At 43.6% G+C, this 72,089-nt stretch overlaps 2 non-coding genes across 2 annotated transcripts; both read right to left on the bottom strand.

Moving 5' to 3' along the window:
- Positions 1 to 55,777: 55,777 nt before the first annotated feature.
- On the bottom strand, positions 55,778 to 55,860 carry trnaf-gaa (transfer RNA phenylalanine (anticodon GAA)). Its single transcript has one exon. It is a non-coding gene; the product is annotated as a tRNA-Phe (tRNA).
- Positions 55,861 to 68,045: 12,185 nt separating this feature from the next.
- trnaf-aaa (transfer RNA phenylalanine (anticodon AAA)) lies at positions 68,046 to 68,126 on the bottom strand. Its single transcript has one exon. It is a non-coding gene; the product is annotated as a tRNA-Phe (tRNA).
- Positions 68,127 to 72,089: the final 3,963 nt, after the last annotated feature.

Here is a 72,089-nt window from a genome sequence, read left to right as displayed (position 1 = left end):
GGCAGACTAAACGGTGGCACAATTGAGGAACAGTGGAGGACTTTTAAGGAGCTATTTCATAATGCTCAACAAAAATATATTCCAGTGAAAATTAAGGGCGGTAAGAGAAGGGATAACCAGCCGTGGATAACCAAGGAAATAAAGGAGAGTATCAAATTAAAAACCAATGCGTATAAGGTGGCCAATGTTAGTGGGAAACTAGAAGATTGCGAAAATTTTAATCGACAGCAAAGAATGATTAAGAGAGCAATAAAGAAAGGAAAGATAGATTACGAAAGTAAATTTGTGCAACACATAAAAACAGATAGTAAAAGCTTTTACCGATATATAAAACGGAAAAGAATGACTAAAGTAAATGTTGGTCCCTCAGACGATGAGAAGGTGGATTTAATAATGGGAAATGTGGAAATGGCTGAGACCCTAAACAATTATTTTGCTTCGGTCGTCTCAGTGGAAGACACAAAAACCATTGCAGAAATTACTGGTCACGGGAATGTGAGAAGGGAGGACCTTGAGATAATCACTATCACAACGGGGATAGTGCTGGATAGGCTAATTGGACTCAAGGTAGACAAGTCCCCATGTCCTGATAAAATGCATCCCAGGATATTAAAAGACATGGCGGAAGTTATAGCATATGCATTCGTTATAATCTACCAAAATTCTCTGGACTCTGGTGAGGTCCAGCGGATTGGAAAGCAGCTAATGTAACGCCTCTGTTTAACAAAGGGGGCAGACAAAAGGCAAATAACTATAGGCCGGTTAGTTTAACATCTGTAGTGGGGAAAATGCTTGAAGCTATCATTAAGGAAGAAATAGCGGGACATCTAGATAGGAATAGTGCAATAAAGCAGACGCAACATGGATTCATGAAGGGGAAATCATGTTTAACTAATTTACTGGAATTCTTTGAGGATATAATGAGCATGGTGGATAGAGATATACCGATGAATGTGGTGTATTTAGATTTCCAAAAGGCATTCGATAAGGTGCCACACAAAAGGATACTGCAGAAGATAAAGGTACGTGGAGTCAGAGGAAATGTATTAGCATGGATAGAGAATTGGCTGGATAACAGAAAGCAGAGAGTCGGGATAAATGGGTCCTTTTCGCGTTGGAAACCGGTGGTTAGTGGTGTGCCACAGGGATCGGTGCTGGGACCACAACTGTTTACAATATACATAGATGACCTGGAAGAGGGGACAGATTCAATCAAGTTAGTCAGACATGACCTTCCCTTAACAAATCCGCGCGGACTGTTCCTGATTAATCCATGTCTTTCCAAATGAAGATTTATCCTGTCATTCAGGATTTTTCCAAAACAAATTCCCACCACTGAGGTTAGGCTGACAGGCCTTTAATAAATCGATCCATCCTTGCTCCCTTTTTAAACAAAGGTTAAACATTAGAGGTCCTCCAGTCCTCTGGCACCACACCTGTAGCCAGTGCGGATTGGAAAATGATGGTCAGAGCCTCTGCTATTTCCTCTTTTGCTTCTCTTAACAGCCTGAAATACATTTCATCTGGGCCTGGGGATTTATCCACTTTCAAAGCTGCTAAGTCCCTTAATACTTCTTCTCTAACTATGTTTATCTCGTCCAATATTTCACACTCCTCCCTCATTGCAAAATCTGCATCGCCCCTCTCTTTTGTGAAAACAAATGCAGGGTATTGATTAAGAATGATAGTCACATCTTCTGCTTCCACACAGATTTCCTTTGTGGTCTCTAATAGGCCGCATTCTTTCTCTAGTTATCCTCTTAATGTATTTATAATGTCTACCTGTCCTGAAACCTTCATGGGTCTGTGGATATGCAATCCTAGGTCTCTTTATTCATCTACACTTCTCAGTATCCTACGATTCATTATGTATTCCCTTGCCTTGTCAGCCCTCCCCAAATGCAAGACCTCACACTACCGCGGATTGAAGTCCACTTGCTACTATTCTGCCCACCTGATCAGTCCATTGCTATCTTCCTGCAGTCTAGAGCTTTCTTCTTCATTATCAACCACAAGGCCAATTTGTGTGTCATCTGCATACTTCCTAATCATACCCTATAGATTCAAGTCCAAATTATTGATAAAAAAGGGACCTAGTAGTGAGCCCTATGGATTCCCCACTGGAGACAGCCTTCCAGTCTCAAAAACACCCATCAACCATTAACCTTTGCTTCCTGACTCTGAGCCAATTTTGGATCCAACTTGCCACTTTGCCTTGTATCCCAATTGCTTATAATTTTGTGACCAGTCTGCCTTGTGGGACTTTATCAAAATCGTTGCTAGAATTCATATACGCTACATCAAATGCACTGCCCTCATTAAATTTTTTGAGGGGATATACAGGAGAGTCAATCGGTAGACAGACCCGACTTTCCCTTAACAAATCCATGCTGACTGTCCTTGATTAATCCGTGTCTTCCCAAATGAAGATTTATCCTATCCCTCAGCATTTTGTCCAAAAATGTTTCCACCAACGAGCTGAGGCTCTCCCCAGCTTGTAGAGGAACTAGGTCCCAGCTTTGTTCAGGTGCAACCCGACTGGCTTGTCCAGGTTCCACCGCCCCCAGAAACAGTCGCAATACCACAGAAATTTAAAGTCTTCCCTCCTGCATCGTCTCAAGCCACATATTCACCTGCTCGATCCTCCTATTTCTGTACTCACTAGCATATGGTACTGGGAGTAATCTGGCGATTACTACTTTTGAGGTCCTGTTTTTTAGTCTCCTTCCCAGCTCCCTTAAAACTGCCTGAAGGACGTCATCCCTCTTTCGACCTTTGTCATTGCTGACAATATAGACCACGACTTCTGGCTATTCACACCCCTCCCCCCGGTTCCCTCACAATGTCCTGCAACCTTTTAACGACAAACCTTGACCCTGGCACCAAGGAGGCAATAACTATCTTGGAGTCACGTCTGCAGCCGCCAAACGTCCTTATTACTAGGGGGATCAAGGTGTATGGCGAGAACGCAGGAATGGGTTACTGAAGTTGCATGTTCAGCTATTAACTCATTGAATGGCGGTGCAGGCTAGAAGGGCCGAATGGCCTAGTCCTGCACCTATTTTCTATGTTTCTATGTCTGTCTATTCCCCATGTATCAAGTGACCTACCACTATTGCTCTTCCACTCTTCTTCCTTCCCTTCTGTGCAGCTGAGCCAAACATGGTTCCGTGGACTTGGCACTGGCTTCACTCCCCAGAGCAACCATCGTGCTCCTCATTAACCAGAACTGAAAAGCGGTTAATGATTCAGGGGATTCCTGTCCTACATGTCAGTTCCTCCTTGTCTGTCTGACGATCTTCCATTCCCTCTATGCCTGCACAATTTAAACTGCTGGGTGACTACCTCCTGAAATGTGGTGTCCTCGAAGCTCTCAGCTCCGCGGATAGACTGCATTGACGCTAGCAACCGGTCAAGCTGCGAAACCCGGAGCTCAAAATGCACCCTTATGATATGGAATCTATATGGGTAGAGCTGCAGAACACCAAATGGCAATACACGTTAGTGGGAGTTTTGTACAGACATCCAAACCGTAGTAGTGATGTTGGGGAGGGCATCTTACAGGTAATTAGGGAGCTGGCGACACTTCCCGCAACGTGGTCATCCAGATGTTCCCACATGGCCCAGTATGTGTATTCCATGGGACTGTGCTGCCTGACCAGGATGTACATTCCATGGGACTGAGCTGCCTGCCCAGGATGCGCATTCCATGGGACTGAGCTGCCTGCCCAGGATGTGCATTCCGTGGTACTGAGCTTCCCTGCCCAATATGTACATTCCATGGGACTGAGCTGCCTGCCCAGGATGTGCATTCCATGGGACTGAGCTGCCTGCCCAGGATGTGCATTCCATGGGACTGAGCTGCCTGCCCAAGATATACATTCTCTACAGACAGTTCTAGTTTCTCTGGAACATTTTTTCCTCTCTTGCTCATCCTAAGCTGTATAATTAGTCCACTCCACTGCTCTGCCTCATAACCCTGCAAATCTTTGCAACTCAAATATTTATCTCTTTTGCACGTAAAGAGTGAATCTGCCTCCACCACCCTTACAGGCAGTGCTTTCCAGGCCATAACATTTCGCTACTGAATGTTTTTCGCTCGTGTGGCATCTGGTTCATTTGCCAATCATCTTAAATAAGTGTCCTCTGGCTACCGAGCCGTCTGACACTGAAAATGTTTTCCCTCATTAAGAGGGTTGGTGGGCTGGAGGAGGTTACAGAGATCGGGAGTGGCGAGGAATGGCGGGATTTGAACAAGAGGAGGAGAATTTTAAAGGCTGAAGCTACCCGCCGTCTCCCCCAGTGCAGAATGTGGCTCTCTATTAACAGGAAGGATTTTTGTTTCACAACTAAAGATGCATAATGAGGGGAAATCAATCTGTGTATCTTTAACTAACAGCGAAATGGAAAGAGAGAAATGAATGGCCTTTAAACACCTGGTTATCGACCCCCGAAACTGTAAATTATTTCTCATTATATAACCATACAAATTTACAGCACGGAAGGAGGCCATTTAGGCCCATCGTGTTTGTGCAGACTGATAGAGAGCTATCCATTCTAATCCCACTTTCCAGCTCTTAGTCCGTAGCCTTGTAGCTTACAGAGGCGTGAGTTCGGGGCCATTGGGCAGCGCGGGCCAGACCACACAGTGATAAGTGTGCACACTAGGTTCGTGCAGCAGAGCACATCTAGGATAACCCTTGCCACTGGAATAAGACCTAGCTCTGTCAAGCCCGCGTGGCGGCTGGTGTGTAACGGCCAGCACACGTTAAAAAAATCCATGCACAAGCATCTTCCACCCGTCAGGATGTAGTTTGGAACATGGAATATTAGGTCCTTCATTGAAACATCTGTGAACTCATCCTTCTTTTTGGCGTGGAAGCAAGTCATCCTCGTTTCGACGCACTGCCAATGATGATACTTTGTATCGGGTGAGTATGCAATGTGTTGTGTGAGTACAGATTGACATTTGTCCGTATATGTTGTTTTGTGTGGGGACACATTGTATTGTGTGAAGTCACGATATATTGTGTGAGTAGAACTTGTGTTGCATGAGTACAGCTTGTGTTGCGTGACTACATCTTGTATTGTGGGAGTGCACCATGTATTTATAAGTAAAGCTTTTATTGTGTGAGTACACCTTGTATTGTGTGAGTACTGACTTTGTTGCATAAATACAGCTTATATATTGTGAGTACTGATATTATGGTGTGAGTTCACATTTTATATCGTGTGAGTATAGTTTTTATGGTGTGAGCACACGTTTTATCGTGTAAGTACATCTTGTATTGTGAAAGTAAAGCTTTTGTTGTATGTGTACACCTTGTATTGTATGAGCACCCCTTTTACTGTATGTGTACATATTTTATTATGTGAGTACACCTTGGGGTTGTGTGCGTAAACCTTGTAATGTGTATGTACACCTTGTATTGTGTGAGAATAGTTTGTATTGCGTAATTTCAGCTTGTATTGTATAAGTACACCATGTATTACGTGAGTAAACCTTGCTCTCTGATCGGGAGGAGCATCAGTTGGAGGAGCTAGAGGGAGCGGGAGGATCGAGGCGGATAAAAGTACTGCAGCAGATCGGGAGGAAGAGCAGTCGCAGGAACAGCTGCTGTAGCGTCAAAAATCAAAAAGCAAAATAGAATTAAAAAGAAATCGAAGAGTAATGTCACAGCCAAGGGGGTAAGTTTTTGGCTGGTTGATTGGTAAGCATTTTTTCTTTTTTTTTTCTTTTCTTATCAGTAGGAAACCTTTGGCATTGTTGCCAAATTATGTTAATCTAAAGGTTAAGTCATGGCAGGAGAGCCCAGAGCCGTGTCCTGCTCCTCCTGTGGTATGTGGGAAGTCAGGGACACTGGCTACTATGTGTGCGTGAAGTGTGTCGAGCTGCAGCTCCTGTCAGGTCGCATTGAGGCACTGGAGCTGTGCATGGATTCACTCTGGAGCATCCGCGATGCTGAGGATGTCTTGGATAGCATGTTTAGTGAGTTGGTCACACAGCAGGTAAAGGTGACACAGACAGATAGGGAATGGGTGACCATCAGGAAGAGCAGGGGAAGGAAGGTAGGGCAGATATACAGTTTTGGATACTGCTGAGGATGGTGGCTCATCAGGGAAAGGGAGCAGTAGCTAAGTTCATGGCAGCAGGGGTAACTGTGCTGCGCAGGTGGGCTGGAAAAAGAGTGGAAGGTATATAGTGAGAGGAGATTCTATTATAAGTGGAAGAGATAGGCGTTTCTGCGGCCGCAAACGAGACTCCAGAGTGGTATGTTGCCTCCCTGGTGCAAGGGTCAAGGGTGTCTTGGAGCGGGTGCAGGGCATTGTGGAGGGGGAGGGTGAACAGCCAACTATCGTGGTGCATGTAGGTACCAACAATATAGGTAAAAAACTGGATGACATTCTACAAGATGAATTTCGGGAGCTAGGAGTTAAATTTAAAAGTCGGGCCTCAAAGGTAGAATCTCAGGATTGCAATCAGTGCCACGTGCTATTCAGAGTTGGAACAGCAGGATAGTTCAAATGAATACGTGGCTTGAGGTCTGGGGCAAGGGGGAGGTATTCAAATTCCTGGGACATTGGAACAGGTTCTGTGGGAGATGGGACCAGTACAAACCGGATGGTCTGCACCTGGGCAGGGCCGGGACCGAGGTCCTTGGTGGTGTGTTTGCTAGTGCTGTTGGCGAGTGTTTAAACGAATATGGCAGGCGGATGGGGATCTATGTAGGGAGGCAGAGGGAAGTAAAAAGGCTGCAGAAGCAAAAGATAGGAAGGAGAAAAGTAAGAGTGGAGGGCAGAGGAATCAAAAAGCGGCATATTAAAATATAATTCTAAAAGGACAAAGAGTTTTAAAAGAACAAGCCTGAAGGCTTTGAGTCTCAATGCGAGGAGCATTCATAATAAGGTGGATGAATTAACAGCGCAGATAGCTTTTAACGGATATAATGTAATTGGGAATTTCGGAGACATGGCTCCAGGATAACCAAGGCTGGGAACACAACATCCATTGGTATTCAATATTCAGGAAGGATAGACAGAAAAGAAAAGCAGGTGGGGTAGCGTTACTGATTAAAGAGGAGATTAACACAATAGTAAGGAAGGCATTACCTTGACTGATGTGGAATCTATATGGATAGAGCTGCGAAACACCAAATGTCAGAAAATGTTTTCGGGAATTATGTACAGACCACCAAACAGTAGTAGTGAGCGTGGGGATGGCAAGAAACAGGAAATTAGGGATGCGTGCAATAAAGGTACAGCAGTTATCATTGATGACTTAAATCTACATATGGACTGGGTAACCAATCTGGTAGCAGTACTGTGGAGGAGGATTTCCTGGAGTGTATTTGGGATGGTTTTCTGTACCAATATGTCGATGAATCAACTAAAGAGCAGTCCATCCTCGACTGGGTCTTGTGTAATGAGGGTGGATTAATTAGCAATCTTGTCAAACGAGGGGATGGGCGACCATAATATGGTATAATTCTTCATTAAGAAGGATAATGTCACAGTTAATCCAGAGTCTAGGGTCCTGAACTTAAAGAAAGGTAACTTCCATGGTATGAGACATGAATTGGCTAGGATAGAGTGGCGGATTATACTTAAAGGGTTGCTGGTAGATAGGCAATGGCAGACATTTAAAGATCACAGTGATGAACTACAACAATTGTACATCCCTGTCTGGCATTAAAATAAAACGGGGATGGAGGCTCAGCCGTGGTTAACAAGGGGAATTGTGGATATTATTAAATCCAAGGAAGAGGCATATAAATTGGCCAGAAAAAGTAGCAAACCTGAGGACTGGAAGAAATTTAGAATTCAGTAGAGAAAGACAAAGGGTTTAATTATGAAGGGTAGTGGGATACCGCAAGTTTCAGTGCTGGGACCCCAACTATTTACAATATATATTAATGATTTAGGCGAAGGAATTGAATGTAATATCTCCAACTTTGCAGATAACACTAAGCTGGGTGGCAGTGTGAGCTGTGAGGAGGATACTAAGAGGCTGCAGGTTGAATTCGCCGGATAAGTGAGTGGAAAAATGCATGGCAGATTGAGTAAAATATGGAGAAGTGTGAGCTTATCCACTTTGGTGGCAAACATAGGAAGGCAAATTATTATCTGAATGGTGAAATATTAGTAAAAGGGGAGGTGCAACGAAACCTGGGCATCATGGTACATCAGTCATTAAAATAGGCAGGCATGTCCAGCAGACAGTAAAGAAAACAAATGGCATGTTGGCCTTCATAGCATGAGGATTTGAGTATGGGAGCAGGACGGTCTTGCTGCAGTTGTACAGGGCCTTGGTGAGACCACACCCTGAGTATTGTGTGCAGTTTTGTCTCCTAATCTGAGAAAGGACTTTCTTGCTTTTGAGGGAGTGAAGCGAAGGTTAACCGGACTGATTCCCGGGATGGCAGGACTGACATATGAAGAAAGGTTGATTCAATTGGCTTATATTCCCTGGAATTTAGGAGAATGAGAGGGGATCTCATCGAAGTATATAAAATTCTGACGAGATTGGTCAGGTCGGATGCAGTAACATTGTTCCCGATATTGGGGAAGTCCAGAACCAGGTGTCACATGCTAATGATAAGGGGTAAGCCAAATAGGACCGTGATGAGGAGAAGCTTTTTCACCCAGAATATCGTGAACCTATGGAATTCTCTACCACAGAAAGCTTTTGAGTCCAGTTCGTTGGATATATTCAAAAGGGAGTTAGATTTGACCATTACGGCTAAAGGGATCAGGGGGTGTGGAGAGAGGGCAGTAATGGGGTACTGAAATTGCATTATCAGCCCTGATCATATTGAATGGTGGTGCAGTCTCGAAGGTCCGAATGGGCTGCTCCTGCACCTATTTTCTATGGTTTCTATGTTTCTACACATTGTATTGTGTGTGTACACCTTGTATTTTGCGAGGACAATCAGAGTTGCATGAGTACATCTTGTATTGTGTAAGTACACGTTGTACTGTGTGAGTAATCCTTGTATTTCGTGAGTACATTTTGTATTTTGTGAGCACTTTGCACTTTGTGAGTACACCTCGCATTTTGTGCGTATGCCTTGTATCATGTGAGTAAACATTGTATCGTGTGAATACATCTTGTATTGTGTGATTACAGCTTGTATTGTGTGATTACACCTTGTATTGTGAATACACCTTGAATTGTGTGATTACATCTTGCAATGTGAATAGACTTTGTATTGTGTGATTACATCTGGTATTGTGTGATTACAACTTGTATTGTGATTACCCTCGTATTGTTAGTGTACAGCTTGTATTGTGTGATTACACTTTGCATTATGTGAATACACCTTGAATTGTGTGATTACATCTTGTATTGTGAATAGACCTTGTATTGTGTGATTACACCTTGTATGGTGATTACCCCTTGTATTGTGTGAATACACCTTGTATTGTTAGTGTACACCTTGTATTGCGTGATGACACTTTGCATTATGTGAATACGCCTTGTATTGTGTGGGTACACCCCGTAATCTGCCAGTTCACGTTTTATTGTGTGAGAATAACTTGGAATATTTGAGTACACATTGTATTATGTGAGTACACATTTTATAGAACGAGTACATCTTGTATTGTGCGAGTACATCTTGTATTGTGTGAGTACACCTTGTATTGTGTGAGTATATCTTGTATTGTGTGAATATATATTGTATTGTGGCAGTACACTTTAAAGCATGTGAGTACACATTGTATAAGTACACATTGTATTGTGTTAGCACATATTCTATTGTGCGAGTACATCTTGTATTGTGTGAATATATTATCTATTGTGTGAGTACAGCTTCTATTGTGTGAGTACATCAGCTATTGTGTGAGAATCCATTGTAATGTGTGACTGCAACTTGCATTGTCAGTTTGTGCATCTTGTGTTGTGTGAGTACACCATGTATTTTGTGAGGATACATTGTATTGTGTGATTTCACCTTGTATTGTGTGAGTAGTGCTGATATTGTGTGAGTACACCTTGTATTGTCTACCGACACATTATTTTGTATTAGTACAACTTGTATTGTGTGAGCGATCCTTGTAATGGGTAAGTACAACTTCTATTTTCTAAGTACACTTTGTACTGTGTGTGTGCAACTTGTACTATTTTATTGCAAATTGTATATTGAAAGTACGCTTTCTATTATGTGAGTACATGTTTTGTTTATTTGTACATCTTGTATTCTGTGAGTACACCTAGTATTGTGCGAGTACACCTTTTATTGTGTGGGTACGTCTCATATTCTGGGGTGTAACTTGCATTGTGTGGGTATAACTTCCATTACATAACTACATACGGCAGCATGTGACTGTCACTGTTGCTCTGATTCGTGCCTGTTCTAGATGTCCTTGAGCTGTGATTGGTTCCGCCTCATTGGAAGTGTTGTTCCTTTGCTGCTTCACAGAATTGAACATTCCATATGAGTCAGCCGTACTTAGTTTTGCAAAAACTGCTGGGATATTACTTTAGATGCTAAGCTGGGCCACATGATATCTCGAGCCTTGGGAGTCATATCCCAAGAGTCCGAACAAAATTGTTCCTCCTCCCACAATGAAAATGGAAAGTAACTGCTGAATTTTTTTGTTCAAATAACTGTAAATAATTGTGAAAACTAATTGTCTACCTGTGGATTTCCAACACATATAAATGAGGACCCTTTGAGCCTGTCATGGAGAATCTGTTTGATTGACTCTCACAAGCAGAGACCAACGCTTCTCATAGAATATGCACGGTCGGATAACTGGTCTAGTTTATGCCATTTACTATCCTATTCTCGCAGCTATTGGAGTTCCGGGTGAGTCATTGCACTCAATCATTAAATTGTAAATGATTGTTGAATGAACTTACAGCTGTTACTGACAATTTAAAATGTGACATATTCATCTCCAGTTGTTTGTTAGAAAGTCACTTCGTGAGTGGTATCCTAGTTTTCCATCATTCTTTAATTTATATGTATTTTTTTACACAAGCTGCAGTGGTTGAGTCTCAAATACACACAGTACTCTGCGATTATTGCAAATAGCAAGCATTATGTTCGGCTTGTTAATTGTACTGAATTATATTTTTTAAATAATGTTTTGTTCACTTTTTTAACACCTATGATTGTGTGTGGATAATTCTAAATGTGAAAATCTGAGGACAAATTTTCAGCAAGATCACCTTAGATAGAATTTTAATATGTGTCATTGTGAAAAAGGTGAAAGTGAGTTGGCAGTCCGTGTTACATCTCTCCCGAATTTTATTTCATTGACTTCAATAGAAATACTAATTGGGATGCTGGAGTTTTGCTAGCGCTCAGAGGAAGGGATCGGTGGAGAGTCAGCTATCAAAATAAAAACATTGACAGTGGGTTGGGACCGAGCGCCATGCTACTTTCCCAGATGTCCTGTCTGTAAACTCTCAACAGACCCGCCACGCTGCAGCAGGCGAGGCAATTTAGGTCATTGTGACCTTGTTAAGAGTTTATTAAAAATAATGTTGAGCTGAACTTCCCATTTTGCCAGGTTTTCAATGAGATTCACACGGCTCGGGAAGCAGGACATCGGGCCATCTGTTACCATGAATTCATTTCTTTACCTGCTAGCTACAAATATGTTATAAATACTCCCATCTCACAGCTGTTTGCATTTCAAGATTAAAACGTCATGCTTACTGGGTTTGGGAGGCACATTGAACTTTGTGGACGTTGCACGTCCTTGGAACAATCTCTCATTGGAAGTTTCACCTCATTGGAACAATCTCTCACCATTGATAGATCACTTCTGTCCTCTCAAGGTCATTTGCCATCTATTACATTAGCCTTTGGAAATTTAAGCTTTCTCACTTTGCTCCTCTGAATCACATCACGATTAGCGCCAGCACCATAATCACAATTAACACTAGCAGCACCAACAACAACATCCTTCTCCGCAATCAACTGATGCTGCACAGGAGAGAGGGCATCAGAACTCGGCCACATTGCTGACCAGGACGGGAGGGATGGCCTGACGATGATTTACTTCAGCAGACGCTGTACATCCTGCCTGTCACATAATGCGCCATTTTGACACCACTCCAAAAGAACATCATACAGCGTCGTTACAGTGCCCAAGCCACAGCTTTCACAATCGTTGCCATTGCGGGGGGGTACCGTTATGTTTCAACATTCACACAGCTCATAGCATCACATCTGAAGATGCGCATAAATCTGTCCAAGAACACAAAGTGATGAAATTACAGGTGTAAATATTTGACAGCACATTAAAAGAAATCTTGTATGATCATTGGCTAAACCACACATGCCTATCCTTGTGTGTTGTTAGTTGGTATAATTGCAACAGGATGAGGGTGAGTATGGGGCGTGGCTAGCGAGATGGAGAAGTTATAATGTAGATAGAGAGGGATAGGTGGATGTGCAAGGAAAGTTGATGTGCGTAAGAATGTGCAGGAAGTGATGGGGCTGTGGTGAGTGGCACAACAGGATAAGGTTGAGAATGGCTTTGCAATAAAGTGTGTGATCCACTTAGATCATGGAAAGATTTTCACCACTGCAGTCTGGTCCTGCTGACGATATCACTGCCTTTGATTCCACTGCAATGTGCAACCGTATTGATTTGGTTTCCTGGGGAGGTCGCCCCTGCCCATAGTAAGTAACGAAAACGTCTCTCTGTGCTGCATAGGAGAGCCTGGGTGAAGCCGTGCACCTTTCTGCAGTGCGTGTCACTGTTTGTAGCAATTCAATGCTGTGGAACTCTCAGAGCACAACTATTAAATTCAATTTCGAAAAGGTCCCTTTCAGGAAACCGTCTGATGAAGCGTCTCCAAATGACGTCATCAGGCCCCCTTCCTTCAAACCGCCCGAGCAATGCTCTGGGCGGGCTTAACAAGCTTAATCAATGGATAATCTTATCTACATAACTGGCTGGAGCCAGCAGCGAGATCGGAACCTGCACGGAGCCACTGAGGTAGGCGAAAATGCGACCATAAAACGAGCTGCAGGTTCATTATCAGCCGCTTTACACTACCTCTTGAAGTGAAGATGTGCCTGCTTGAAATGATTATGGGTGAAATTCGTCTTGCATGGTAGAGGGAATCAGTAAACAGTTTTACAATTCTCCCGGTTATCTGCCCATTGACATCGAAGGAGAAGAAATTACGACTGAGCATATAACAGGTGGCCTATTCGCTACAGCCCGTCATTAATTGCACCCGAGTGTTCCTTCTGATTTTTATATTCCCGTGTTGCTAAGGACGGAGGCAATTTACAATATCCAGGTGTATATATCGCCCGGTATACGCAGTGCCTGACATTCAGTGTCTAACACCTGAGATTAATTCTTCGGCCCTGACTTTCAATATTGAGGTAGGATTGCAATTTGCAGCTATTACCTAAAACTGGCATCGCTGATCACTTGTCCTTATGGAAGCTGGTCGATTTTCATTTCCAGCTCCAACACCAAGCTGCTCAGTTGGGATCGACCTTTTGTGTTCCACGTTCTACATATCTCAATCAATGCAAGCAGTCTGTTTCTCGCTCCCTTGTCCTATCTTTTCATAATTTGAAACATTTCTATCACATCGTCCCATAATTAGGGTTCTAATCAATTAAAAAACATTTTTGGAAGATTTATTGATATTTGTATCTCATCATGCCAATCAGCATCGCGTGATTTTCTCTCTCTATTGCCTCACTATCCTTCCTATACTGCAATACTTTATACCGTATTCTTAACTAAATCTCGTTAACCATGCTTTCCGTATGCTAACTCCCACCATCCGTTTCATCCATCATGCCCTGTGCTTGCTGACCTACACGAGTTCCTGGTCGAACAACGCTTTGATTTGAACGTTCTCACCGTTGGTCAAATCCTTCCATTGCACCACACCTCCAGACCTTTATAACCTCCTTCAGCCCTACCATCTTGGATCATGAATGCATTCCTTCAATTATGGCCTATCCCCCATCCCCAATGTTCTTCATTCCACCATTGGTGGCCATGCCTTCAGCTCCCTAGTCGTTAAGCTCTGGAATTCTCTCTCGAACCGTGCTATCTCTCTCTCGTCATGAAAGACGCTCCTTAAACCTATCTCTCTGATCCAGCATTTGGTTATCGTTCCGAATATTTGGCTCAGTATGATGCTCCTGTGAAGCGTCTTGGGACGCTTTACTACATTGAATGCGCAATATAAATGCAATTTCTTGTATTATGTAGTTTCATTATTATCTCTTGGCTTTTATTTTCTATTCCACTAGAGATAAAATCTCGGGATTTATCCCCATTTAATTAGTTGCTACTATTATTGGGGATTGCAATCTCCAATATTTTCGTTGTCGTACAGTGTGCATGAAAAGACAACATGGAAAAGTTGCACATGAATAACAGGTGGGTCCCCGTTTGTAAGGAGCATTCGACATGTAAGGGTTGATGTGTAGGTCATTGGTGAGGAATTTATCATTTCTGTTGAAGGGCCTGCAACCGAAGCCAGATTCCTTCTGTGTTCTTTACAGATGCTAATTGAGTTGTTGTGCATTTCCATCTCAATGGTTTATTTTCAGAGCTGCAATATTTGCAGTTTCATTTCAGAGGGTTTTGGTTCATTTTTGTTACCCACTTTTTATTGTTATTTCTCATAATGCGCTAATTTTGGCCTTTTAATTGGATCTTTCGTCGGCTTCTAGTGGGTTTCCTAGCAGAAATGATTGCGTTGCTGATAATGAAAGACTGAATATAAACTGAATACAAACAACATTTTATAAACCAATGTAGATATCAGACGAGAACGATCACATGCATCGGATAGAATTTTTAAAAAGTGAGGTTGTTAAATCAATGATTACATTTATCGAGTAAGTTAACTTAAGTGATTATGTTTAATTTATACAATAATTATTAATTGAGAGAGTCAGTATCACTGTCAAATAAGGTGAATAGTTTATTTACTCGATAGAACGTTGTTCAGGTATGGCTGCTTAGTGTTAATGGGTAATTTCGCGATGCTCGATTCTGAGACACACCTGATGGCCAGAGGTTGATGAGCAAGGAAGGTGGCAGGGAAGACATGCTGCTTGCACGTTCAGCATAAAACCGGGCTAGTAGACCGAGGAGTGATGTGTTTGACAGGAAAATCGTTGAGGCTGAGTAGACAGAATTAGAATTTAACATGTATCATAGGACCAGTGTTTAAGACATAATGAACGTGGAGGGAGTCGGTGGGGTCGGCATTCATCGGGGAAGCTGGAACAGGTCTTGAAACGGTCGTTAGGTTGAGAGTTGGGCACAGGGCCTAGTCAAAGGCCAGTAGAACAAAACAAGTTTTGGCTAAGATTTATTTAAAAAGTGTACATTAGTAGCCACACGTAATTAAATAAACTGTGAATAAGTTTGATGTTTTTGTCTTGTAAATTTTATATTTAGTTGCAAAGAGAAGCTATAATATTTTAGTGATAGATGAACGTTTGATATAAAACAATAAGCTGCATGAAATTTCCATCTAAAATATGCTCGCATCTAATTGAGTGTGACACAAAACTCTGAGAAAAAATTGAGATAGAAAGAGTGATGAACAGGAAATTCACGTGGAATGTAGGGTCCGGATATTGGGAGATCTCAATCCAGGAGCAGCATCGGGACACCCGTTTGGTGACCCGAATTGCCGGCCTGGCGTAAATGAGGCCGTTGCTTCAAAATCACAGGGACAGCACTGATCTTCGACTTCAACTCGACCTTCTCGTACTATCACCATATCCCTTGATACCTCCAATATGAAAAATCTATCGATTGCAATATTGAATAATAATATGCTAAACATATTTATGCTTGCTCTTGGTGACTAAAGGAAAGTGACTTTCCATTGTTACGTTTTGGCAAATGTTTGTGCGAATTTATTTCATTACATTAATAGAAACTGCTAACTATTTACTTACACAATTCCGGCATAAAGGGCGTTATAGCGCTTTAGTTTGATGTGACACAGCTGCTCACTTTACACTATAAAAAATCGCCAAATCTTCAACCATCTATTTTCCTCAAATTCAGTAACGGTTTCTATTTAACTAGGAATAATAATACTGAATCAGTATTGTAGGACTGGGGTGAATTCCTACTTTTGCTGCCAGGCAAAAAATGTGTCGCAGGCAATCCCAGTCCCTTTTGCACACCAATCTATTTTCATCGACTTTGCCCATTATAAAGATCGCTGTTTGTGTTAAACATTGAAGTAAATCGAAATGAAACGCAGCCGATGCTACACGCTTAATAAAGTATAAGGATCCATCATCTCTTCAACAGAGCATTCGCGCACACATTCCCCCTCCCATTTCTCTATCTACATATATATATATCGAAAATCTATAACCACATGTATTCTCGAACTTGTTTACTTTATTAATATTGACAGAACGTACAAGTATGTCATACTTCTACACTTACTAGTAGGATACCCACCGGTTTATAAGAACTAGGGATCAACCCAGGATAATTTTCAGCACGGAGTGCCAAAGCATAACTGATGGGACCAAATTGCCCATTTTTAGAGGCCCGTTAGTGCCTCCAGGGGTGCCAACGGGGCAAAAGACAATTTTAGCAAGGGGTGGGGGGTTCTCCTGGCTCCTGGTAAATTGCACGGGAATTTGGAGAACGCTTCCCGCAAGGCTGGCGCGGGTGGGTGCCAACACCAGCTTCTGACATCCGCTGCAGCCAGAAGTTAAAGGTAATGTCGCCAGAGCCCGGCGACATCATCTTCCTCGTTTTGCCGACTCTCGGGTTAGCTCTTCATGTCCCCCTCTGGCATGGTCAAAGGGTACTGCACAAGATAAAGTTCACTTGGTTGTGACATGTAAAGAGGATTGGCTAACCAGCAGAGAACAGAGTGCCGGGATGAATGGTTCATTCTCTGGTTGGCAACCAGTAACTAGTGGTGTGCCGCAGGGATCAGGCTGGGACCCCAACTATTTACAATCTATATTAATGACTTGAAAGAAAGGACTGAGTGTAACCTAGCCACGTTTGCTGACGATAAAAAGATGGGAGGAAAACAAATGTGTGAGTGGGACACAAAAAATCTGCAAAAGAACATTGAAAGGCTAAGTGAGTGGGCAAAAAATTTGGCAGATGGAGTTAAATGTTCGAAAGTGTGAGACAGTTTGGCAGAAAAAAATCAAAGAGCAAGTCATTATTTGAATGGCAAAAGATTGCAAAGTGCCGCAGTACAGCGGGACCTGGGCGTAATTGAACATGAAATACAAAAGGATAGTACGCAGGTACAGCAAGTGATCAGTAAGGCCAATGGTATCTTGGCCTTTATTGCAAAGGGGATGGAGTATAAAAACAGTGAAGGCTTGCTACAGCTATAAAAAGTTTTGGTGAGGCATCTCCTGGAATACTGTGTGCAGATTTGGTTTCCATATATACGCAAGGGTATCATTGCTTTGCAGGCAGTTCAGAGAAGGTTCACTAGGTTGATTCCGATAATTCTGGAGTTGATTTATGAGGAAAGGCTGAGAAGGTTGGCCCTATATTCTATGGAGTTCAAAAGAAGGAGAGGTGATCTTATCGAAACGTATAAGATTATGAGCGTGTTTGACAAAATGCATGGAGAGAGACTGTTTCCACTGATGGGGGAGACTCGAACTAGGGGGTATGATCTTAGAATAAGGGGCCGCCCATTTAAAACAAAGATGAGGAGGAATTTATTCTCTCAGAGGGATGTAAATCTATGGACTTCGCTGACTCAGAGAGTTGTGGAAGTTGGGATACTGAATAATTTTAAGTCAGAAATAGACAGTTTCTTAAACGATAAGGGGATAAGGGGTTGTGGGGAGCGGGCGGGGATGTGGAGTTGAGTCCATGATCAGATCAGCCATGAACTTATTGAATGACAAAGCAGGCTCGAGGAGCCGTATAACCTACTTCTGTTCCTATTTTTAATGGTCTTATGTTCTTATGGTCCGAGCCACAATCGTGGAGCCCGTTAATCTCTTTTGGGTGCCGGGCTGCAGGGCCGGTACCACGCTGTCCTGGTGGTTTAGTGGAGACCACCAGAGGCTTGTAACTTCAGTAGGGATTGCCTGCAGAAAAGCAGACGTTACAGCAATTCTAAAGGGACATGTCAAAATTGTGGTAAACTTGGACATTTGGCCAAAGATTGCTGGAGTTATGAGGAAGGCGCTGGATGGCGAGATCACAAACAGGCAAAGATGGAAATACCATTAACCAGGGAAGATCTGATGGACATGCTCAGACAGATACCAGCACCACTGGTACCACTGCCACCACCGCCCCAACCCGAGAACACCCAATAACCAACTTAGATTTGCCCCTGACCCACAGGACCATCAACATACAAGGAGAGAGTGGGGGATATCAGAAAGCAACCCGAAGTGAGATGGTGTTGTCGAAGTACAGGGGTTATGCAACCTGCTCAGTTTTGGTGCCGTCAGAATACAGAAGGCAACATAAAGAAGGCATACAGAAGGCAGCGATACATTAAGGGAGATAGGGGTATTGATAGCTCTTCAGCGTAATCGGATAATTTTGGGAGATAAGCACGAAACCGAATTAAGTTCGAAAACCCGGGACACCAGCAGCAACGAGTGGTAGGAACAACCATAATCCAACCCGAGTGGGAAACAAAGGGTGTATGGGGTAGCGTGTGCCAATTATACCCGACTCTGTGGGCACAATGCAAACAAGATTATGGATTAGCAGAGATATTACCCATCAACATTCCTGGAACCGAACAGAAAGCTCACCGACAGTTCCAATTAACACCCGAAGCTGAGGTAGCGGTCTGTCAGATAGTGCATGAATTAGAGGAGCAAAGTATATTGAAACATGTAATAGCCTCCATTAATTCACCTGTGTGGCTGATGAAGAAACCCGACAGGTCTTACCGATTGACTATCGATTATACCACCCTGAATAAGGTGACTTCCGGAGAACACCCAATAGTGGTAAGTCCAGCCACAATATTTAATGGCCTGGATCCAGATCATAAGATATTCACCATGCTGGTATAGTGAATGGAACTTGGACCATTCTCTTAGCCAAAGAGTCTCAAGGAAAATTTGTCTTCAAGGTAAATGGATAACAATACACATGGGCGAAGGTACCACTGGGATTCAATAACAGCTGCAGGATATTTCATCGAATATTGTCAGGGATTTTGGAACCAGTAGACTTAGGAGAAATAAGGAGCGAAGTAACATATCTGGGATACATAATATCGTAAGGGAAGAGACAGATGCCCGAGGACAGGAAGGAAGCAATTCAATCAATCCCCAGACCAGGAACCGTGAAAGGGGTCAGGCAGGTACTCGGGCTATTAAACTACTGCAGAAATGTTATTCCCGAATATGCCAAGGTGGCCTAACCTATTCAGAAACAGGTCAAAGGGTGGGAACCCTCCTAAGTGCCAGTAAACTTGGGCCTAGATCAAGAAACTGCATGTGTGCGGTTAAAACAAACTCTCACAAGTGCTCCAGCCCTGGGACTACCAGACCAGAATAGGCCTTTTTACGTCTATACCTACCACATTAACCATCATAATAACGCGGTAGTGATTCAATTACATGGCGACAGGCATAGACCGTGGCATATTACTCAGATAAACCGCAACCTGTAGCTGTAGGACGGTCCAGGTGCGTTGCTGCCCTCGACTGTGCGGCTTGGGCCATCAGAGTTAACGAAACAATAATAATGTCAGGGTGCATTATTCTACAAACCCAGCGTACCTTAGTAGAATTACTTAACACTGGAAGGCTAAAAATGTATTCGATGCACAAATGGCGAGGTGGTAAATAATGCTCTCCCCCTCCTCTCCCGCCACCCCCCACCCCGCCCCCCACACCACTCAACGGTATGGTAACAATAATAAAAGACGCCTGCAGGGTGGATCATTACAAAGGGAGAGGAGCATCATTATAGCACAACAGAAGATGAGGGAAGTAGTCAGGCTAGTGAAACCCTGCTTGAGGAGGCAGACATGGATCTATATGTAGATGTGTTTCGGCGCTATATCAATGGGACACCACAGACAGGATGGGTCGTGGTAGATAGCAGCTGTCAGGTCAAAGGGGAAGGACGGTTAGAAGAGAATCTATCAGCTCAAGTGGTTGAATTTGTGGTTCTCACTGAGGCTCTGAGGCTTGCGAGGGGAAAATGAGTAAATATCTATACAGACAGTCGATATGCTTTCGGAGTAGAGCTTGATTATATGATAGCCTGGAGCAGACGGTGATACACGACCTCAGGAGGAGGACCGATTAAACATGAGGAGATTGGGAAACATCTAGTGGAAGCCTCCTTCCTACCCCAGGAGTGTGCGATAATAAAGATCAAAGCACACGTAAAAAATAATGATCAGTATGAACAGGGGAATGCATGGACAGATGAAGCAGCAAAGCGAGTGGCAGGTACACTGGCCGGGGAAGCCCAAGGCAGAGCATGTACAATTGGGCCTGAGGAAGTAAATATTGTGTACAGTTTTGGTCTCCTAACCTGAGGAAGGACATTCTTGCTATTGAGGGAGTGCAGCGAAGTTTCACCAGACTGATTCCCGGGATGGCGGGACTGACCTATCAAGAAAGACTGGATCAACTGGGCTTGTATTCACTGGAGTTCAGAAGAATGAGAGGGGACCTCATAGAAACATTTAAAATTCTGACGGGGTTAGACAGGTTAGATGCAGGAAGAATGATCCCAATGTTGGGGAATTCCAGAACCAGAGGTCACAGTCTAAGGATAAGGAGTAAGCCATTTAGGACCGAGATGCGGAGGAACTTCTTTACCCAGAGAGTGGTGAACCTGTGGAATTCTCTACCACAGAAAGTTGTTGAGGCCAATTCACTAAATATATTCAAAAAGGAGTTAGATGAGGTCCTTACTACTAGGGGGATCAAGGGGTATGGCGAGAAAGCAGGAATGGGGTACTAAAGTTTAATGTTCAGCCATGAACTCATTGAATGGCGGTGCAGGCTAGAAGGGCCGAATGGCCTACTCCTGCACCTATTTTCTATGTTTCTATGTTTCTATATTTCTATGCTTGAGGTACAGGGAGAGGCCACTCCGCAGGAACAGGAGGGGTGGAAGCAGAGAAGGCCAAACAGGGGACCGACGGGATATGGAGAAAAGATGGGAATGTGGTGGCCCCGGAATGCATCCAGGGGAGCCTATTAAATTTATACCACGGGTATGTCCATACAGGTAGAACAAACATGATAAACTTGATGTCCAGATGCTGGTGGTGGAAGGGAATATCTAGAGATATAGAGGACCTCTGCAGAAGGTGAGTGATATGCGCAAAATACAACCCAGGGGGGAAAGTAAAGGTCAAAATGGGACATCAGCCCCCACCGAAGGGACTCTGGGAAAATTTGCAGGTAGATTTTACTGGACCATTATCCAGCAACAAGGGGAAAACATACTGCTTAGATATAATAGACACGTTTATGAAGTGGGTAGAAGCTTTCGCCACTAGGAATTGTTCAGTAGAAACCATGGCCAGGATCCTAGCAAACAAAATAACGGCACTGCAGCTGAACTCAGATCAAAGTTCACCCTTCACAGGGAAGATAATGAAACAGGCGTGCGCTTAGGGATTAGGCAAAAACTATCCCACATCAACGAGACTGGAAAGGGATGGGTTGACAGGATACACCGAGTATAAATAAAGCTCAAGGCAACCCCTAGTCGAACGATAGGAATGATACCCTTTTAACTAAAATAATATGGAAATCTGTAATGGAACTCTGTAAGCAGTTACATGATATAGAGGCAAAGATTAGAGATCAGCAAATCAAGGATTTAGAGAACGACACTAAGAAGCAGAAGTTCCAAACACCCCAAATAGGCAGTCAAGAGATTACCACAGAGAGGTTCGGGATCGCATCCAAATGGATCGGTCTCTATCAGGTAATCATGGTAAGTTATGGTACTTATAAGGAGTATTGGCAAGTGGAAACACTGGACCCAGTTAAAAAAGCATGGTCACTAACTAACCAGTGACGACCGGAAAATATTGCTTTTTGCAGGACTCGAGAGCTCGTGGAAATAAGGTGGAGTAATGCAGCCTCATATCAGTGACAACAGACTGAGGGATGGCAAGGCCTGTATTACAGGGACTTGGGCGACATTAGTTTAATAAAACATCAAAAACACTGATGGTGTCGGACGGAGCAACAGTAGAGTTAAAAAACGGGCATAAAACAACGTTACAAGGAAACGAAACAACATTGGGGATGAGCCAATAATATAGAACCATAATTAATGGGAATAAGACCGCGGTGTGTTTTTAATCAGGAAAGACAAACATACTGCACCAGGGGAAGGGGGTGCAGATTTCACTCAACATCTATGAATGGTGGTGGAGGGATATCTCCAGAGATAGACCCACCAACACGGCCCCATCCACTAGTTTAGCAACAGTGAGCACTACCAGGGCTTCGACCATCACACCCCCAGCGCCACAAACCTGTCCAACTGTGAACACTGGGGCAAAAGAGAAATTGATAAGGCAGACCAAGGGTAAGATACACTTCAGGGTACGTCAGCGAATAATTACTGTATTCCTAAATTTAAACAATAAAACTACCCCAACATCTGCGCGTTAAACAGTATAAGCCTGTATAGAAACATGATCCTTCGAGCACTTAAGCGAATTATTACAGTGGCCCACACATTGCGAGACCACACCAGAACTATAAATGAATAAAGCATAACGCAACTTAAGTAAAACCATACAGACAGAACAAGTACGTGCAGGATATGGAGCATGGTTGCTCACTGGAATACAACATAACATAGAGTAGCTTCAGAAGAGAAAGGTGTCGGATTGGATAACACTCGATATATTTACAAACTGGACCTTAGACAAAAACATGACTCATGCCTGCGAGGTGCAGAGAAACAGTCATGCTTGGGTTTCAAAGGCCAGCTGTGTTACCGGACATTTAAATAGATTTTTTATTATCTCTACCACAGTATTATGTGACAACAGGAGATCCTTCATACCAAACAATGCAGGAGAAATAAGGAATCAAACTCGCGTGTGGTATGATGACAAACCAGAAATGTAACTGAGGAGAACAACAGTCCTAAGAGTCTCAGCATATGTAGATTGTTATAAAAATAACCAAGTTGCTTTATGTCGAGATCCAATACGAATGATCAAAGATGACTGTGGATATAACCAATTGGACGGGTGCACCTTGAGCATCACCCCCACTAACACAGGACTACAAAATTATCGCTGTTTCACGAGGATATGGAGATTGATGTGTGACCACCACGGCAACTGAAATGAAGAAAGGAACACCTCATGCACCATTATGGATATTGACTTCTGCTTTACTCCACTTGATGAGACAGATATAAATGGGTTTATTATAACCCCTGAGCTAAAGGAGGAATGATCGATGGGACAATGATGGACATTGCCTGAGGAGGTTTTGCGAAGACCAGCGGGCCACAAGGAAAACCGATACTCGAATTGAAAGAGAAACAAACTCGACTGAATTGGACACCATTCGACAACATAGAGGATACTCCAGGCGGGGCAGAAATTCGGCAGAACAGTGAAGACCCCAAGTGGAGGGAAGATAGATGAAACAGCAGATACTCCAGGCGCGGCATAATTCGAACACCGAGAAAATGTTGGCTACAAAGGACTTATACATGAATTAAGCTAGACTCAATGTACTGGTTGTAGTGCAAGGGTGCTCACCTTGCTAGTATTATCCTTTAAAAAGCTGTAACCGACGTAAGAGGCAAGCCCTAGCCCGTACTATAGTTAAAACTTTGAAGAAAGGGAAATCAGACAGTCCGGCAGAAAGGACATACATAGTATAACCTTGATGGGAAAGCCAACAGATAGCTCCAGGAGCTCGGGAAGTAGCACTACCCAAGGGAAAGGACAACCCTGGAATCTCACCCATGTGGTATTAATTGCGAAATGGCCTATCTTGGGCATATAGTCAAGGGCCATTAGGGGGTAATTGTAAGGGATAAATAGTAAGGTTCTAGATAGGGGGTCAGAATTATGCCGAAGGTAGTGAACTTATCAATTGTCGATGTATGTAACACTTGCTTATATAGGTATGACACACTTATACGCATTATATCATAGCTTAACCTGAGTAAAACTTAAACAGCCAAAGTCAGCAGTTTTGTTTAAAAGTCGCTGATCAAGAGATAAAGAAGCCAGGACAACCACACCAGGTGTCGGATAGACTGGGGTAGAGGGCAAAATGGAATAAAACAATGATGAGAGATGGGCAGTTTCATGTACCACTCGGAGCCCGTCTGATAAGAGTCGACAAATCACTGTAACTTCGCTGATAGCAATAGACCTATCGATGATTTTGTAGGAGGATACTTCCTCTCCAACACCTGTATACATTATGCTTCAAAACTCTTCTCTGTCGGAGGTTCCAATACGGAACCTTCCCGTGCATTGCTCGTAAAAAAACCGATAAACCTGAGGTTTCGTGTGTTTACTTCCGTGTTCGTCATACAGTGGGAAGCTGGGCGAGGTGTCGATTAACTATATCAGTTCGTACACCCCGAGGGAGAGAAGCCCAGTTTTATCCCAACGGAAGGTCAGGTGTCGATTAACTACATCAGTTCGTCCTTGAAGGAGAGAAGCCTCCTTTTTACCACAACACCTTCCCTCCTCACCACTCCTCTCCTCACCTCTCTCCTCACGTCTCTCCAATGCTCATCTCCTCTCATCTCCCCTACCTTCTACCCTCCTCTACTCTATTCTCCTCTCCCACCCTCGCCTCTACCCTCTCCTCTCCCCAGTCCTCTCCTCTAATCCCCTCCCCACTTCACTCCACTTTCATCTCCTCTCGTCTCCTCTCATCACATCCACTCTCCGTTCCACTACTCTCCCCTGCTCTGCTTTCTTCTCCCCTCTCCTCCCCTACACACTCGTCCCCTCCCTGCTCATCTCTACCCTCCTCTCTCCCCTCGTCTCTCTTTTCCTCGCCTCTCCACTTCTCTCCTCCTCTCGCCTCTCCTCTCCTTCACACTCCTCTCCTCTCCCCTCTGCTCACCTCCTTATCCTTTCATCATCTCTCCTCTCCCCTCTCCTCCCCCATCCTCTCCACTCGGCTCATCCCTTCTCCCATCTACTCCTCTCTCATCTCCACTGCTCTTCTCACCTGTCTTCCCGTTCTCTCCTGTCTACTCTCCTCTCTCCTCTCCCCTCTCCTCAACTCTCCTCCCCTTTCAGCTGTTCTCCTCAACTATTTTGTGCCTCATTTTCTCCCCTCTTGCCTACCTTTTCCACGCCTCTACTCCACTATTCTCCTCCCTTTCCCTCTCCTCCATTCTCCTCTCAGCTCCTCTGCTTTCTCATCTCCACTCATCTCCCGTCTTCCCCGATCCACCCCTATCCTCACCTATCCTCTCCTCTCTCCTGTTTTCAGGTCGCTTCTCACTCCACTCTCCTCTCTCCTCTCCACTCGTCTCCACTCCAATCATCTCGACTCCTCTCCCCTAAATTCTCCCCTCCTCTCCTCACCCCTCTCCTCTCCTCTTCACCTCTTCTCCCCTTTCATTTTAACTCCTCTCCTCACTTGTGCCGTTTGATGTTCTCCCCTCTCCTCTCCTCCCCGCTCCTCTCCTTCCCTCTGCTCTCCTGTACGCTCTCCAGTCCACTCCTCTCCTCCCGCTCCTACCCTCTCCTCCCCTCTGCTCTCCTTTCCTCTACCCTCTTTTCACCTCCTCCTCTCATGCACAGTCTTCTCTCTCCTCTTCTCTCCCCTAACTTCCCCCCCTCTTCTCCACTCACCTCTACACCCCTCTCCGTTACCCACTCTTCTATCCTCTCCTGCCCTCTCTTCTAATCTCCTCCCTTGTCCCCTCTCTTGTCCTCTCCTCTCCTCTAATCTACTACCTCCTCTCTCTACTTTGCTTTCATCTTTTCTCTGCTATCCTCTCATCTCTTCTATTCTCCTCTCCATTGCTCGAATCTCCATAGCTCTTCTCTCCTCCACTCTCCTCTCCACTTCCCCTCTCTTCTCCCCTCCCTTCTCATCTCTTCTCGCCCCTGCTCTCCCCGCTCTCTTCCTCTCCTCTGAGGGTCTCTCCTCTGCTCTCCCACTGCCCTTCCCCTCTCCTCTGCTCTACTCTCCTTCTCTCTCATCCTCTCACTTCTCCACTTTTCTCCATTCCTCCTTTCTCTGCTACGCTCCTCTCCTCCTCTCCCCGCTCCTCTCATCTCTCTTCTGTCCCCTACCTTCTCCCCATCTCTACTCCACTCTCCTGTCCACCCCTCTCTCCTACACTCTCATCTCCACTCCCCTCGCCTCTCCACTCCTCTCATCCCTCTCCTCTACCCTACCTTTTCCTCACCTCTATTCCACTCTCCTCTCCTTCCATCTCCCCTACACTATCATCTCCTTTCCCCTCCTCTACTCTCTTCCCCTCTCCTATCTTCTCTTCCCCCCTCTTTTCTCCTCTCCTTTCATCTTATCAACTCTCCTCTGCTTTCCTCTACTCATCTCTGTTCTGCTCTCCTCTCTACTCCCCCTCTCATCTATCCTATCCTCCACTAACCTCTCCTCCCCTTCCTGCTCATCTTCACTCTTTCCTTCTCCCACCCTCTCCTCTCACCTCCTACCCTCTACTCTGTTCTGCTGTCTTCTCCACTCAACGCATCTCCTCTCCTCACCTCTGCTCTCCTATTCCCCTCCTCTCCTCTCCTCCACACTAATCTCCTCTCGTCTACTCCCCTCCCACCTCCTGTCCTGTCTCTTCTCTTCTCCTCACCTCTCTGCTCCTTTCATCTCCATTCCTCACCTCCAGTCTATACATTCCCTGCTCTGAGGAAAATAAACGATTTGATGGCGTGTGACTGTCAGTATGGCATCGGTCGCCATGAATCCGGACTGACCATTGTAATAATAGCACACACTTATCCTTACTTACCAATATGTTATCTGTCCCCATGTGCCCTGACTCACCACTCTATTATCTGTCCCCATGAACCTTTACTGACCAATATATTATCTGCCCCATGTCCCCTTACTGACCACTGTATTATCTGTCCCCATGTATCCTTACTGACCTCTGTATTATCTGTACCCATGTATCCTTACTCACAATTATATTAACAGTCACCATGTACCCTTACTGACGATTGTATTATCAGTTCTTATGTAGCCTTACTGACCACTGCATTATCAGTCTCCATGTACCCTTACTGACAATTGTATTATCAGTCCTCATGTACCCTTACTGACCAATATATTATCTGCCCCATGTACCCTTACTAACCACTGTATTATCAGTGCCCATGTATCCTTAATTTGCACTGTACTGTCAGTCCCCGTGCATGTTACTGACGCTTACTTAGCCTGCCTCTATCATTCCATTTGTTTTATTTCACTTGTGTTACCCCGAGAAGTGAATTGAAAATCTGAAATTACAGAGTTATTTTATATCTCAGTAATAACAGAAACTGCCTAAATGAAAGTTGCTCCCTTCACATGCATGCTGTGATTCTGTGGAATTAACTATTTCTGCTTTTGCCAATAGTGCTTGGTTTTGGATAAAGTTATTTGATCTGAAAGCCACGTTGCTTTTAAAATATTTTGCAATTGAAAGTGATGCAAAGAACAGGTTCGGACAACTTGTTTATTCAGTGATTGTGATTAATATCCTTCAGTGTGCAGTTTAATTGTCTCACTGGAGAGTTCCCTCAGGCTATAAATAGGGATTTTTTTTCAGTCTGTACAGCAATGTTTGACTGAAGTTGTTGTCTAAAACGATCAGCGCTCATTGGAGCTCACAGAAAGTCAAGTCATGTTCTGGGAGATTCCAAGTGAGCTTTGGATCTTGTGGGCACTTTTCAATGTGGAACGTATTTATTACCCGCTCCTCGCTGCTGTTGGTGTTCCTGGTGAGTCCTTCATCTGCAATTAATTATGTAACCCATGTTTCTCTGTATTTGCTGTCCTTGTCCTTTAGTTCTAGTTATTAATTGTATTCAATTTAAACCTCTTGTTCTGTGTCTGGCAATGCAAATACGTTTCTGTCATGTAATGTTTGATCATTTGCTGACTCGCTGCTGCCAGTTCAATGAATAGTATGTTGTTTCCACAACTTGCTTCCAGTGATAGTGGTTCACAGGATTTGACAGAAATTTGACTTTATTGACACAGATATGTTAGTGAACGATTATATTATTGAACAGCTTGCTGTCAGCTTTCTGCACTGATGCCCAGTGTTGGATAATAAATATGTGTTCAGAGGTAACAAGTGTTTTAAGGACCACTGGTTATTGTAAATGACACTGACCAGTGGAAATCAGCGTTGAGAGATCCTTCACAAATACACTGAGATATGAGACATTATTCACGAATGATTCAGCTATAGACAGTTGTCGTAATTTCCACTGCCTCCCGCTCTGCCTCACAGTCACTAATTTCAAACGATCAGGACAGGGTTAAAACTGCAATACGGATTCCAGTAAAATGTTTATTCAGTTGTGTTTGAATTGATTTATTTCCCTTGTTCAGCCACAGTTCAGGAGAGCTCGGTGTGGGCCGCACGGTAGCAACTATTCAAAATGGAGCACTATATTGTGCAATATTTTGATATTTCCAGTCTCAAACTCTCTCTGTCAACTGGAAGTCTGTAACTTCCTCACACCAGGTGAAAGGAAATTGGTTTACACAGTTCCAGCAGTAAACAGACACGTTCGAAAATCTTCTGTGACATCTTACAACATGGGTTATCATTAGTCTATTGTAAAGCGACAGTCCCTTCTTTAAAAATTATTTGCAATATTCTTGGAAAGTCAGCTTAAGGCAGTTACAAAGAGTACTTTCAAAACAATGGTTGGAAAGGTTCTGATTTCGACACATAATACAATTCAATTCCTCTTCTTCAGCCTACGACACAACCACAGTAATCTCGCCAAAGACTCCATTCCCCTCTCTGGCCACAGATTTCATTCCCCACCTTGGCCACAGACTCCATTCCCCTCCCTGTACACAGATTCGATTCACCTTCCTGGACAAAGAATCGATTCCTCTCATGGGCCACATACTCCATTCCCCTCCCTGTCACAGACATCATTCCTTCCTTGGCCACAGGCTCCATTCCGTCCCTTGGCCCCCAATTCCATTCTCCTCCCTGGACACTGATTTCATCCCCCTCGCTGTCCCCATACTACATTCCCATCCCTGGACAATGACTCTATTCTCCTCAATGAACACAGGTTATTCACAAACTCGCGGCTTCTTGTGCTGAATTATTACTTCCTCTGACTTGGATATGGCGTTCTATCAGAGCCTCATTCGGAGCTTTACCCACCTGGAAAAAGTCCAATACATTAATTATTTCAGTCATGAACCGGCACCCACACATCACATCCACCGATTCACTCACTCCCTGTCACAACACCCAAACACCCCATCCACTGGTACATTCAGTCCAGAGCCAACACCCACACGTCCCATCCATTGGTACATTCAGTCCTTGTCCCGACAGCCACACGTCCCATATATTGGTTCTTTCAATACCTGTGCCAAACATCACACGACCCATCCGCTGGTGTAATCAGTCGTGACCCAAACAGCACACGTCCCATCCGATGATTTCATCAGTCCTGACCCAAACACCACAAGTCCCATTGGTTGGTTAACTTAATCCTGACTCATTTCACACATAATTCTTTGAGACAGCTGTTCATGCTCTCAATCTGAAATATACATTCCCTGTTTTTCTCTTTCTTGCAGTGAACTTAGTGACAATAATGATCCTGTCTCGAGGAAGGTGCGGTCTCTCCAAGTGTGTCAGCCGTTACCAGGTGGCAATGGCAGCGGCAGATCTACTGGTCGTTATCCTCGACCTAATATCCAGGCAGATTCCTATTCATTACTCAACCGTGTTTGAGTTCATGTGGAACATTAAAGTGTGTAATATCCATGCTATCCTGCTTTACGCAGTCACAGACTGTTCCATCTGGTTCACAGTTGCTTTTACCTTTGACCGATGTATAGCCATTTGTTGTCAGAAGCTCAAAACCAAATATTGCACCGAGAAAACGGCGACTGTGGTTGTGGGAACAGTGAGTGCGCTGTTCTGTGTAAAGAACACTTTCTGGTACTTTATGTATGGAGGTATGTATCAGATTTCCAATAGTCCCTGGTTTTGTTTTGTTCGATGGGAAGTCTCTGATTCAGTATCATGGGCAGTAATTGAATTTCTTCATTATATTATAACACCGTTTATTCCATTTGTTCTGATCCTTCTGCTCAATACTTTAACTGTTAGACACGTTTTAGTGTCGATGCAGAGCCCGCAGGAGACTCAGGGCCCACAGCAGTGGGGAGAGTCCCAGTGACCCAGAGATGGAGAAGCGAAGGAAATCCATAATTTTACTGTTTGTTATATCCGGCAATTTTATCCTGTTATGGGCAGTGTTTCTGTTATATTCTGTGGTTGAACGATTGCATTCGTTAAACGTTATTCGTGCATCTCTACCTCAATATGTACAGGAAATGGAATTTATGCTTCAGCTCCTGAGTTGCTGCACCAACACGTGTATTTATGCCGTGACCCAGACGAAATTCAGAGAGGAGTTGAAGAATGTAGTGAAATATCCCTTTACTGTAATTGTTAAATGTATTAAATAATAAGAATCACACAATGTTTTGGACGTGTATTCTGCCCAATCTGCTCATCTCTGTGATACACACACAGTGAGGCCTGTTTATATCTTTCACCGCACGGATTCAGCGACTAACAAAAATGATAGAGGTGGGGAAGTCCACGGAGATCAGTCCCGCTGGACTCCTGCAGGTTTTATCCCCGCTAAGACATCTGCTGCGGCCTGGGATGGGTTTATAAAGCTCCTGACCGCCAGGCTCGTGTCAGATGTGTTTCCCCAAAGGGAGCGGCACGGGAAAGATGGCTCTGTTACTTTTCAGTCCACGGGCGGAAGGGCCGCTCAGTCCCCAGCACTCCCAGGGAAAGCTGGGGGGAAATGGCCTGGGACCAAACAACAGCCAGAGAGGGAAGGTTTCAAAGGCTCAAAGGTCAGTGCTTTCATCCCTTTGCAGGCTCCTTGTGTTATCCTCCCAGTGGGGTTTAACCTGATCAGCCCCAGCGCCTGGTGATAGCGACGTATCCTTGTTTCAGATAATCTACCTTTGGGATTAAAGGGTCTCCTGCAGACGGAGTATATCCCAGTGACATTCACCACTATAACGTTCCTTTGTAAGTTTGCCTGAACAATGCGGTGATCTGCAGGATGAAGTGTTCCCCGCACACACTTGACACACATTAAACTCAGCTCCTCCTCACTCTCTCAATAATCTCCGTGCTAAACATAGCCCATAATATGCAGCATTCAGGGAGGGTCGTAACGAGCTTTGTTACTAGGTATTGCAGTATGTGTGATGTAATGAAGCGGGGAAACTCGCATGAAACTGTGCCTCAGTATAGTGACATCACAGACCTGCACTTTTGACCATGCCCTGGCCTGTGGCTGACTCAGAATCGCATTTCAGACATCCCATCTCCTTCACCCATCACTTTACAAAGAGTTACTTAATGTCTGCAACAAAGAAATAGGCCATTCGGTGCTCGCGGCTGCAAACTGGTCTGAGGCGGTTCCCCTGAGGTTTCCCTGGGGGTGCTGGGAGTTAGCAGCCCGTCTGCCTGTGGACTGCAAATGTACAGAGCGACCTTCCCCACCCCGACCCTTTCGGCCCAGCAGAGCATGTCAGAGCTTACTCGATCACCACATTCTGATCTTAAACGGAGTGCACAAAGAGAGTGGTAAACTTGGGAACGAAGAGAAAGTGAGATTCAGTGGTAAGTCCGTGGTGAGTCTGGCTGAGTATTAGCTGTAAGAAGGGAAATTTAGATTAACGTTTTGAATTGAACTTAGAACTTTAAAAACAGAAGTTAGCAGAAACTGCCTGTTAGTGGTAGTTAACTATCAGTCAGCTGTAAGTGTTAGTCTTAAATATATGCTAATTACTGCGAGCAATGGGCATGGAGCTGAGACAGCACTTGAAACTTGTGTGTGGCTCCAAAGGTATAAAACTAAACACTAACTGTTGATTCACAGTGTGTTCTGCACAGTGATATTAAACGGAATTTGGTGAGAGTTTGAATGGGAACAGTGGTTGAAGGAGGTGTTGCTTTGGCCTCCAAAATACAGCAGGTAGATGAATGTTTGGTGAGTATTACCTTTTTTCTCGAAGCTTGGTCCACACTAAGACCTGGGAGCTATAACAATACTTTATTAAATTAATAATTTAACCATAATTACTAATTAATTAATATAATTATAAATAACCATTGAATAAAAACTAAGTAATTAAATTAATGCAGTGTGTAAATAAGCAAATAAATTTATAAAAAATAACTAAAGATGGCAGGGTAGGCAATGAGTCGAGACTATAATGTGTGTGAGTTTGTGGACATCAAATCTGTCCCACATTCCCACATCTGCAGGAAATGTCTTTGCTTTATTCGCTCTGGCTCAGGGTAATTGGGCTGGAGTGCGAGTTCGACACACTCTGAAACACACAGGATAAGTGATTTAATCCAGAAAACAGTCACATCCCACAGAAAAGCGCAGGTTCAGGAAAGTCTGTGGCTGATTGTGTGCCGTATAGCGAACTGAGGAGACTGAGAATGAGACACTGCTCCTGTCCAACAGGCACGATATACTCGTTACCTTTAACGATAAGGATAAAGATTGCGTGGAGGACATCCAGATTACATACCAAAGTACGTGGCTCAGAAGGTTGTCTACAGGCAGAGATAGGTAGAAATATTAAACAATTACTTTGCATCAGTATTTATCAGGGAGACAAAAAGGTGGACTTGACATCGGATGATATTAGAAATGAAATAACTGCATTTAAAATAACAAGAGGAAAATATTATTTAAACTAATCAAACCGAAAATGGATAAAATGCCAGCTTCGGACGAATCACATCTAGAGAAGAGATAGCAGAGGCATTAATAAATATATTTAATACTTCGTTAGAATAAGGTGCAGTGCCGGAGGATTGGCAGACACCTAATGTAATAACTATTTTTAAGAAGGGAGGTGGAACGTGTCTGAGGAACTATAGTCCAGTCAACTTAACGTTGTTGGGAGGAAAAATAATGGATTCCCTACTAAAAGAAAAAGGGGAAGAGCAACTAGAAACCAAAAATGAATAGTCAGCATGGATTATAAAAGGGAAAGTCTTGAATTGACCAAATTCTTTGAATTTTTCGAACAGGTAACAGATAGCGTAAACTAACGTAATGTAGTAGGTGTAATTTATCTGGATATCCAAAGGCCTTCGATAAGATACCCCATAATCGACTGAAAGGGCAGATCACAAATCATAATTACAATTAATAATAATAATTGGGATGTTTTGAAATGGAGTTAACAGATTTTTAAAACGGATCCCACAGCCTGTTTTTCAGTCTGTGGGAAGCATGTGTGGGATGCCTTCCACAGAGGGGCAGATGTTCCAATTCATAGACCAAAGGCCTTGGGAGCTGGGCACAGACACAGATAACATAGAATTTGAATTCTATAACAAGATACAAGTCAAATAAAAAGAATCATAACAACATGTATATTGAAATAACCATTTAAACATATAGGGGCCAGATTGGAGGAAGCAACCTACCAGATAATCATGTATTAATCAATCAGCACATATTAATTGTAACTTGTTTAATTACGTAATGCTATAATCTGAAACTGTATAAAATAAGATATCTCTGGCAGTTTCTCTGAGCATTCATTCAAGGATACCTCCCCTGCCAGCTTGTATCTTTTATTATTGAAAACTGCATTTACTTTAAGGCTAACGGACTCCGAGTGGTGGTTTGAAGTTAACCCTAACAACTTGGCGCAGTCAGCAGGATCTACTGGACGGGCAGATTAGACACAAAAAGCTGACCAAACTAACAACGAATGAGGAGAGAATTACCTTGATAAATTCTCCTTGCAAAGTAACCAGAGATGCAACGAATCTGAAGCAGAGTCTGTGCAGCCAGTAAATCCAGTTGAGTGGTGCGTCAGGACACTGTAAGTAAATACATGTGTCGGGAGAATAAGTACTTTACGGGATATTGGGCTAAAAGCCTCGGTGTAAATAGTTCCGCTTTAGTAAAGGTGGGTAAAATGGGAACTGGGGAAAAAGCCCCAGTGTAAGAAATGGCAACGGAATCTGCCAAGGCCCTTGGAGGGCTGAGGTATAAACTACCAGAAGAGTTTCTGAGAGATAAATCTGAAAAGGTTAAGAAGATGGTTAAGGCTGGATATGATGAAGGGAAAAAGAGCAGTTTAACAGCCGGAAAGATGAATAGAAATATACCCGAAGTTGAGATGGACAGAGAAAGTGACAAAAGACAAGAGGCGGTAAGTATAAAAATAGATATAGTTGACAAAAGGGAATGGACAGAGGAATTTGGCCCAAATTTGTATCCCCCACTAACAGGGTTATGATTAGGAGCCAAAGAAAATAAAGGATTTATTGGGGGCCAGAAGTATTGCTAAGCAGATATTTTTCGGAAGACCATAATAAAAACTGTTAGTGACTATCTTAAGTGAAATATGGATCCAAAATTAGAGCCGGCCAAACAATAAGCTTTGTTGAATGAAGAGAGACTTTTGTGAATGTCTGTCTTTGAATGAAAGTGCTTCTGTGATTGTTGACTGCGGAATATTTGAGGTGGGAATTAATGAACTTTTCAAGTGTCTGAAAGCCTACTTCAGAAAGTGGTGGAGCTGTCTGTTGTTTTGGCCCCACCTACTTTTTCAAACAGAGTGAACGTTTTTTTTAACCCTTTACAGTGTTGTCCTGTTTGAGGGAAGTTTTAAGAAAGTATGAACCTAGAATTGAATTACATCTTCATTTAGAAATCCAGGTGTGGATTTATTCGGATGATATGTTATGGAGTTAGGAAATGCACAAAGGATAGGTTTGTTGAGCAAAAGATAAAAAATGCGAGGTCCCGTTGGTTTAAATTGTTTTTTTCGACACGCTCACTTGTCAAAAGAAAACACGTATGCATTGATTACATTTTGTTGAAAGAAAATACATTTAGTCTAGGAATGAGATAAAGAACGGAGAAGGGAAATTGTAATGCCTTAAAAAAAGAAGCCTGCGTGGGTGTCTCAAGGCTGGGGGCTTGGGAAATACGCCCCCATATTCCTTTGTGTAAAATCTTGATGCAAAAGCTTCTAGCTCTGTAAAAAGATTTTTAAATAAAAGATTGGCAATACAATATTTGAATTGGGACTTTGAGATATTTCAGGTGATTCTCCTTGACAAACATTTTGGTTGTATTGGAAAATATTGTGTTTGGAAGCCTTTTAATAAAAGTAAACATACTGTGTCAGAAGCTGAAGCTTAAAAAGATTACATTTATGAGATACTGTATCACAAAATTGAAGTTACAGGGCAAAAGATTAGAGTTGTTGACGTTCAGCTTCTAAAACAGAGGATAGGCACATATTTATAAAACAAGTACTTTGCATTCTGTGATCTGTGACTCACTATAAGCATAAATGAGAAGTCCGATTAAAAAACAGTTTTACCATACTTGACATTTCATAATCCAACAATAAATACAAATACAACAAAAGGGGAGCAGAAATTAGGATGGAAGAGGTGAACAGTTAATTTTGTTGTGAAGATTTCAAGTACCACTGTTTAAGAAAATACACAACATAAAAAGTTAAATCTGATCTCTTAAAAAAAAAGAAATAAAACTATAATGTTTCGAAACAATGTAGAAATGCCTTCAGGGATCAGGGCAAACTCCTGGGCAAGTGGGGAGCTACCTGTGAAAGTTAAAAGGAACTTTGAAAAAATTAAAATGTTAAAACGGCAGGCTTTAGCAGTTCAGAACAAAGGAAAATATAAGTCGAACTTGTGACTTCAGATACGGTGGTTGAAGAACCACAGAAAGTGAGACGTAAAGGCTTTGAAACTGGAACAGTTGAGATAACGGAAAGCAGTTATCAAAGTCTATGTGTTAGACTCTGTTCTAGTTATGATAAAGACATTTGAGATAACGGAAAGCAGGATTTAAAGTAAATCCCAAAAAGGCACAAATCGGACAAGCTGTGGTACAGTACCTGGGACATAAAATATCGCAAGGAACTCGGACCATGTCCAATGACAGGAAGGAGGACATTAGGATTATGCCCCGACCAAAACCAGCCTGAGGGGTGTGTAAGGTATTGGGGTTCTTTTGTTTTTGCAGGAATTTTGTACCTAACCACAGCAATTGCAGAACCAATACAGTGGCTAGTGAAAGGAAAATCCGGTTGAAATGGAAATGGTAAGACTCTAACTAAAACCTGGAATATCCAGGATGTGTTTTATCAACAGAATATAAACGTGATCATCACCGTCCTTCCGATTCTACAAGGACAAGCTGCAAGGCCGCCCCAAGGGGGCCCAGAAGCATTTTACCACACCAGAGGCTACGTAAAGCAGCCTCTAGGGGGCGGCATCTAAGTGTCAGGAGCGTTTGTCTTGAAGCCATAAGATAAGTGTGTAAAAAAGGTTACCTGAATATTGTAAACCAGGGGAATTAACCTTGGGAAATTGCGTGGTAGTTAAACCTGGAACAGAAGTAATGTTGTTATTTGACAATGGCCAGCATGAAATGTGACCTGTGAGCATAAATTGAACAGCCAGAAAAAAGTAGCCACAAGACTAAAGCTTTGTAAACATGATTGCTAGACACAATGCTGAGAATAGCTAGTGACACATCAGGAGCAAGGGAGTAACACAAGAAGCTGAGACACAAAGAAGGAAGACAGGGGAGATCTATAGCAAATGACGTATTAGCTGTACAGGGACATCTCTAGTAGATACACCAGATATACAGGCGATCCAGGCAGGTGTAGATAGTTTGAGGGGAACAACGGAGTTACTAATCAGGAAACAGAGCAGGATTGGGATACAGTCTTCACAGTTAGGATACAAAACTTCCAAAACAATGCTACAGGGTGTATCCGTATTAGAAGGCCATGCACGAACAATTAACGAGCTAAATAAGCAGGAATTGAGAGGACGATGCTGAGGACAGGAAAAGAGACACATGTCATGCCTATGGGAGATGGATGATTGGTCAGGTGAGACACAATATGGATCAGATACAAACCGGGCGAGTTACAGATTCAATAAATAGCACCCAGTTGAAAGTAATGGCACAACACACTGGGCCATTAGATGCATGTACCCTGAAACATAGAAACATAGAAACATAGAAAAAGGTTGCAGGAATAGACCATTCGCCCCTTCGAGCCTGCACCAACATTCAATAAGATCATGGCTGATCATTCACCTCAGTACCACTTTCCTGCTTTCGCTCCACACCCGTTGATCCCATTAACTTAAGGGCCATATCCAACTCCCTCTTGAATATATCTGATGAACTGGCATCAACAACGTTCTGCGGAAGAGAATTCCACAGGTTAACAACTCTCAAAGTGAAGAATTTCTCCTCATCTCGGTCCTAAATGGCTTATCCCTTGTCCTCAGACTGTGACCACTGGTTCTGGACTTCCCCAACATCGGGAACATTCTTCGTGCATCTAACCTGCCCAGTCCCATCAGAATGTTTTTGAGGTCCCCTCTCATTCTTCTAAACTCCAGTGAATACAGGCCCAGTCGATATTATCTCTCCTCATACGTCAGTCCTGCCATACCGGAAATCAGTCTGGTGAACCTTTGCTGCACTCTTTCAATAGCATGAACGTCCTTCCTCAGATTAGAACAAAACTGAACACAGTATTCCAGGTGAGGCCTCACCAAGGCATAGTACAGCTGCTATATTCAAATCCCCAAGATATGGGGCCAACATGCTCTTTGCCTTCTTTCTGTCTGCTGCACCTGCATGCCAACCATCAATGACTGATGTACCATGACACCCGGATCTCGTTGCACCTCCCCTTTTCCTCATCTGCCGCCATTCAAATAATATTCTGCCTTCCTGTTTCTGCCACCAAAGTGCATAACCTCACATTTATCCACATTACACTACATCTGCCATGCAATTGCCCACTCACCAAACCTGTCCAAATCACCCTGCAGCCTCTTAGCATCCTCCTCACATTTCACACCGCCATCCAGCATAATGACATCTGCAAACCTGGAGATATTATACAAAATTCCTTCATCTAAATCATTGATGTATATTGTAAATTGCTGACGTCCCAGCACTGAGCCCTGCAGCACCCCACTAGTCACTGCCTGCCATTATAAAAATAACCCGTTTATTCCGACTCTCTGCTTCCTGTCTGCCAGCCAGTTCCCTATCCACGTCAAAACATTATCCCCAATACCATGTGCTTTAATTTTGCTCACCAACCTCTTGTGTGGGACCTTGTCAAAAGCATTTTGAAAGTCCCACTACATCTTATCCACTGGTTCTCCCTTGTCGACTCTACTAGTTACATCCTCACAAAATTCTAGAAGATTTGTCAAGCTTGATTTTCCTTTCATAAATCCATGCTGACTTGGACCAATCCTGTCACTGCTTTATAAATGGGCTGCTATTTCATCTTTAAAAATTAATTACAACATTTTCCCCACCACTGATGTCAGGCTAACCGGTCTATAATTCCCCGTTTTCTCTCTCCCTCCTTTTTCAAAATGTGGTGTTAAATTCGCTACCCTCCAGTCCATACAAACTGATCGAGAATCGATGGACTGTTGGAAAATAATCACCAATGCATCCACTATTTCTAGGGCCACTTCCTTAAGTACTCTGGGATGCAGACCATCAGGCGCCGGGGATTTATCGGCCTTTAGTCCCATCAATTTCCCTAACACAATTTCCCACAAATAAGGATTTTCTTCAGTTTCTCCTTCTCGCTAGCCCCTCGGTCACGTACCATTTCCAGAAGATTATGCGCATCTTCCTTCGTGAAGGCAGAACCAAAGTATTTGTTCAACTGGTCTACCATTTCTTTGTTCCCTATTCACCTGAATCTTACTGCAAGGGACCTACGTTTGCCTTCACTACTCTTTTTCTCCTCACATATTTATAGAAGTGTTTATGTTTCCAGCAAGCTTCCTCTCATACTCTATTTTTCCCCTCCGAATTAAACCCTTTGTCCTCCTCTGCTGAATTCTAAATATCTCCCCGTCCTCGGGTTGATGCTTTTTCTGACCAATTTATATGTCTCTTCCTTGGATTTAACGCTATCCTTAATTTCCCTTGTTAGCCACGGTTGAGCCACCTTCCCCGTTTTATTTTTACTCCAGACAGGGATGTACAATTGTTGAAGTGCATCCATGTGATCTTTATATGTTTTCCATTGCCTATCTGCCGTCAACCCTTTATGTATCATTTCCCAGTCTATTCTAGCAAATTCATGTCTCATACCATCGAATTTACTTTTCCTTAAGTTCAGGACCCCAGTCTCAGAATTTACCGTTTCACTCTCCACCTTAACAAAGAATTCTACCTTATTGTGGTTACTCTTCCCCAAGGGGCCTCGCACAACAAGATTGCTAATTAGTCCTTTCTCATTACACATCAAGCAGTCTAGGATGGCCAGCCCTCTAGATGGTCCCTCGACATATTGGTCGAGAAAATCATCCCAATACACTCCAGCAAATCCTCCTCCACCGTATTGTGACCAGTTTGGTTAGCCCAATCTATATGTAAATTAAAGTCGCCCATGATAAATGATGTACCTTTATTGCACACATCCCTACTTCCTTGTTGGATGCTGTCAGCAAACTCACTACGATTGTTTGGTGGTACACAACTCCCACTAGCGTTTTTGTCCCTTTGATATTCCACAGATCCACCCACGTAGAATCCACGCAAATGTCCTTCCTGACTATTGTGTTAATTTCCTCTTCAACCAGAAATGCCACCCTACCTCCTTTTCCTTTGTGTCTATCCTTCCTGACTGGTGAATATCCCTGGATGTTGCGTTCACAGCCTTCGTCACCCTTGAGTCATTTCTCCGTGATGCCAATTACATCATATTCATTAATTGCTGCCTGTGCAGTTAATTTGTCCACCTTATTACGAATACTCCTCGCATTGAGGCACAGTGCCTTCAGGCTTGTTATCTTAACACACCTTGTCCCTTTAGAATTTTGCTGCAATGTGGCCCTTTTTGATTTTTGCCTTGGATTTCTCTGCCCTCCACCCTTACTATTTTACCCCAAAGGTTCCCATCCCGCTGCCATATCAGTTTAACCCCTCCCCAACAACACGAGCAAACTCTCCCTCGTGGACATTGGTTCTGCTGAGGTTTGCACAGGTCCCAGCTCCCCCAGAACGGTTCCAATGTCCCAAGAAATTGAATCCCTCCCTTCTGCAACACACATTCATCTGAACTATCCTGCGCTTCCTACTCTGAAAAGTGGTAGCTATCCCTGAGATTGCTACCTTTGAGGTCCGATTTGGTAATTTAACTCCCAGCTCCCTCAATTCAGCTTATAATTCCTCAGACACAGGGAGTCAGACTCAAACACATGAAGAGCACTCGAAAGACAGAGAGTGAGAGGCACAGATACATTGCACAATCCCATTTCTTTGAATGTTACAAAGTTATCGACAAATGCAGATTCAACAGAATAGATTCGGGTATAACTGAGCAATATGGGAGGAAATCGGTTTGAATTTAAAGATGTACCAGGAGTGGGGTTCGAACCCACGCACGTATAAACCCATCGGAATGCCTTAACAACTCGGCCATCCTGGTTTTGTCAATATTCGGATTTTGTCTCTGTGAGAATCTGGGCTGCAGCTCCACTCTCACAGACACAGGTTTTCAATGAGCATTTTCGAATATTTATAGTAATATTGACACAGGGGCAACTCTCCTGTTCTTTTTCGAGTAATGCACTGGGAACTTTCACATCCACCCGAGGGTGCAGACGGAGCTTCAATTTAACATTTTATCCCAAAGTCAACAGCTTCAACATTGCAAAATTCCCCAAGTGCTGCATTTGAGTGTCAGCCAAGATTATATGCTCAAGTCGCAGGAGTGGGACTTACACACACAACCTCCTTATTCAGTCGAGGATGCTGCCACTGAACCAAAGCCGATACCAAAGTTCACATCCGTATTATTTTCCCCAAGTCTTTTTATAAAGTTTCAGGACATACAGAAGTAATATTCAACATTTTAAAAAAGCTTCATCCTGGTCGGGGAATTGAACGCCTACCTCGCGCGTGACAGAGAGGGATATTAACTAAGACACGAATGAGGAGCTGACGGGTGTGGATTCTGTCAGTGCAGGAATCGAGCTCAGAACAGAAATGGACACCATGAGAAGTAGACAGGCACATTGAGAGACAGAGATAAACCGACAAACAGGGAGAGACAGACAGCGAGATAGAGACAACGTGAGACAGAAAGTGTGAGACTGAGAAGGAGAGGCAGACTGCGTGAGAAAAAGACTCAAACATATACATATACAGATAGAAAGAGAGAGAGGGAAACAGTGAGAGAAAGACAGTGATAAAGACAGTAACAAGGAGAGAGACAGATGAAGAGTGAGCGACAGATAGAGAGATATACAGAGATATAAACAGAAAAAGATGGAAATACTCAGCAGGTTAGAGACAGGAACTAACAGAGACAGGCAAAGAGAGACAGACAGGTAGAGACATAGACAGACGGAGATGATGGGAATGAGAGAGACAGTCAGACAGAGAGACTGAGAGAATCCCACTGCAACCTTCCTAGGGGACTGTGGGTCTCGTGAGAATGAGGAACTGAAAGATATCCTTATTGGCGGGAAATTGTGTTTGGGAAATTGATGGGATTAAAGGCCGATAAATCCCCGGGTCCTGATAGTCTGCATCCCAGAGTACTTAAGGAAGTGGCCCAAGAAATAGTGGATGCATTGGTGATCATTTTCCAACAATCTATCGACTTTGGGTCAGTTCCTGTGGACTGGAGGGTAGCTAATGTGATGGCACTTTTTGAAAAAAGGAGGGAGAGAGAAAGCGGGTAATTCTAGACCGGTTAGCCTGACATCAGTCGTGGGGAAAATATTGGAATCAATCATTAAGGATGAAATAGCAGCCCATTTGGAAAGCAGTGACAGGAACGGACCGAGTCAGCATGGATTTATGAAAGTGAAATCACGCTTGACGAATATTCTGGAATTTTTTGAGGATGTAACGAGTAGAGTTGACAAGGGAGAAACAGTGGATGTGGTGTATTTGGACTTTCAATAGGCTTTTGACAAGGTCCCGCACTAGTGATTGGTGCACAAAATCAAAGTGCATGTTATTGGGATTAATGTACTGACATGGACAGAGAACTGGTTGGCAGACAGAAAGCAGAGAATCGGGATAAACGGGTCCTTTTCAGACTGGCAGTAAGTGATAAGTGGGGTGCCGCAGGGCTCAGTGCTGGGACTCCAGCTCTTTACAATATACAAGAACAATTTAGTTGAAGGAATAGAGTGTAATATCTCCAAGTTTGCGGATGACACGAAACTGGGTGGCGGTACGAGCTGTGAGGAGGACGCTAAGAGGCTGCAGGGTGAATTGGACAGATTAGGTGAGAGGGCAAATACTTGGCAGATGCAGTATAATGTGGATAAATGTGAGGTTATCAATTTTGGGGGCAAAAACACGAAGGCAGAATATTATCTGAATGGCGGAAAACTAGAAAAAGTTGAGGTGCAATGAGACCTTGGTGTTATGGTTCATCAGTCACTGAAAGTGGGCATGCAGGTACAGCAGGTGGTAAAGAAGGCAAATGGTATGTTGGCCTTCATAACTAGGGGATTTGAATATAGGAGCCAGGAGATCTTACTGCAGTGGTACAAGGCCTTAGTGAGGACACACCTGGAATATTGTGTTCAGTTTTGGTCTCCTAGTCTGAGGAAGGACGTTCTTGCTGTTGAGGGAGTGCAGGGAAGGTTCACCAGACTGATTCCAGGGATGGCAGGACTGTCATATGAGGAGAGATTGGATCAACTAGGCCTTTAATCACTGGCGTTTAGAATGATGAGAGGGGATCTCATAGAATCATATAAGATTCTGACGGGACTGCACAGGTTAGATTCGGGAAGAATGTTCTCGATGTTGGGGAAGCCAGAACCAGGTGACATAGTCTTAGGATAAGGGGTAGGCCATTTAGCAGTGAGATGAGGAGAAACTTTTTCACTCAGAGATTGTTGACCTGTGGAATTCCCTGCCACAGAGAGTTGTTGAAGCCAGTTCATTGGATATATTCAAGAGGGAGTTAGATATGGTCCTTACGGTTAAGTGGATGAAGTGGTATGGAGAGAAAAACAGGAAAGGGTAACTGAAGGAATGATCAGCCATGATCATATTCAATGGCGGTGCAGGCTCGAAGGGCCTAATGACCTACTCCTGCAGTTATTTTCTATGTTTCGATGTTTCAAAAACAGAAAATGATGGAAATACTCATCAGATTAGAGACAGGGACAAAATGAGACAGGCAAAGACACGGACAGGGATGATGGGAAAGAGAGAGACAGTCAGACAGAGAGTCTGAGAGAATCCCATTGGAACAGAACTGGACACCGTGAGAAAGAGACAGATTGAGAGACAGAGACAAACAGAGAACCAGGTACAGACAGTGTGCGTCAGAGGGAGGCAGACTGAGGGAGACAAAGGCTCAAGCACACAAACACATACACAGCTCTCTAAAGAGAGAAAGTCAGAGACTGTGATACACAGATACATTTCACAATTTCATTTCATGATCGGCTCAGAGTGTCACAGAGTTACAGATTCAACAGATGAAAATCCGGTGTCACTGGGCAGGATGGGAAAAATCTCTGTTAAATTAAAGAGATTCTAGGATTGGGGTTCGAATCCACGTGGGAAAAACCCATTGTATTGAAAGGCCAACGCCGTAACCACTCGCCCATCCTGGTCTGTGTAGCGTTTGGATTCTGTCTCTGTGAGAATGTGGCATTCAGCTCTACCCCCACAGCAACACACACACATACACATCGGGTTTCAGTGAGCATTTACGAAAATTTTTAGTAATATTGACACGTGCACAACTCTCCTATTCTTTTTCGTGGAATGTTCTGGGAACTTTCACATTCACCCGAGGTTGCAGACGGAGCTTCAATTTAACATTTCAGCCGAAGGTCAAAAGCTTCAACAATGCAAAATTCCCCAAATACTGCATTTGAGTGTCATCCAAGATTATCTGCTCAAGTCTCAGGAGTGGGACTTGCACACACAACCTCCCGATTCAGTCGAGAATGGAGCCAATGAACCAAGGCCGATACCAAAGATCACAACCGTATTATTTTCCCCAAGTTTTTAAAACATTTCCAGGACATACCAAATTCATGGTGATGATTTGCATCGACAGTTGCACATACACAGAGACATACATATAGATAGACATACACAGACACGCGCACACACAATAACCAAAAATATACACGCATCAACATAGAAACATAGAAAAATAGAAATTAGTTGCAGTAGCAGGCCATTCAGCCCTTCGAGCCTGCACCACCATTCTTTAAGATCATGGCTGATCATTCAACCTCAGTACCCATTTCCTGCTTTCTCTCCATAACTCTTGAACCCTTGAGCCGTAAGGGCCATATCTAACTCCCTCTTGAATATATCTAACTAACTGGCCTCAAGAACTTTCTGCGGTCGAGAATTCCACAGGTTAACCACTCTCTGAGTGAAGACGTTTCTCCTCATCTCGGTCCTAAATGGCTTACCCCTTATTCTTAGACTGTGACCCCTGGTTCTCGAACTCCCCAGTAACGGAAACATTCTTCCTGCCTCTCACTTGTCAAATTTCGTCAGAATTGTATGTGTTTCTATGAGATCCCCTCTCATACTTCTAAACTCCAGTGGATACCGGCCCAGTTGATCCAGTCTCTCTTCCTATGTCAGTCCTGCCATCCCGGGAATCATGCTGGTGAACCTTCGCTACACTCCCTCAATAGCAAGGACGTCCTTCCTCAGATTTGGAGACCAAAACTGAACACAATATTCCAGGTGTGGCGTCACCAAGGCCCTGTACAACTGCAGTAAAACCTCCCTGCTCCTATACTCAAATCCCCTAGCTATGAAGGCGAACATGCCATTTGCCTTCTTCACCGCCTGCTGCACCTGCACACCAACAATCAATGACTGATTTACCATGACACCCAGATCAAGATATACAGAGGTTGCCTTGGACAAATAGATGGATAGACAGGCAGGGTCACTGTCGCTACTTTGTCTGGCTTTTGCGTTTTTCAGTCGAGGATGCTGCCACTGAACCAAAGCCGATACCAAAGTTCACAATCGTATTATTTTCCCCAAGTCTTTTTAAAAAGTTCCAGGACATACCAAATTCATGGTGATGATTTCCACAGACAGTTGCACATACACAGCGACATATATACTGATAGACAGACACAGAGACTCACACACACATAACGAAAAATATACATGCACCAACGGACATGCACAGATGCCTTAGACATCTCGAGGGATAGACAGGCTTTTTGGTCCAGAGCCAGGGTCGCCGCAACCGAACCCATCTGTCCCGGGAAAGATGATCCGAGCCGGGGCTGCTCATCGCGTCCGTCCGCGCCGCTGCTAAAACCATGGCCGGAGGCGGGCCCTTATCAAAAGCGCAAGGCCTTGAGCTGCGCCGGCTCAAAGGGTTCCTCGCTGGGCTGCTGAAGGAGTGGAGGTCAACAAAAGACTCCGCTCCCTCCCCCACAATAGGTTAGGTAGAGGTTGCACTATGCTTTTGTCATGAAGATAACCATAGCCAGCCTCAACATCAACGGCGCAGATTTAACAATTTTTCGCTCCTGCGGGAGGGGAAATATGTGGCGTGCTTCCTGCAAGAAACCCACACCGTTCCGGGAGACGAAGCCACGTGGCTCCTGGAATGGCAAGGAGAGGTCCGCATGAGCCACCTCACCGCCACTTCTAGTGGGGTGGCCATCTTGTTGGCCCCGCATTTTCAGCCGGAGATCTTGGGGGTCGAGGAGCCCGTGCCAGGCCGCTTGCTGCACGTCACGGTTCGTCTGGGGGACGTGCAGCTCCATCTCGTGAACATGTACGCCCCTCAGCCCGGACCGCAGCAAACGCGCTTCTTTGAAGAGGTGTCCGCTCTTCTTGGCTCCGTCGACGTCGGCGACTGCATTGTCCTCGGGGGAGATTTTAACTGCACCCTCGAGGCGAGGGACCGCTCCGGTGCCCCGCAGAGCATGACGGCGATGGAGAAGTTGAGGGACTTCTTGAGGCTATGGTGGGACGTGGGCAAGGCTCACTTCCACGTCTTCTTGTGCTGAAGTATTGCTTCCTCTGACTTGGATATGGCGTTATATTAGAGTCTCATTCAGCGCTTTACCCACCCGGCAAAAGTCCAATCCATTAATTATTTCGGTCATGACCCAGCACCCTCACATAAGATCCACCGCTTCACTCACTCCCTGTCACAACACCCAAACATCCCTTCCACTGGTACATTCAGTTCCTGTCCCACCATCCACACGTCCCATACATTGATTCTTTCTGTACCTGTGCCAAACAGCACACGTCCCATCCGATGATTTCTTCAGTCCTGACCCACACACCACAAGTCCCATTGGCTGGTTCATTTAATCCTGACACATTTCACACGTAATTGTTTGAGAAAGCTGTTATTGCTCTCAATCTGAAATATAAATTCCCTGTTTTTCTCTTCCCTGCAGTGAACTTAGTGACAATAATGATCCTGTCTCGACGAAGGTGCGGTCTCTCCAAGTGTGTCAGCCGTTACATGGTGGCAATGGCAGCGGTGGATCTACTGGTCGTTATTCTCGACCTGATATCCAGGCAGATTCCTATTCGTTATTCAACCGCTTTTGAGTTCATGTGGGCCATTAAAGTATGTAATATCCATGCCATCCTGCTTTACGCAGTCACAGACTGTTCCGTCTGGTTCACAGTTGATTTTACCTTTGATCGATGTATAGCCATTTGTTGTCAGAAGCTCAAGCCCAAATATTGCACCGAGAAAACGGTGACTGGGGTTGTGGGAACAGTGAGTGCGCTGTTCTGTGCAAAGAACACTTTCTGGTAGTTTATGTTTGGAGGTATGTATCCCTGGTTTTGTTTTGTTACATGGGATGTCTAAGCGTCACTAGCATGGGCAGTAATTGAATTCCTTCATTATATTATTACACCGTTTTTCCATTTGTTCTGATTCTTCTGCTCAATGCTTTAACTGTCAAACACTTTTAGTATCGAGCAGAGCTCGTAGGCGACTCCGGGCCCACATTAGTGGGGAGGGTCCCAGTGACCCAGAGATGGAGATGCGAAGGAAATCCATCATTTTACTCTTTGTTATATCCGGCAATTTTATCCTCTTGTTGGCAGTGTTTCTGTGCTCTTCTGTGGTTCATCGATTGTATTCGTTAAAATTTCTTTCTGCATATCTACCTGATTATATACAGGAATTGGGATTTATGCTTCAGCTCCTGAGTTGATGCATCAACACATGTATTTTTGCTGTGAAATTCAGAGAGGATTTAAAGAATGTGGTGAAATATCCCTTTACTGTAATTTTTAAATGTATTAAATAATAAGAATCACACAATGTGTTGGGCGGGTGTTCTGCCCAATCCGCTCATCTCTGTGATACATGCACAGTGAGGCCTGTTTTCATCTTTCACCGCACGGATTCAGCGACTAACAAAAATGATAGAGGTGGGGAAGTCCACGGGGATCAGTACAGCTGGGCCCCTGCAGGTTTTAACCCCGCTAAGACCTCTGGTGCGGCCTGGGACAGGTTTATAAAGCTCCCGACCGCCAGGCTCGGGTCTGATGTGGTTACCCAAAGGCGTGGCGAAAGTGTCTCTGTTACTGTACCGTCCACGGGCGGAAGGGCCGCTCAGTACCAGCACTCCCAGGGAAACCACGGTGGAAATGGCCTGGGACCAAACAACAGCCAGGGAGGGAGGCTTTCAAAGGCTCAAAGCTCAGTGCTTTCAGCCTTTTACAGGCTCCTTGTGTTTTTCTCCCAGTGGGGTTTAACCTGAGCAGCCCCAGCGCCTGCTGATAGCGACGAATCCTTCTTTCAGATAATCTACCTTTGGGATTAAAGGGTCTCCTGCAGACGGAGTATGTCCCAGTGACATTCACCACTGTAACGTTCCTTTGTAAATCTGCCTGAACAATGCAGTGATCTGCAGGATGAAGTGATCCCCGCAAATTGAACTCAGCTCCTACTCACTCTCTGTAAATTCTCCTTGCTAAACATAGCCCATAATATACACTGTTCAAAGAGGGTGGTAACGAGTTTGTTGCTAGGTATTGCTGTACCTGTGAAGTAATACAGCGGTGAAATCCCCATGACACTGTGCCTGAGCATTGTGACATCACAGACCTGCCCTTCTGACCAAGCCCTGGTCTGTAGTTGACCCACAATCGCATTTCAGACATCCCTTCTCCTTCACACATCACCTTACATAGAGTTACTTAACGTCTGCAACATAGAAAGAGGTCATTTGGTGGCCACGGCTGCACGTTGGTCTGAGCCTGTTTCTTGTAGTTTCCCTGGGGGCTCGTGGAGTCAGCAGCCCGACTGCCTGTAGACTGCAAATTTACACAGCAACCTTCCCCACCCCGTCCCCTTTCGGCCCAGCACACCATGCCAGAGTTTAGTCTATCACCACATCCTGATCTTAAACGGAGGGCACAAAGAGAATGTTAAACTTGGGAATGGGGAGCGAGTGGGATTCAATGGTAAGTCCTGGGTGAGTCTGGCTGAGTATTAGCTGTAAGAAGGGAAATTTAGTTTAACGTTTTGAATTGAACTTAGAACTTTAACAAATGTAGTTAGCAGAAACTGCCTGTTAGTGGTAGTTAACTATCAGTCAGCTGTAAGTGTTAGTCTTCAATATGTGCTAATTACTGCGAGCAATGGGCATGGAGCTGAGACAACTTGTGTGTGGCTCCAAAGATAAGAATAAACACGAACTGCTGATGCACAGTGTGTTCAGCACAGTGATATTAAACGGAATTTGGAGAGAATTTCCACATCTGCAGGAAATGTCTCTGCTTTATTCTCTCTGGCTCAGGGTAATTGGGCTGGAGTGCGAGTTCGACACATTCTGAAACACACAGCAGAAGTGATTTCTGGAAAGTTTAATCCAGAAAACAGTCACACCCCACAGAAAAGCGCAGGTTCAGGAAAGTCCGTGGCTGGTTGGGTGCCATGTAGCGAGAACTGAGGAGAGGCTGAGAATGAGACACTGCTCCTGTCCAAAAGGTAAGATATACTCGTTCCCTTTAACGATAAGGATACAGATTGCGTGGAGGACAGCCACAATACATACCAAGGTACGTGGCTCAGAAGGTTGTCCACAGGCAGAGATAGGTAGAAATATTAAACAATTACTTTGCATCAGTATTTATCAGGGAGACAAAAAGGTGGACATGACATCGGATGATATTAGAAATGAAATAACTGCATTTAATAAGAACAAAAGGAAAATATTATTTAAACTAATCAAACCGAAAAAGGATAAAATGCTTGCTTCGGACGAATTACATCTTGGGAAGAGATAGCAGAGGCATTAATAAACATATTTAATATTTCTTTAGAATAAGGTGCAGTGCCGGAAGATTGGCAGATACCTAATGTAATACCTATTTTTAAGAAGGGAGATGGAACGTGTCTGAGGAACTATAGCCCAGTCAACTTAACATCGTTGGTAGGAAAAATAATGGAATCCCTACTAAAGGAGAAAGTGGAAGAACAACTAGAAACAAAAAATGAATAGTCAGCATGGATTATAAAAGGGAAAGTCTTGAATTGACCAATTTTTTTGAATTTTTCGAAGAAGTAACAGATAGCGTAAACTAACGGAATGTAGTAGATGTAATTTATCTAGATTTTCCAAAGGCCTTCGATAAGATACCCCATAATCGACTTAAAGGGCAGATCACAAATCATAATTACAATTAATAATAATAATTGGCATGTTTTGAAATGGAATTAACAGATTTTTAAATGGATCCCACAGCCTGTTTTTCAGACTGTGAAAAGCATGTGTGAGATGCCTTCCACAGAGGGTCAGATGTTCCAATTCATAGACCAAAGGCCTTGGGAGCTGGGCACAGACACAGATAACATAGGATTTGAACTCTATAACAAAATACAAGTTAAATAAAAAGAATCATAACAACATGTATCCTGAATTACCAATTAAACATATATAGGCCATGTTGGAGGAAGCAACCTACCAGATAATCATGTATTAATCAATCAGCACGTAATAATTGTAACTTGCGTAATTATGTAATGCTATAATCTGAAACTGTATAAAATAAGATGTCTCTGGCAGTTTCTCTGAGCATTCCTTCAAGGATAGCTCACCTGCTGGCTTGTATCTTTTATTAATAAAAACTGCATTTACTTTAAGGCTAACGGACTCCGAGTGGTGGTTTGAAGTTAACCCGAACAACTTGGCGCAGTCAGCAGGATCTACTGGACGGGCAGATTAGACTCAAAAAGCCCACCAACCTAACAACGGGTGAGTAGAGAATTACCTTGAGAAATTCTCCTCGCAAAGTAACCAGATCCAACGAATCTGAAGCAGAGTCCATGCAGCCAGTAAATCCAGTTGAGGGGTGCGTCAGGACAAAATAAGTAAATACATGTGTCGGGAGAATAAGTACGTATATGGGATATCGGAGTAAAAGCCTCGGTGTAAATAGTTCCGCTTAAGTAAAGATGGTAAAACGGGAACTGGGGAAAAAGCCCCTGTGTAAGAAATGGCAAAGGAATCTGCGAAGGCATTTGAGGGGTGAGGTACAAACCACCAGAAGGGTTTCTGAGAGATAAATCTGAAAAGGTTAAGAAGATGGTTAAGGCAGGATATGATGAAGCGAAAAAGAGTAGTTTAACAGCCGGAAAGATGAATAGAAAGATACCCGAAGGTGAGATGGAATGAAAAAGTGACAAAAGACAAGAGGATGTAAGTATAAAAATAGATATAGATGACAGAAGGGAATGGACAGAGGAATTTGCCCCAAATTTGTATCCCCACACTAACAGGGTTATGATTAGGAGCAGAGGAAAATAATGGATTCATTGGGGGCCAGAACACTAGCTTAGTAGATATTTTTCCGAAGACCATAATAAAAACTGTTACTGACTACCTTAAGTGAAGTATGGATCCGAAATTAGAGCCGGCCAAACAATAAGCTTTGTTGAATGAAGAGAGAATTTTGTGAATGTCTGTCTATGAATGAAAGTGATTGTGTGATTTTTGACTGCGGAATATTTGAGTGGGAATTAATGAATTTTTCACGTGTCTGAAAGCCTGCTTCAGAAAGTGGTGGAGCTGTCTGCTGTTTTGGCTCCACCCACTTTTTCAAACAGAGTGAAAGTTTTTTTTAACCCTTTGCAGTGTTGTCCTGTATGAGGGAAGTTTTAAGAAAATATGAACCTAGAATTGAATTACATTCTAATTTAGAAACCCAGTTGTGGAGTTATTCGGAAGATATGTTCTGGAGCTCGGAAATGCACAAAGGATAGATTTGTCAAGCAAAAGATAAAAAATGCATGTTGGTTTAAAGAAAAATTACTGGGGAAGTACGCCCCATATTCCTTTGTGTAAACAGTTGATGAAAAAGCTTCTAGCTCAGTAAAAATGTTTTTAAATAAATTGTGTAAAAAATGTTACCTGAATATTGTAAACCAGGGGAATGAACCTTGGGAAATTGCGTGGTAGTTATGCGTGGTAGTTAAACCTGGAACAGAAGTAATGTTGTTATTTGACAATGTCCAGCATGAAATGTGACCTGTGAGCATAAATTGAACAGCCAGAAAAAATTAGCCACAAGACTAAAGCATTGTAAACATGATTGCTACACACAATCCTGAGAATAGCTAGTGACACATCAGGAGCAAGGGAGTAACACAAGCAGCTGAGACACAAAGAAGGAAGAAAGAGGAGGTCTATAGCAAATGACGTATTAACTGTACAGGGACATCTCTAGTAGGTGCACCAGATATACAGGCGATCCAGGCAAGTGTAAATAGTTTGAGGGGAACAACGGATTTACTAATCAGGAAACAGACCAGGATTGGGATAGAATCTTCACAGTTTGGATCCAAAACATCCAAAAAAATTCTACAGTGTGTATCCGTATTGGAAGGCCATGCACGAACAATTAACGATCTAAATAAGCAGGAATTGAGAGGACGATGCCGAGGACAGCAAAAGAGACACATGTCATGCCTATGGGAGATGGATGATTGGTCAGGTGAGACACAATGTGGATCAGATACAAACCGGGCTAGTTACAGATTCAATAAATAGCACCCAGTTAAAAGAAATGGCATAGCACACTGGGCCATTAGATGCATGCATCCTGAAACATAGAAACATAGAAACATAGAAAAAGGTTGCTGGAATGGACCATTCGCCCTTTCGAGCCTGCACCAACATTCAATAAGATCATGGCTGGTCATTCACCTCAGTACCCCTTGACAGCTTTCGCTTCACATCCCTTGATCCCATTAACTTAAGGGCCATATCCAACTCCCTCTTGAATATATCTGATGAACTGGCATCAACAACTCTCTAAGTGAAGAAGTTTCTCCTCATCTCGGTCCTAAATGGCTTATCCCTTGTCCTCAAACTGTGACCATTGGTTCTGGACTTCCCCAACATCGGGAACATTCTTCGTGCATCTAAACTGCCCAGTCCCGTCAGAATGTTTCTGAGGTCCCCTCTCATTCTTCTAAACACAAGTGAATACAGACCCAGTCGATCCTAACTCTCCTCATATGTCAGTCCTCCCATCCCGGAAATCAGTCTGGTGAACCTTTGCTGCACTCCCACAATGGCATGAACGTCCTTCCTCAGATTAGAACAAAACTGAACACAGTATTCCAGGTGAGGCCTCACCAAGGCCCAGTACAGCTGCTCTATTCAAATCCCCAAGATATGGGGCCAACATGCTATTTGCCTTCATTCTGTCTGCTGCAGCTGCATGACAACCTTCAATGACTGATGTACCATGACACCCGGATCTCGTTGCACCTCCCCTTTTCCTCATCTGCCGCCATTCAAATAATATTCTGCCTTCGTGTTTCTGCCACCAAAGTGCATAGCCTCACATTTATCCACATTACACTACATCTGCCATGCAATTGCCCTCTCACCGAACCTGTCCAAATCACCCTGCAGCCTCTTAGCATCCTCCTCACATTTCACACCGCCATCCAGCATAATGTCATCTGCAAACTTGGAGATATTATACAAAATTCGTTCATCTAAATCATTGATGTATATTGTAAATTGCTGGCGTCCCAGCACTGAGCCCTGCGGCACCCAACTAGTCACTGCCTGTCATTATGAAAATAACCCGTTTATCCCGACTCTCTGCTTCCTGTCTGCCAACGAGTTCTCTATCCACGTCAATACATTACCCCCAATACCATGTGCTTTAATTTTGCACACCAACCTCTTGTGTGGGACATTGTCAAAAGTATTTTGCAAGTCCCACTACACCATATCCACTGTTTCTCCCTTGTCGACTCTACTAGTTACATCCTCACACAATTCAAGAAGATTTGTCAAGCTTGATTTTCCATTCATAAATCCATGCTGACTTGGACCAATCCTGTCACTGCTTTCCAAATGGGCTGCTATTTCATCTTTAAAAATGAAGTACAACATTTTCCCCACCACTGATGTCAGGCTAACTGGTCTATTATTACCCGTTTTCTCTCTCCCTCCTTTTTCAAAATGTGGTTTTACATTTGCTACCCTCCAGTCCACACAAACTGATCGAGAATCGATGGACTGTTGGAAAATAATCACCAATGCATCCACGATTTCTAGGGCCACTTCCTTAAGTACTCTGGGATGCAGACCATCAGGCCCCGGGGATTTATCGGTCTTTAGTCCCATCAATTTCCCGAACACAATTTCCCGAAAATAAGGATTTTCTTCAGTTCCTCCTTCTCACTAGCCCCTCGGTCACGTACCATTTCCAAAAGATTATGCGCGTAATCCTTCGTGAAGGCAGAACCAAAGTATTTGTTCAACTGGTCTACCATTTCTTTGTTCCCTATTATAAATTCACCTGAATCTGACTGCAAGGGACCTACGTTTGCCTTCACTACTCTTTTTCTCTTCACATATTTATAGAAGTGTTTATGTTCCCAGCAAGCTTCCTCTCATACTCTATTTTCCCCCTCCTAATTAAACCAGTTGTCCTCCTCTGCTGAATTCTAAATTTCTCCCCGTCCTCGGGTTGATGCTTTTTCTGTCCAATTTATATGCCTCGTCCTTGGATTTAACGCTATCCTTAATTTCCCTTGTTCGCCACGGTTGAGCCACCTTCCCCATTTTATTTTTTACTCCAGACAGGGATGTCCCATTGTTGAAGTTCATCCATGTGATCTTTATATGTTTTCCATTGCCTATCTGCCGTCAACCTTTTATGTACCATTTCCCAGTCTATGCTAGCCAATTCATGTCTCATATCATTGAAGTTACCTTTCCTTAAGTTCAGGACCCCAGTCTCAGAATTAATTGTTTCACTCTCCACCTTAACAAAGAATTATACCTTATTGTGGTTACTCTTCCACAAGGGGCCTCGCACAACAAGATTGCTAATTAGTCCTTTCTCATTACACATCAAGCAGTCGAGGATGGCCAGCCCTCCAGATGGTCCCTCGACATATTGGTCGAGAAAACCATCCCTAATACACTCCAGCAAATCCTTCTCCACCGTATTACTACCAGTTTGGTTAGCCCAATCTATGTGTAGATTAAAGTCGCCCATGATAACTGATGTACCTTTATTGCACACATCCCTACTTTCTTGTTGGGTGCTGTCAGCAAACTCACTACGATTGTTTGGTAGTACACAACGCCCACTAGCGTTTTTTTCCCTTTGATATTCCACAGATCCACCCACGTAGAATCCACGCGAATGTCCTTCCTGACTAGTGCATTAATTTCCTCTTCAACCAGCAATGCGACCCCACCTCCTTTTCCTTTGTGTCTATCCTTCCTAACTGGTGAATACCCCTGGATGTTGCGTTCCCGGCCTTCGTCACCCTGGAGCCATTTCTCCGTGATGCCAATTGCATCATATTCATTAATTGCTTCCTGTGCAGTTAATTTGTCCACCTTATTATGAATACTCCTTGCATTGAGGCACAGTGCCTTCAGGCTTGTTATCTTAACACACCTTGTCCCTTTTGAAGTTTGCTGCAATGTGGCCCTTTTTTATTTTTTCCTTTGGGTTTCTCTGCCCTCCACCCTTACTTTATTGCCCCCAAAGGTTCCCATCCCGCTACCATATCAGTTTAACCCCTCCCCAACAACATGAGCAAACTCTCCCTCGTGGACATTGGTTCTGCTGAGGTGCAGACCGTCCGGTTTGCACAGGTCCCAGCTCCCACAGAACGGTTCCAATGTCCCAAGAAATGAAATCCCTCCCTTCTGCAACACACAGTCATCTGAACTATCCTGCGATTTCTACTCTGAAATGTGGTAGCTCTTCCTGAGATTGCTACCTTTGAGGTCCAATTTGTTAAGTTAGCTCCCAGATCCATAAATTCAGCTTCTAATTCCTCAGACACAGAGAGTCAGACTCAAACACATAAAGAGCACTCTAAAGACAGAGAGAGAGAGGCATAGATACATTGCAAAATCCCATTTGTTTGAATGTTACAAAGTTATCGACAAATGCAGATATCAACAGAATAGATTCGGGTATAACAGAGCAGGATGGCAGGAAATCGCTTTGAATTTAAAGATTTACCAGGAGCGGGGTTCGAACCCATGCAGGTATGAACCCATTGGATTTTCCGTCCAACGCCTTAACAACTCGGCCATCCTGGTTTTGTCAGTATTCGGATTTTGTCTTTGTGAGAATCTGGGCTGAAGCTCCACTCTCACAGACACAGGTGTTCAATGAGCATTTTCGAATATTTATAGCAATATTGACACAGGGGCAACTCTCCTGTTCTTTTTCGAGTAATGCTCTGGGAACTTTCACATCCACTCGAGGGTGCAGACGGAGCTTCAATTTAACATTTTATCCTAAAGTCAACAGCTTCAACAATGCAAAATCCCTCAAGTACTGCATTTGAGTGTCAGCCAAGATTATATGCTCAAGTCTCAGGAGTGGGACATACACACACAACCTCCTTATTCAGTCGAGAATGCTGCCATTGAACCAAAGACGATACCAAAGTTCACATCCGTATTAGTTTCCCCAAGTCTTTTTATAAAGTTTCAGGCCATACAGAAGTAATATTCAACATTTTAAAAAAGCTTCATCCTGGTTGGGGAATTGAACGCCTACCTCGCGCGTGACAGAGAGGGATATTAACTAAGACACGAATGAGGAGCTGACGGGTGTGGATTCTGTCAGTGCAGGAATCGAGCTGAGAACAGAAATGGACACCATGAGAAGTAGACAGGCACATTGCGAAACAGAGACAAACCGACAAACAGGGAGAGACAGACAACAAGATAGAGACAACGTGAGACAGAAAGTGTGAGACTGAGAAGGAGAGGCAGACTGAGTGAGAAAAAGACACAAACACACACACATACAGATATAAAGAGAGAGAGGGAAACAGTGAGAGAAAGACAGTGATAAAGACAGTAACAAGGAGAGAGACAGATGAAGAGTGAGCGACAGATAGAGAGATATACAGAGATATAAACAGAAAATGATGGAAATACTCAGCAGGATAGAGACAGGAACTAACAGAGACAGGCAAATAGAGACAGACAGGTCGAGACATAGACAGACAGAGATGATGGGAATGAGAGAGACAGTCAGACAGAGAGACTGAGAGAATCCCACTGGAACAGAACTGGACATCGTGAGAAAGAGACAGACACATTGAGAGACAGACAAAGAGGGAAACAGGGAGAGACAGACAGCGAGATAGAGGCAAAGAGAGACAGAAAGTTTGAGATTGAGAGGGAGGTTCAGTCTGAATGAGAAAACGACTCAAACACATACATACACAGAGATGTGTTTGTGTGCTCCATAAAGAGAAGGAGGCAAATATGATGCAATGACAGAGAAAAAGACAGGGACAATGAAAGAGACAAAGAGGGAGACAGATAGAGAGAAAGACAGATAGAGACAATAATTCGGTTCTGCCTTTACAAAGGAAGATACAAAAAACCTTCCGAATGTACGAGGGGACTGTGCGTATCGTGAGAATGAGGAACTGAAATATATCCTTATTGGCGGGAAATTGTGTTGGAGAAATTGTTGGGATTATAAGCCGATAAATCCCCGGCTGCTGATAGTCTGCATCCCAGAGTACTTAAGGAAGTGGCCCTAGAAATAGTGGATGCATTGTTGATCATTTTCCAACAATCTATCGACTCTGGATCAGTTCCTATGGACTGGAGGGTAGCTAATGTGATGGCACTTTTTTAAAAAGGAGGGAGAGAGAAAGCAGCTAATTATAGACCAGTTAGCGTGACATCAGTCATGGGGAAAATATTGGAATCAATCATTAAGGATGAAATAGCAGCCCATTTGGAAAGCAGTGACAGGATCGGACCGAGTCAGCATGGATTTATGAAAGTGAAATCACGCTTGACGAATCTTCTGGAATTTTTTGAGGATGTAATGAGTAGAGTGGACAAGGGAGAACCAGTGGATGTGGTGTATTTGGACTTTCAATAGGCTTTTGACAAGGTCCCGCACTAGATATTGGTGCACAAAATCATAGCACATGGTATTGGGATTAATGTACTGACATGGATAGAGAACTGGTTGGCAGACAGGATGCAGAGAATCGGGATAAACGGGTCCTTTTCAAACTGGCAGGAAGTGACTAGTGGGGTGCCGCAGGGCTCAGTGCTGGGACTCCAGCTCTTTACAATATACATGAACGATTTGGTTGAAGGAATAGAGTGTAATATCTCCAAGTTTGCGGATGACACTAAACTGGGTGGCGGTCCGAGCTGTGAAGAGGACGCTAAGAGGCTGCAGGGTGAATTGGACAGATTAGGTGAGTGGGCAAATACATGGCAGATGCAGTATAATGTGGATAAATGTGAGGTTATCCATTTTGGGGGCAACAACACGAAGGCAGAATATTATCTGAATAGCGGAAAACTAGAAAAAGGGGAGGTGCAGTGAGACCTTGGTGTTATGGTTCATCAGTCACTGAAAGTGGGCATGCAGGTACAGCAGGCGGTAAAGAAAGCAAATGGTATGTTGGCCTTCGTAGCTAGAGGATTTGAATATAGGAGCCAGGAGATCTTACTGCAGTTGTACAAGGCCTTCGTGAGGACACACCTGGAATATTGTGTTCAGTTTTGGTCTCCTAGTCTGAGGAAGGACGTTCTTGCTGTTGAGGGAGTGCAGGGAAGGTTCACCAGACTGATTCCAGGGATGGCAGGACTGTCATATGAGGAGAGATTGGATCAACTAGGCCTTTAATCACTGGCGTTTAGAATGATGAGAGGGGATCTCATAGAATCATATAAGATTCTGACGGGACTGCACAGGTTAGATTCTGGAAGAATGTTCTCGATGTTGGGGAAGCCAGAACCAGGGGACATAGTCTTAGGATAAGGGGTAGGCCATTTAGCAGTGAGACGAGTAGAAACTTCTTCACTCAGAGAGTTGTTGACCTGTGGAACTCCCTGCCACAGAGAGTTGTTGAAGCCAGTTCATTGGATATATTCAAGAGAGAGTTAGATATGGTCCTTACGGTTGAGTGGATGAAGTGGGATGGAGAGGAAAACAGGAAAGGGTAACTGAAAGAATGATCAGCCATGATAATATTGAATGGCGGTGCAGGCTCGAAGGGCCTAATGGCCTACTCCTGCAGTTATTTTCTATGTTTTTATGTTACAAAAACAGAAACTGATGCAAATACTCATCAGATTAGAGACAGGGACAAAATGAGACAGGCAAAGACATGGACAGGGAGTATGGGAAAGAGAGAGATAGTCAGACAGAGAGTCTGAGAGAATCGCATTGGAACAGAACTGGACACCGTGAGAAAGCGACAGATTGAGAGACAGAGACAAACAGAGAACCAGGGACAGACAGAGTGAGTCAGAGAGAGGCAGACTGAGGGAGAGAAAGGCTCAAGCACACAAACACATACACAGCTCTCTAAAGAGAGAAAGGCAGAGACTGAGATACACAGCTACATTTCACAATTTCATTTCATGATCGGCTTAGAGTGTCACAGAGTTACAGAAAATTGCAGATTCAACAGATGAAAATCATGTATCACTGGGCAGGATGGGAAAAATCTCTGTTAAATTAAAGAGATTCTAGGATTGGGGTTCGAATCCACGCGGGAAATACCCATTGAATTTTATGGCCAACGCCTTAACCACTCGCCCATCCTGGTCTTTGTAGCGTTTGGATTCTGTCTCTGTGAGAATGTGGGCTTCAGCTCCACCCCCACAGCAACACACACACATACACATCGGGTTTCAGTGAGCATTTACGAAAATGTTTAGTAATATTGACACGGGCGCCACTCTCCTATTCTTTTTCGTGTAATGCTCTGGGAAATTTCATATCCAGCCGAGGTTGCAGACGGAGCTTCAATTTAACATTTCAGCTGATGGTCAACAGCTTCAACAATGCAAAATTCCCCAAGGACTGCACTTGAGTGTCAGCAAAGATTATCTGCTCAAGTCTCAGGAGTGGGACTTACACACACAACCTCATGATTCATTCGAGAATAACGCCAATGAACCAAGGCCGATTCCAAAGATCACAACCGTATTATTTTCCCCAAGTTTTAAAAAAATTTCCAGGACATACCACGTTCATGGTGATGATTTGCATCGACAGTTGCACATACACAGATACATACATACAGATAGACATAAACTGACACACACACACACAATAACCAAAAATATGCACGCATCAACATAGAAACTTAGAAATTAGTTGCAGGAGCAGGTCATTCGGCCTTCGAGCCTGCACCACCATTCTTTAAGATCATGGCTGATCATTCAACCTCAGTACCCATTTCCTGTTTTCTCTCCATACCCCTTGAATCCTTGAGTCGTAAGGGCCATATCTAACTCCCTCTTGAATATATCTAAATAACTGGCCTCAACAACTTTCTGCGGTAGAGAATTCCACAGGGTAACGACTCTCTGAGTAAAGACGTTTCTCCTCATCTCGGTCCTAAATGGCTTACCCCTTATTTTTAGACTGTAACCCCTGGTTCTCGAACTCCCCAGTAACGGAAACATTCTTCCTGCCTCTCACTTGTCAAATTTCGTCAGAATTTTATTTGTTTCTATGAGATCCCCTCTCATTCTTCTAAGCTCCAGTGGATACCAGCCCAGTTGATCCAGACTCTGCTCATATGTCAGTCCTGCCATCCCGGGAATCATGCTGGTGAACCTTCGCTGTACTCCCTCAAAAGCAAGGACGTCCTTCCTCAGATTCGCAGACCAAAACTGAACACAATATTCCAGGAGTGGCCTCACCAAGGCCCTGTACAACTGCAGTAAAACCTCCCTGCTCCTATACTGAAATACCCTCGCTATGAAGGCGAACATGCCATTTGCATTCTTCACCGCCTGCTGCACCTGCAATCAATGACTGATGTACCATGACACCCAGATCAAGATATACACAGGTTGCCTTAGACAAATAGATGGACAGACAGGCAGGGTCACTGTCGCTACTTTGTCTGGCTTTTGCGTTTTTCAGTCGAGGATGCTGCCACTGAACCAAAGCTGATACCAAAGTTCACATCCGTATTATTCTCCCCAAGTCTTTTTGAAAAGTTCCAGGACATACCAAATTCATGGTGATGATTTCCAAATACAGTTGCACATACACAGAGACATATATACAGATAGACAGACACAGAGACACACACATACATACATAACCAAAAATATACATGCAGCAACGGACATGCACAGATGCCTGCGACATCTCGAGGGATAGACAGGCTGAGTCACTTTCGCTACTTTGGCTGATTTTTGCGTTTTTCTATCCGTATGTATCGTGAATATTGCAGATTAATAAAAATGAGAAATAGATGTCAGTGTTGAAAGGTGTAGGACGTTATTCCACCTATCTCAGGATTAGTTTTGCAAAAATCTGGTTAAATTGTGATGAAAATTGCTGAGAATCATAGTCGGCAGGTTTCGAACCTGAGCGCCGAAAACCCAAAGGATTTCAAGCCAATCGCATTAACCACTCGACCACAACTACTGCAGCTCCAGCACTTTAAATGTTACTCAGAAAAAACTCAGTCTTACATCTCTGTGCAGCAGACGGCCACAGAATACTGAAAAAGTCTCTGTTTGCAAAAAGTCTGGAAGAGGCAATCGCCTCTGGCTTATTTTTACTGTTCTATATTGTTCTGGAACTTTCTAATGTGAATCTATACCAAGAAACAGAAGTAAAATTAGACATTTTGAAAAAACTGCTTTTCCGTCGGGGAATTGAACCCGGTTCTATTGGTTAACAGCGGAGCAAAATCACGCCTCTCCGGACGAAGGTACGGGCGATGTCAGAGCAGTAATCGAGCTGTGAACAGAAGTCGACAGACACATTGGGAGGCAGAGACAAGCCGACAAACAGGGAGAGATAGACAGCGATAGAGGGACAACGAGAGACAGAAAGGGTGAGACCGAAAAGTCAGGCAGACTCTGAGAAAAAGACTCAAACACCTACATATACAGAATGTGTGTGTGTGATCAATAAAGAGAGAGAGGGAAAGAGTGAAAGAAAGACAGTGATAAAGACAGTGACAAGGAGAGAGACAGATAGAGAGAGAACGACAGGTCAAGAGAGAGACAAAGATATAATCAGAAAATGATGGAAATACTCAGCAGGTTAGAGACAGGAACTACCAGCGACAGGCAAAGAGAGACAGATAGGCAGAAACATAGACAGACAGAGATGATGGGAAAGAGTGAGACAGTCAGACAGAGAGATTGAGAGAATCCCATTCGAAAAGAACTGGACACCGTGAGAAAGTGACAGACACATTGAGAACCAGAGACAAACAGGGAAACGGGGACAGACAGACAGCGAGATAGAGACAAAGAGAGACAGAAAGTTTGAGACTGAAAGGGAGGATCAGACTGAATGAGAAAAAGACTCAAACACATACATACACAGAGATGTATTTGCGTGCTCCATAAAGAGAGGGAGGCAAATAGTGATGGAATGACAGAGAAAAGGACAGGGACAAAGAGAGAGACAAAGAGGGCGACAGATAGAGAGAAAGACAGATAGAGAGAGAGACATAGAGACAAAAACAGAACATAATGGAAATATTTATCAGGTTAGAGACAGGGATTAACAGAGACAGGCAAAGATATGGACAGACAGAGATAATGGGACAGAGATAGGCAGTCAGAATGAGAGTCTGAGAGAATCCCATTGCAACAGAACGAGACACCGTGAGAAAGAGACAGATTGAGAGACAGGGACAAACGGAGAAACAGGGACAGAGAGAGTGTGTCAGAGAGAGGCAGACTGAGAGAGATAAAGACTCAAACACATTCACAGCTCTCTAAAGAGAGAGAGTGTCAGAGACCGAGCAAGACAGATACATTTCACAATTTCATTTCATTGTCGGCTCAGAATGTTACATCGTTGCAGAAAATTAGAGATTCTGCAGATGAAAATCGGGTATCACTCGGCAGGATGGGAAAAATCTCTGTTTAATTAAGGAATCACCAGGAGTGGGGTTTGAAGCCACGCGAGTATACAACCCATTACATCTTAAATGCAACGCCTTTACAACTCGGCCATCCTGGTCTTGATCCTGTCAATGTTTGGATTCTGCCTCTGTGAGAATCTGGGCTTCAGCTGCACCCCCACAGCGACACACAGACACAGAGGATTTCAGGGAACATTTACGAACATTTTTCGTAATATTGACATGGGCGCAACTCTCCTATTCTTTTTCGACGAAGGCTCTGGGAACTTTCACATCCACCCGAGGGTGCAAATGGAGCTTCAATTTAAAATTTCAGCCGATGGTCAACAGCTTCAACAATGCAAAATTCCCCAAATACTGCATTTGAGTGTCATCCAAGATGATGTGTTCAAGTCTCAGGAGTGGGACTTACACACACAACCTCCTGATTCAGTCGAGAATGGAGCCACTGAACCAAAACCGACACCAAAGATCACAACCGTATTATTTTCCCCAAGTGTTTTAAAAGTTCCAGGACATACCAAATTCATGGTGATGATTTCCACAGACAGTTGCACATACACAGATACATACATACAGATAGACATACACAGACTCGCGCACACACAATTAAAAAAAATCTACATGCATCACCATAGAAACATAGAAATTAGTTGCAGGAATATGCCATTCGGCCCTTCGAGCCTGCACCACCATTCAATAAGATCATGGCTCATCATTCAACCTCAGTACCCCTTTCCTGCTTTCTCTCCATACCACTTCATCTCTTTAGCCATAAGGGCCATATCTAACTCCCTTTTGAATATATCTAATGAACTGGCCTCAACGACTTTCTGCGGTAGAAAATTTCACAGGTAAGCCACTCTCTCAGTGAAGAAGTTTCTTCTCATCTCGGTCATAAATGGCTTACCCCTTATTTTTAGATTGTAATCCTTGGTCTCAAACTCCCCAGCAATGAGAACATTCTTCCAGCCTCCAATCTCGTCAGAATTTTATATGTTTCTGTGAGATCCCCTTTCATTCTTCTAAACTCCAGTGTATACCAGCCCAGTTGAGCCAGTCTCTCCTCATATGTCAATCCTGCCATCCCGGGAATCATGCTGGTGAACCTTCGCTGTACTCCCTCAATAGCAAGGACGTCCTTCCTCAGATTCGGGGACCAAAACTGAACACAATATTCCAGGTGTGACCTCACCAAGGCCCTGTACAACTGTAGTAATATCTTCTTGCTCCCATACTCAAATCCCCTAGCTATGAAGCCGAACATGCCATTTGTTTTCTTCACCGCCTGCTGCAACTACATGCCAACTTTCAATGACTGATGTACCATGACACTCAGATCAAGATATACACAGGTTGCCTTAGACAAATAGATGGATAGACAGGCAGGGTCACTGAGGCTACTTTGGCTGGTTTTTGCGTTTTTCTATCCGAAAGTATCGTGAATACTGCAAATTAATGTAGAAAGAAAACAGCGGCAGCATCGAAAGATGTGGGACGTTGCTCTATCTATCTCAGAATCAGTTTTGCAGTAACGTGGTGAAATTGTGAAACAGAATGAAATATGCTGAGAAACATAGTCGGCAGGATTCAAAACAGCGCAGAGAAACCCGATGGATTTTTTGTCTATTGTCTTACCCACTCGGCCACGACTACTAGCTCGCTGCATCATTAAATGTTACTCAGATAAAACGCAGTCATCCATCTCTGTGCAGCAAACGGCCACAGAATCCGGAAAAAGTCTCCGTTTGCTAAAAATTTGGAAGAGGCAACTTCCTCTTCCTGTATGTTTACTGTTCTATATTGCTCTGGAACTTTTTAATATGAATCAACACCAAGAAACAAATAAAATTCTGCATTTTTAAATGCTGCCACCGCGTCGGGAAGTAGAACCACGGTCTCCAGCGGAACAGGCGGGGATACTCACCACTATACTAACGAGCATGAATTCTATCAGAGCAGGAGGCGAACTGTGAATGGAACTGGACACGATGAGAAGACGACAGACACATTGCGAGACAGAGACAAACCGACAAACAGGGAGAGACTGATAGCGAGATAGAAACAATGAGAGACAGAAAATGTGAGACTGAGAAGGAGAGGCAGACTGAGTGAGAAAAAGACTCAAACACACACATATACAGAGATGTGTGTGTGTGATCTATAAAGAGAGAGGGAAAGAGTGAGAGAAAGAGAGCAATAAAGACAGTGACAAAGAGAGAGAGAGCGACAGATAGTGAGTGTCAAAGATAGAAACACTAATGCTGGAAATACTCAGCAGGTTAGAGACAGGAACTAACAGAGGCAGGCAAAGACATGGACAGACAGAAATGATGCCAAAGAGAGAGTCAGTCTTACAAAGAGTCCAAGAGAATCCCATTGGAACAGAACTGGACGCCGTGGGAAAGAGACAGAGACACAGGAACAGACAGAGTGAGTCAGACTGGAGTGAAAAACACGCAAACACAAACACACCTCTCTAAAGAAAGAGAGAGGCAGAGACCGAGCGACACCGATACATTTCACAATTTCATTTCATTATCGGCTCAGTCACAAAGTTGCACATTCAACAGATAAAAATCGGGTATCACTGATGAGAATGGGAGGAAATCCGTGTTAAATTAAAGAAGTATCAGGAGTCAGGTACGAGAACACGCGGGAATAATCTCATTTAATTTTAAGGCCAACGCATTAACCAATCGGCCATCCTGGTCCTGTCAGAATATGGATTCTGTCTCTGTGAGAAACTGGGCTTCAACCCCACCCCCACAGACACACATACATGGAGGCTTTCAGTGAGCATTTACGAACAATTTTAGTGATATTGACACGGGGGAAACTCTCCTATTCTTTTTCGAGTAAAGCTCTGGGACCTTTCACACACACCCGATAGTGCAGACTCAGCTTCAATTTAACATTTCATCCGAAAGTCAACAGCTTCAACATTGCAAAATTCCCCAAGTGCGGCACTTGAGTGTTCGCCAAGATGATATGCTCAAGTCTCAGGAGTGCGACTTGAACACACAAACTCCTGATTCAGTCGAGAATGCTGCCACTGAACCAAAGCCGATACAAAAGTTCACAACCGTATTATTTTCCCAACTCTTTTTTACAATTTCCAGGACATACCAAATTCATGGTGATGATTTCCACAGACAGTTGCACATACACAGAGACATATATACAGATCGACAGACACAGAGACACACCCACAAAAATAACCAAAAATTTACACGCACCAACGGACCTACACAGATGCCTTCAACATATAAAGGGATAGACAGGCTGACTCACTGTCGCAACTTTGACTGATTTTTGTGTTTTCCTATCCGTATGTATCGTAAATATTGCAGATTAATAAAAATGAGAAAAAAATGTCAGTGTTGAAAGATGTGGGACGTTATACCATCTATCTCAGGATCAGTTTTGCAAAGTTCTGGTTAAACTGTGAAATGGAATGAAAAAATGCCGAGAATCGTAGTGGACAGGCTTCAAAACTACGCAGGGAAAACCCAATGGATTTTTAATCCATCGTCTTAACCACTCGGCCACTTCGAATGCGACTCTGTCTTCTTAAACGTTGCTCAGAAAAAACTCAGTCATTCATCTCTGTGCAGCAGACGGCCAAAGAATCCTGTAAAAGTCTCCGTTTACTAAAAATCTGGAAGAGGCAATCTCCTCCACGTGTATTTTTCCAGTTCTATATGGCTCTGGAACTTTTTAATATGAATCTCTTCCAAGAAATAGAAGTAAAATTCTACAATTTGAAACAACTGCCTCTTCGTCGGGGAATTAAACCCCGGTCTGCCGCGTGACAGGCGGGGATAGTCACCACTATACTAACGAGGAACTGACGTGTACCAATTCTGTCAGAGCAGGAATCGAGCCACTGTGAACAGAACTGGACACCATGAGAAGTCGGCAGACACATTGAGAGACAGAGACAAACCGACAAACAGGGAGAGACAGACAGCAAGATAGAGACAACGAGAGACAGAAAGTGTGAGACTGAGAAGGAGAGGCAGACTGAGTGAGAAAAAGACTCAAACATATACATATACAGAGATGTGTGTGTGTGATCTATTAAGAGATAGAGGGAAAGAGTGAGCGAAAGACAATGATAATGACAGTGACAAGGAGAGAGACAGATGGAGAGAGAGCGATAGAGACTAAAACAGAAAATGATGGAAATACTTCTCAGCTCACAGGCAGGGTCTAGCAGAGACAGGCAAAGTCATGGACAGACCGAAATGATGGCAAAGAGAGAGCCAGTCAGACAAAGAGTCTGAGAGATTCCCATTGGAATAGACGTGGTACCATGAGAAAGAGACAGATTGAGAGACAGAGACAAACTGAGAAACAGGGACAGACAGAGTGAGTCAGACTGAGAGAGACAAAGACTCAAACATACGAAAACATACACAACTCTCTGAAGAGAGAGAGTGGCAGAGACCGAGCGACGCAGATACATTTCATTTCATTATCGGTTCAGACTGTCACATTGTTACAGAAAATTGCTGATTCACCGATGAAAATCTGGTCTCACTGATCAGAATGGGAGAAAATCCGTGTTAAATTAAAGAGACACCAGAAGTGGGGTACGAAGCCACGCGGAAAAACGCATTGAATTTTAAGGCCAACGCCTCAACCACTCGGCTATCCTGGTCCTGTGAGAACCTGGATTCTGTCTCTGTGAGAATCTGGGCCCCAACTCCACATACAAACACATACACATCGGCTTTCAGTGAGCATTTACGAAAATGTTAATAATATTGAAACGGGGGCAACTCTCCTATTCTTTTTCGAGTAATACACTGGGAACTTTCATATCCACCCGAGGGTGCAGACGGAGCTTCAATTTAACATTTCATCCGAAAGTCAACAGCTTCAACATTGCAAAATTCCCCAAGTGCTGCACTTGAGTGTTAGCCAAGATGATATTCTCAAGTTTAAGAAGTGCGACTTGAACACACAAACTCCCGATTCAGTCGAGAGTGCTGCCACTGAACCAAAGCCGATACAAAAGTTCACAACCGTATTATTTTCCCCAAGTCTTTTTTATAAGTTCCAGGACATACCAAATTCATGGTGATGATTTCCACAGACAGTTGCACATACACAGAGACATATATAGAGATAGACAGACACAGAGACACACACACATATAACCAAAAATTTGCACGCACCAACGGGCATGCTCAGTTTTTGAACGTACATTTTTGAAACGGATGTATGGTGAATATTGCAGATTTATAAAAATGAGAAATAAATGTCAGTATTGCAAGGTGTGGGACGTTATTCCATCTATCTCAGGATCAGTTTGGCAGAGAAACGGTTAAATTGTTGAATGGAATGAAAAATGCTGAGAATCGTAGTCGGCAGAATTCGAACCTGCGCAGGATAACCCAATGGATTTTTAGTCCGTCGCCTTAACCACTCGGCCACGATTACTGTGTCTTTCAGGGACAGACAGAGTGATTCAGACTGAGAGAGACAAAGACTCAAACATCTGAACAATGCACTATTCTCTGAAGAGAGAGAGAGACAGGCAGAGACCGAGCGACACAGATACATTTCATTATCGGGTCAGATTGTCACATTGTTACAGAAAATTGCAGATTCAAACGATGAAAATCCGGTTTTACTGATCAGAATGGGAGGAAATCCGTGTCAAATGAAAGAGATACCAGGAGTGGGGTTCGAACCCACGCGGGAAAAAAACATTGAATTTTAAGGCCAACGCCATTACCTTTCGGCTATTCTTGTTCTGTGTAAACCTGGTGAGTACTTGGTTGAGATTCACTCAGAAAAAACTCAGTCATCAATCTCTGTGCAGCAGACGGCCAAAGAATCGTGAAAAAGTCTCCGTTTCCTAAAAATCATGAAGAGGCTCTATCCTCTACGTTTATTTTTACAGTTCTTTATTGCTATAGAACTTTTTAATATGAATCTCTTCCAAGAAACAGAAGTAAAATTCTACATTTTAAAACAACGACCTTCTCGACGGGAAATTGAACCCCTGTCTCCCGCGTGACAGGCGGGGATACTCACCACTATACTGACGAGGAACTGACAGGTAACATTCCTGTCAGAGCAGGAATCGAGCTGAACAGAACTGGACATCATGAGAAGTCGACAGACACAATGAGGGACAGAGCCTAACCGACAAACAGGGAGAGACAGACAGCGAGATCGAGGCAACGAGAGACAGCATGTCAAGACTGAGAAGAAGAGGCAGACTGAGTGAGAAAAAGACTCAAACACTTCCATATACAGAGATATGTGTGTGTGTGTGTGATCTCTAAAGAGAGAGAGGGAAAGAGTGAGAGAAGGACCATGATAAAGACTGTGACAAGGAGAGAGACAGATAGAGAGTGAGCGACAGAGCGAGAGACAGACAAAGATATAAACAGAAAATGATGGCAATTCCCAGCAGGTTAGATACAGGACCTACCTGCGACAGGCAAAGAGAGACAGACAGGCAGAGACATAGACAGACAGAGATGATGGGACAGTGAGAAGAGAGACTGAGAGAATCCCATTGGAACAGAACTGATCATGGTGAGAATGAGACAGACACATTGAGAAACAGAGACAAACAGTGAAACAGGGAGAGACAGACCGCGAGATAGAGACAGAGAGAGACAGAAAGCTTGAGACTGAGAGGGAGGTTCAGACTGAGTGAGACAAAGATTCAAATACATACATACACAGAGATGTGTTTGCGTGCTCCATAAAGAGAGTGAGGCAAATAGTGATGGAATGACAAGAAAAAGACAGGAACAAAAAGAGAGACAAAGAGGGAGACAGATAGAGAGAAAGTCAGATAGAGAGAGAGAGACATAGAAATGATGGGAAAGAGAGAGCCAGTCAGACAAAGAGTCTGAGAGAATCCTATTGGAACAGAACTGGACACCGTGAGAGAGACAGTTTGAGAGACAGAGACAAACGGAGAGACAGGGACAGACAGAGTGAATCAGAGAGAGGCAGACTGAGAGAGACAAAAACTCAAACACATAAACACATACACAGCTCTCTAAAGAGAGAGAGAGGCAGAGACTGAGCGACACAGATACATTTCACAATTTCATTTCATTGTCTGCTCAGAGTGTCACAGAGTTACAGAAAAATGCAAATGCAACAGATGAAAATCGGATATCACTGAGCAGGATGGGAAAAATCTCTGTTTAATTAACATATTCCAGGAGTGGGGTTCGAGTTAACTCGGGTATAAACCCATTGGATTTTATGCCCAACACCTTAACCGCCCGGCCATCCTAGCCCTGTCAATGCTGGGACTCTGTCTCGATGAGAAGCTGGCCTTTAATTCCATCCGCACAGATGCACACAGACACATCGGATTTCAGGGAGCATTTTCCAGCATTTTTCGTCATATTGACACGGGCGCAACTCTCCTATTCTTCTTCGATAAGGCTCTGGGAACTTTCACATCCACCCGAAGGTGCAGACGAAGCTTCCATTTCACATTTCATCCGAAAGTCAACAGCTTCAACAATGCAAAATTCCCCATGTACTGCATTTGAGAGTCAGCCAAGATTATATGCTCAAGTCTCAGGAGTGGGACTTACACACACAACCTCCTGATTCAGTCGAGAATGGAGCCAATGAACCTTAGCCAATATCAAAGATCACAACCGTATTATTTTCCCCAAGTTTTTAAAAAAGTTCCAGGACATATCAAATTCATGGTGATGATTTCCATAGACAGTTGCACATACACAGAGACATACATACAGATAGACATACACAGACACGCACACACACACTTATCAAAAATATACACGCATCAACATAGAAACATAATAATTAGTTGCAGGAGTTGGTCATTCGGCCCTTCGAGCCTGCACCACCATTCAGTAAGATCATGGCTCATCATTCAACCTCAGTACCCCTTTCCTGTTTTCTCTCCATACCCCTTGATCTCTTTAACAATAAGGGCCATATCTAACTCCCTTTTGAATATATCGAACGAAATGGCCTCAACAACTTTCTGCGGTAGAGAATTCCACAGGTTAACCACTCTCTGAGTGAAGAAGTTTCTCCTCATCTCGGTCTTAAATGGCTTACCCCTTATTCTTGGACTGCGACCTTGGTTCTTGAACTCCACAGCAACGGGAAAATCCTTTCTGCCTCTAACCCGTCCAATCTCGTCAGAATTTTATATATTTCTATGAGATCGCCTCTCATTCTTCTAAACTCCAGTGGATACCAGCCCAATTGCTCCAGTCTCTACTCATATGTCAGTCCCGCCATCCCAGGAATCAAGCTGGTGAACCTTCGCTGTACTCCCTCAATCGCAAGGACGTCCTTCCTCAGATTTGGAGACCAAAACTGAACACAATATTCTAGGTGTGGCCTCACCAAGACCCTGTGTAATTGCAGTAAGACCTCCCTGCTCCTATACTCAAATCACCTCGCTATGAAGGCGAACATGCCATTTGCCTTTTTACCGCCTGCTGCCAACTTTCCATGACTCATGTACTATGGCACCAGATCAAGACATACAAAGAGTGCCTTAGACAAATAGAGGGATAGACAGGCAGGGTCACTCTCGCTACTTTGGCTGCCTTTTGCTTTTTTCTATCCGTATGTAACGTGAATATTGCAGATTAATGAAAGAAAGAAAAAAATGGCAGTATTGAAAGGTGTGATACTTTATTCCACCAACCACAGGATCAGTTTTGCGGAGACCTCGCCAAATTGTGAAATGGAAAGAATTGTAGTCGGCAGGATTCGAACCTGGCGGGAAAATCCCAATGCATTTCTAGCGCATCGCCTTAATCACTGGGCCACGACTACTAGTTTGCTGCATCTTTAAATGTCACTCAGATAAAACTCAGTCATTCATCTCTGTGCAGCAGACGGCCACAGAATCCTGAAAAAGTTTCTGTTTGCTAAAAATCTGGAAGAGACAATCTCCTCTTTCTGTATTTTTACTCTTCTATTTTGCTCTCGAACTTTTTAACATGAATCTATACCAAGAAACAAAAGTAAAATTCTACATTTTGAAAAGCCTTCCCCCTGTCTGGGAATTCAACTCCGGTATCCTGTGTAACAGGCGGTGATAATCACCACTATACCAACGAGGTACTGACGGGTATGGGCTCTCTAAGAGCAGAAATCGAGCTGTGAACAGTACTGGACACCATGAGAAGTCGACATGCACATTGAGACACAGAGATAAACAGAGAAACAGGGAGAGACAGACAGCGAGATAGAGAGAAAGAGACAGATAAAGTGTGAGACTGAGAGGGTGAGAAAGACTCAGTGAGATAAAACAAACTCAAGCACATACATACAAAGATGTGTGTGTGCTCTATAAAGAGAGAAAGGGTAAGAGTGATAGAAATACAGAGATGAAGACAGGGACAAAGAGAGTCACAGAGATAGACA

This window comes from Pristiophorus japonicus, chromosome 23, assembly GCF_044704955.1.
Source record: "Pristiophorus japonicus isolate sPriJap1 chromosome 23, sPriJap1.hap1, whole genome shotgun sequence".
In the NCBI taxonomy this organism is placed as follows: Eukaryota; Metazoa; Chordata; class Chondrichthyes; family Pristiophoridae; genus Pristiophorus; species Pristiophorus japonicus.
Note: the sequence above shows the minus strand (reverse complement) of the source record. Positions and strands in the feature narration are given on the sequence as shown.